Below are 68526 nucleotides of genomic sequence, written 5' to 3'. Positions count from 1 at the left end.
CTGCTCCCACTCTGTCTCTGGTGAATCCTCTTACCCCCTGCATCTCTGGCCCACACCCCAGTTTTTGTATGCATAAATAAAATAAATCTTTCAAAAAAAGTGATTGAGGACTTATGGGTTAAAGATTTCAAAAGGTTCTGGGTAAATAAACAAAAATAATAATAGTGACAGGAAGAGGTAATGGTATTCAACTTGTAAATAAAAACAAAAAAATTCTTCTTCCTTTACATGCAGTACCTAATATACTATAAGCAGAATGGTGGTTGCCAGGGATGAGTAAAGAGGGGTCTGGGGTCTGTACTTAATGAGTAAAATTTCAGTTTTTCAAAATGAAAAGAGTTTTGGAGATGGATGGTGGTGATGGTTGCATAATAATGTGAATGTGCTTAATGTTACTGAACTGGACACTTTAAAATGATATATCTTATGTGCATTTTACCACAATTTCAAAAATGGAAGTAGCGAGAATACTAGAAATCTCTTAACCAACTAACTCATTAGAGACAGACTGTCCCTAATAGTGGTTAGCAACTAAGACTCTGGAGTCCTGACTTCCTTTTTCTGTTCTGTATTTACTAACTGGGTGACTTTGTGGAAGTCGCCTGACATCTCTGAGACTCTTTCTTCATCGACAAAAATGAGAACAGTAAGAGTAGTAATAGACTTCTACCTCATAAAGATAAGTGCATCTTATTGGCACAATTATTATTATTATTGTGAATTTTGGTAATAAGTTTATTATTTAATGTTACTGAAAAGTCAGCAACGATTTAAAAAATTAAATTATCATAGTATATTGTCACGTAGGCGGATAAATGTATCAGATTCCGTTTTGAGCAGAAAAGAGACCCAAGTTAGGAGTTAGAAGACTTGGCTTTTGTGAGTGGCTGTGGGTGTGAGATTTCTCCTCCACGCAGGGGTTAACTCAGATGACCTCTTTGATTACCAGAAAGAAAGATCAGCTTTGCTGCTCGGCAGGAGACAGCCCTGGAGCTGCACCTCCCTCACCGCCTAAGCTTCTCTTCTTGGGACGTCCCGAGCTGAGGAAAAGGTCCAAAGGTCTGCCAGCGTGCATGGAGGGTTGATTGCAAAGCCTCTACCTACGCCTGAGGCGGTGACATAGTACAAAATATGTACCAGACACCCACGGATCGGGAGCCAGGGTTCCTCACCCTCGCTCCTGCCTTGCTAAAGTCTGCACGCTAGCGTGCTGGGGGAGTTGCGGGAAACCTGCAAGCCTCACAGGTCCTCTGTGAGACCCCAAGGTAAGATATCCCCCAAAACAGCCTGGGTAGCAGAATTATAAATACCTCCCCACACATGCGCGCTGCGATTTACTAGCGGCCCAGGGCACAACGCGCGCCCACTGCGCCTGCGCACTCCGGCTCCCCCGGCGGGGCTCAGGACGTTACAGGACACAGTCGCCCCGCGAGGAAGAGAAAAGGATGGGTGTGCGGTGGCTGCTCGACTCCCCTTTCCTCGTTTCTTACCTCATAGTGCTTCATGGCTCTCTCTCACACGGCGAACACTACTCTGTTCCTGCCGCTGCTGCTGCTGTTGCTGCTATTTACCTGCGCGCGACGCGGCTATGGGTCTTTCACGCGCTCGAGACCGCTGCGCGAGACTGACCGCGGCTCCACGCCCGCCCCACCCCTCCCTGCCGCGCGCGCCCCACCAGCCAATCAGCGCGCGGGGCGCCCACCTTCGCCCCCGCCCTGCAAGGCGGTCTGAGCTAGGACTAGCTGGTCTCGCCACGGGGCTGGCCAATCAGCCTGCGAGAACCACCCTAGGGGGCGGAGCGAGGGCAAGATGGGAGGTTAAGAAGGGGTTTGGCCAGCCACCAATCAAAAGGGGGTCTCTGCGCCGCGAGCTCCTTGCCCCGCCCCCTAGAGGCGTCGCTGTGGAAACCGAGGGAAGCGACGGTTAGTGCAAGGCGGGGGGCGGGAGCAAGAAGTTGAGTGACATGGGAGGGCCGCATCCACATGGCGGGCGGCGCGACTGAGTGAATTCCGAGGTGGGCCACCTGGGGGGTAACGGGGAGCAACAGGACAGGAATAGGGGTCCTGGGGACGTGAGCTGAAGCTCCTGGACTTAAAGGCCTCCCCGGCTAGAGGAGGCCAGTAATGAAAGGGCGGGAAATGGGTAGGGGACAGCAGCCTAGGATCCCGCAACCTGCAAACCCGAGCCCTCCCCACCTTCGCAGTGTGTCTTAACCGCCCTTTTCAATGCGCAGCCCCTCCCCAGCCTGCTCGCCCCTGTGGGCGGGGCCCACGTTTGTCTCTACCTGCGCTGTCCAGTATGGTTAGCACATGTGAGAGGTGGCCGGTTGAAATTAAGACGACCAATTTCAAAATTTTACTTAAAAAGGAGCTCGTCGTAATCATTTCTGTTGGTTACATTGAAATCATATATTGGATTAAGACATTACAGAAGTCTCTTTTTAATTTTATAAGTTTATATTTATCTTTTTTAATATGCCTGTTGGGACATTTAAAGTCACAGATAGGGCTGGAGTTTGTGGCTTGCTTTTGCCTCCCACACACTAATCCTAATGGAGGAAGCTGGTCTGGAGCCATGTCGTGCTTTTACTTCCTTGATTGTCATCAGGTTGGGGAGGTTGGGGGCCACCTCGTTCACATATGCACAGACACATGCACATACTCAAAGTTTCAGGCTAAAGGAATGGGAGCACCTGGCACACTCCCTCACCTTTATCCTGCTTTCCTCACCTTTCTCTCCTTTCTCCTGCTTCTAGACCATGGCCCTGAGTCTTCATCAACAGTTGAGCCCCTCGGAATCCAGAGGCCTGGCATCAGGAACATGGTGAGAAGTCCTCAGGGGATAATGGGTGGGGTCAGGGTGAGTCAGTGCATAGTTAGCACTTAGTCATCCATGTTCAGTTCTGGAAACTTCTGAACCTACAGCTTTTGGGGAAAGTAAAAGTCTCAAAAGAGTCCTCAGAGACTATCTTTTTCACTGAGTCTATCAGGGGCAAAACAGATGAAACCATAAAGATGTCTTATAACTCTGCTTCCAAAGGAACAGATGTTTCCATTTGCATTTGTGGGGTTCATAGTATCTTGAGACCCTCTGTATTCTGAGAGGTCCTCATTCTCTTTCCTCACTGAGGTTGAGTACTCAGTCAGAAGCCACCAGTTTAAATCCTCAAATTGTGAGGTGCTGAGGAAGTGGGGTTGAAGCCCTAAATTCTAGCCAAACGTTTCCACTTTGCCAGTTCTGCCAATTTCCACCTTTGATGTGGTCTAAATAGGCGTATCTTCCATATCACTTCATCCAGCTAGATGATGTATACAGTATCCAAATAGATGTTACTTTGAGAGATTCCATGCACATTCTTATAGACTTGAAACATTCTGGAATTTTCCTTTAAAGGCTGCTTTTTTGAGTCCCACATTAATTCAACAGGCACCAGAGCATTTTGTGAACCTACTATATATGCTGTATGCCAGGTGGGGCATCCAGATAATTTTCAACACCCCTCTCATCCTCATAAAAAGGCAGGATCCAGCATTGAGGAGAATTTCTCCTTGTTTTTGAGGGGTTTTGCAAGCTTGAGGACCCCCTGGTTAACCTCATCTGGTTTCTAGTAACCGGGCTATCAGCAGAAATCAAGTCCACCCTCAGAATGAAGACTGGCCTCTTTGTTCAAACTCTTCATGACTCTGTACCTGACTGTAACTGTCTATAAAGGCAGCAAGGTGTTGCTTGTGCCCTAAGTATCCCCAGTACAGTGGCTGAATTATTCAAAGTGACAAGTAGATACATTGGGTATCTGCTGAGCCTAAAATAAAACAAACTCTTTAAAGCAGTTTCCAAGGGGAAATTCCAGAAAGGTCTTTCCCGATGAGTGGGGGAGTTTCCAGAGTTAGTGAACACTAGGAAATTTGGGGAGATTGGCGTGCCTTGAGAGGGTATAGAAGTTTCAATTCCTTTCCCTGTACCTTGACCGATGCTTCTCTTTCATCTGGCTGTTGGTTCATATCCTTTAGTAGCTGCTGTAATAAATTAATGATCTAGTGAGTGAAAAAGGAGGGAGAGAGGAAATAAAGATTAGTGCAGGGGGCCTCTTTGGAGCTCAGATTTGGGGGATCCCATAGTCATTTGGATATCGAATATCTGAGGTGTTTGGTTGTTTATATCTCACAAACCCCTTTCGTATTATCCACACTCAAATAAGATAGGATCTCGATTTTTCCCAGAACCTGGCTCAGCTTGTTTTTTCATGTATAACAGAGCTGATTCAGAGCCCTGTGAGGGAGGGCAAAGCTGAGACCAGACAAGCCAGAACTGGTTAGCAACTTTCTGCTGTGCCAGGAGCCCTACAGTGAGGGTTCCCAAGTCCAGCCTCTCTTATATTTTCATTATTTTTTAAGCCATGGGATTTTTTTTTTTTACTATAATTTACATATGGTAAAATTCACCTTTTTGTTGGTGTACAGTTCTGAATACATACAGTTGTAAACACCACCACCGTCAAACTGTAGAACATTTCCAGTGAAATTCTGAAATGCCCAGTGAGTGTCCAGGTCAAAGAATCAGTCATAAGGAAACATGTTGGAGTATTTTTGGCTTTGCATGCAGCTCATGGGGCCGGGGGTGCGAGGGGGTATTTAAACAATGAAAACTTCCTAAACTATGACCCAGGCTTACTCAAGGATGAGGGAGTACCCATCCCTAACACAGGGACATACCTTGCCCGTTGTTCTTGACCCACCCATATGAAAACCTTTGTGGGGGAGGGTACCTCATTTATAAGTCTAAATTAAATTCATACTACAAAATTCTAGTATACGAGTATGAGGAGGTCCACAAGCTCTGTGCTTTTCCAGGTATGATGACTCTGCACTATTTACACAACTATTTAAGAAGTGAATTATCTGCCATTGTGATTAGTTCAGGACCTCTTCAGTGTTCTGTGCCCATGGGTGCCCAGCCCAGACCAGTCCTCTTAGGTTGGCCTCTGTGTGTCCTACTCCGGAGTCTGAAGTAGGCTACTCTTCAGAGAATGCAGTGGGAGAGAATGCAGTGGTGTCAGAGAATGCAGTGGGAGCTGTGATCCCCTATCTGGACAGCTGAAGGCCATGGTCCCAGCCTGCACAAGGGACAATCACCAGAAGCTTTTTGCTGTGGTGCTACCAGGAGGGAGATGGCTCAGCAGCCGAATACTCAGTTAGTCACCTGCTGGACAGCACTTCCTCTGTGCCGGGACTGTCCTGAGCATTTTTTTTTTTTTTAGGAAGAATACCCATCAGTGCTTTCTTTTTCTTTTTTTCTTTTTAAGATTTATTTATTTATGCATACATACAGGGTACAGATCAGAGGTGTGGGGGGTGAGAGGACTCACCAGAGACAAAATGGGGAACAGAACGGGCAGACTGACTGAAATACACTGCTGACGGGAGCAGCGGGTGAGTCAGGAGAGGTCTGCTGCACCATGTGGGTGGGTAGCTCCCTGGCCAGGGATCGAACTCGTGCTGCAGTGGCTGCACATTGCTTCATAGGTTGAGTTTTAACCCTTTGCGCCACCAGGGAGGCCCCTGTCCTGAGCATTTTACAAACATTGACTCGTGTGAACTTCAAAGCCCTGTGCGGTGGAGATAACTGCTATACCCATTGTGCAGGTGAGGAAGTTGAGGTTATCTACGGCTCAGTAACCATCCAATGCCAGCATTTCAGCAGCCTGACCCCCCAATCACTTCCTCCAGGAACCTCCCCTTCAGCAGCCTTTACTACTTCTGAACGTCCTTCCACATCAGCTCTGTCCTTGACCACAGGCACCCGACTCAGAGCCAAACGCCATCATGTCATCATCCACAAATAAGGAAATAGGGGCCCTGAAGCCCTGAGAGGTTTATGACACACCCATGCCCCCAAAATTATAGAAGTAGTAAGGAAGAGAAAAAGAATCGAGTGCATTTCAAATTTAGGGATATTGTCCCAGTCACTAGCAACCCAGCACAGACAGGACAGGATGCATGCCTGCCCTGGTGATGATCCTAACCGGCTGGGAGGTAAGTGATACTTAACTTGAAAACCAAGGAGGGACTGGGAAGCCAGCTCCAGGAAAGTGAGCTTTTCCTAGGGCCGCACCTCGCTTTACTAGGGACCTGTTGAGGACAGGGACAATCCCGGGGCTCCCGACCGCATTCTCCCCACAGCCGCGAGAACTGTAACTCAAGGAGGGCAGAGAGAAGCTGGACATCCTGCCAGAGCCAGGGCTCTGTCATATGGGTACCCGGAGGTTTATCGTCTCCAGGGGGAGAGGCGGTGCCTCCTCCGGAGGCGGGGCGGTCCTTCCCGTAGCTGCGCGTCGTACCCGGTAGACCCACGCCGGCGGCGGGACGCGCGGCAGGGGTCATCGACTGGAGGGAAGGTCCCGATTGGCTCCCCCTTAAGGGGGCGGGGCCTCCGTTTCCGGGTGCGCGCGCTGTGGTAAGGCGTTGCCGAGGGTGCAGCGGGAAGGGGCGTGGCTGCGCGCGGGCGGCCGTTGGCTGCACGGCCCGACCCCGGATGTCGCGCGTCGTAGGCTGGGCAGCGGCGATTGGCCGACGCGGTGCTGGGGGCGGGGCGGAAGGTTCTGGAGGGGGCTGGCGGGCTCTGGAAGCTTCCGCCGGACGGGTATATAGAGTCCGGGACCGGGCGGCGGCGGAGCCGGGGTACGGCGACAACTAGGCGGCGGGCCGCAAGTGGGGGCCATGGGCAAGGACTATTATCAGACGCTGGGCCTGGCCCGCGGCGCGTCGGACGAGGAGATCAAGCGCGCCTACCGCCGCCAGGCGCTGCGCTATCACCCGGACAAGAACAAGGAGCCCGGCGCCGAGGAGAAGTTCAAGGAGATCGCCGAGGCCTACGACGTGCTTAGCGACCCGCGCAAGCGCGAGATCTTCGACCGCTACGGGGAGGAAGGTGTGTGCGCGCGCGCGCGGCCGGGGTCGCTCCCCCGCCGTTTGACAGGCAGGGAAACCGAGGCTCGGCTGTCCCACTGCTGCATTTCCGGGGACGCCCCGGGCCTGGTGGGCCAGCATCCCCCACCCTCTTTCGACGCGGTCCTCCGCCCTCGGATTGGAGGCGGCCGGGTGGGAGGAGGAGCCCTGGCCGCGCCGCTGCCCGGGAAGCTTCTGGCACGTCTGGAGCGGTCTCTCCCTGAGCGCTTCCACTCACGTTCCCGAGCGGCCCGCGGTTGCGAGTGCGGACGCTGAGGGAGATGGAGGAATAACTCGGCTGATGGCGCCGCGTCCCCAGGTCCCCCGGGCGGAGGTGGGAGGCTGTGCCACCCAGCGGTATGGGGTGGGGCTTCTGACTCTGAGCGCGGGGCCGGACCTGCGGGCATTGAGTCTACAATGAGAATGCCAATTAGCACCGACCTCCCTCCTGAGTCCCTGTGAGTGTGGAGTGAGGTAATCCCTGTAAAGTGCTTACCTAGCCCCGTGCCAGGCACGTAGATGGCAGCTTGCACCGACTTGGGCCGTCCAGGTGCAGGGAGTGGCGCTGCCTCTGCCCATCCTCCTCGAGGTTTGCCCTGTTCAGGGAAAGAGAAAGGAGCTTTCTTGTGTCCAGATGACGGGTGATGACTCAGACTGCCTTCTGGGCTTGGTCTTAAGAAATGAAGTGACTTTTATATAAGGATGGTGGCAGTTAGTGCCAGGGTGTGAGAATTTGAACATCTCTGTTTGTTTTGCCTCTTCCCCACACATCACTAACTCTAAAATATTTCAGAGTAAGCATGTTGTGAAAGCTGGACCAGTGTGGTACCTTTTTCACCCATCCGGTGGTAAATTTTTTGTAAGTCCTGTGACATTGTGAGTGTTTCTGTCACGTATAAGGACCTGGGTCTTAGAGATGACCATCTGAGAAATTGAGCCTCTCACCCTTCATGCCACACTGAAATGCGTGGAGGGGAATGTCTGTCTCCTAGAAAGAGAAGCCAGCTGCCTCATTTCCGGTTTTACCTTTCAGGCCTAAAGGGCAGTGGCCCTAGTGGTGGGAGCAGCGGTGGTGCTAATGGTACCTCTTTCAGCTACACATTCCATGGAGATCCTCATGCCATGTTCGCTGAGTTCTTCGGTGGTCGAAATCCCTTTGACACCTTTTTTGGACAGCGGAACGGAGAGGAAGGCATGGACATTGATGACCCGTTCTCTGGCTTCCCCATGGGTATGGGTGGCTTCACCAACATGAACTTTGGCCGCTCCCGCCCTACCCAAGAGCCCACCCGAAAGAAGCAAGACCCCCCTGTCACCCACGACCTTAGGGTCTCGCTTGAAGAGATCTATAGCGGCTGTACCAAGAAGATGAAAATCTCCCATAAGCGGCTGAACCCTGATGGAAAGAGCATTCGCAATGAAGACAAAATCTTAACCATCGAAGTGAAGCGGGGGTGGAAAGAAGGGACCAAAATCACATTCCCCAAGGAAGGAGACCAGACCTCCAACAACATTCCCGCGGATATCGTCTTTGTTTTAAAGGACAAACCACACAATATTTTTAAGAGAGATGGCTCAGACGTCATTTACCCAGCAAGGATCAGCCTTCGGGAGGTAAGACACTAGGTGGAGTGGTGATGGCTGTGGAGGGAGGTGGCTACTATTTGAATCTGTTTAGTATTTGAGTGCTTATTTTGACAGATATTTCAGAGTGCTTACTGTATGCGAGGCTGAGGGGATGCAACTGGAACAAGACTTACACTTTTTCTGGAGCTCCTTTTGCTAGTGATCTAGTAGCAGGGTCATAGCTGCTCTTACCCTACACTAAAATCCTCTGGGCAGGAGTTGGGTGCCCTGCGCTAACTTCAACATAATACTATCCTTTTTTTTAAAGGCTTTGTGTGGCTGTACAGTGAATGTCCCCACTCTGGACGGCAGGACCATACCCGTCGTATTCAAAGATGTCATCAGGCCTGGCATGCGGCGAAAAGTACCTGGAGAAGGCCTCCCCCTCCCCAAAACACCTGAGAAACGCGGGGACCTCATTATTGAATTCGAAGTAATTTTTCCTGAAAGGATTCCCCAGACATCAAGAACCTTACTTGAGCAGGTTCTTCCAATATAGCCACCTATGTTCCTCAAGGACTGACCAGGGACCTTTCCAGAGCGCAAGGATTTCTGGACCGTTCCACCAGTTGTGGACCTGTGAGATGGCGGGAGGGCCCAGGGAGGGCTTTCGTACTGCTGAATGTTTTCCAGAGAATATATTACAATCTTTCAAAGTCGTTCACTAGACTTAAGTGGTTTTTCGAGCGACAGGGCGGCAGGTGGTGGGGACAGCAAGATAACGAATTCCAGTTTGCCCACTGGCTCCTGATCCATCTTGAGATGGGCCCACACCCTCTCCATCCAGGCCCTGCCCAGAGGCAAGAGGCAGCCCTGCAGCTGGACTTGAGACCCTTTTGTGGTCCCTTTGCTTATCATTGTTACGTGTTGTTGACCTGCCAGACCCTTTCCCTGACCCCATACATTCCTGAGTTGCTGTTGTATGAGCAGTTAATGTTCCATTCTGTATTTGTCTCCCACATCTTGCTCTTCTCCTAAAGAATCCTATCTTGTCTTTCGCCATCTCAAATTGAAAACCTAGACTATTTTTGCAGAACTGCCTGGCCAGCACCCACAAGCAATACCTCTCATTCCAGCAGGACCAAGGGAGCCAGCCTCAAATGAGTGAGTGATTTTCATGGCCTCCTCTCCCTCAAGGGCCAAAGGCCCTGGCCAGAGTAGGGAGCCCAGTCTACTACTGCCTCTGAGGCCAAAGGCCAAATGCGCACTCATTTATGAGTCGTATTTTTTCCTTCTGTAAGGCAATCTTTTAGCACACCTGGGCCTTACCAGTAGCCTAGGTCTTTTTTTGTTTGTTTGTTTCATGGACTCTGGACTCTTTCAAGGGGATCTAATCCTTTTGAATTTTGCACAGCCCTTGATATAATCCCTTTTGATAAAAGGGTCTTTGCTTCTGATTACAGGAGCACTGTGGGAACGTCTGTAAATATGTTTTTATAATTCCTGGTAAAATTGGTGTGCACTCAAAACCCAGCCACAGCAGCTGCTGCTCTGTGTATAGGGCCATGATGAAATTCAGAAGGGTCCTTGGGAGTGGGGATAGATAGATGGAACAAGTGTCTGTTCCCAGCAGTCCAGTCTGGTGCTCAGACTCATTGTAAGTTGCCACTGCCAACACAAGACCAAAGTGTGTGACTTGTCAATGTGCAGCGTGATAGCATTAAAGACTGATGCTAAACCTCAGGGGAGCGGTCCTGCGACTCTGTTTGAGGGCTCTGCTGATTGGGGTGGGGAATGGGCATCCCTCCAATGGTTGGAGGGGGGAGTGGGAAGGGCGGGCAAGAAGTTGGAGTCCTCTGCAAGGAAGACACAAGTGCCGTAGCATATGGATCCTACATTCTGGATCCAAGCATCCAAAGAGCTGAGGTGATGAGAGCTTATGTTTTTGTGAAGTTTGGGGCCAAAGTTAAGCAGTTGCCTTGCCTGTTTTCCAGAGCCTGGTAGGTGTGTCTGTCCTCATAATCCCTCTCCACTGCTTTCTTGCTGGAACAGGCTGGGTGTCAGGCAAGCCCTTGCCAAACCAGACAGCCTAGGAGAATTCCAGCCCAGGACTGCCCCACCCTGGAGAAGACCCATTTTCTGCCCTTGCTTTATTTGCAGGCATCTGAAGCTGGTTTTACTTTTTAACTTTTTTAAGAAACTTTTTATTATAAGGTAAGTAATTATATAGATTATATAAATTTGAGGCGATGTATTGCTACTTTTGCTACAAAATGTTTTAAAGTAAAAAAGAACAGCTCATTTAAAGCAACAGAGGAATGGCTTTCCCTTCCCACTGAAACAATTAAACTACTAAAAACAATCTCTGAGCAGCACTGACTAACTGGCTGCACTCATGGAAATGTTTTGTATGTAAGAGTGGTCCAGTGAATCAAGAAACACCATCTGTCAGGAGGTGACCCCTGAAATATCAAGCCCCAAAGGAACCTTATCACAAGACCTACTTACAGAACTACTTCAGGCACCAAGAGGACATTTAGTGCAGCAAAGTGCAGCTTTGACTCCAGTCTCAGTTGGAGTCATGGTTGCTATTGCCCTGCCTCCTGAATCACATCACTGCGTACTAAGCAGGTCCGAGTCCCTGTGAACTTCATATCAAAGTGCCACTGGCACTAAAGTACACAAAGCCTCAACTTCTGGAAACCTCCAGAAACAACCTACTGAGGGTAGAGCATTGTTCAATGTGAGTCTTCAGGGAAAATGTTGATGGTAAAAAAAGCAAAGACTCAACCATCTAGAAGGCCCGCCCCTCAGATATGAATTTTTTTTTTTTTGGACCATGCTGGACACTATGTGTGACAGTGGTTTTTGGTGCAGCCACAGACCTCTCCTTACTCAATTCCTTGGCTTCTGTAGTGAAATTATAAAGTGAATTTATCTTCCTGTTCCCATGCCTTTCTGAACGCATTTGAGAGCTCCATTCATGTTAGTACATGTGGACCTGCCTGCTTCTTTGACATCCCACATCCCCATAGTGTGGCATTTTTACCTGATTCAAACAAACCCAAAATGTATACTTAGCCACTATTGAACAGTTGAGCCCCTCCCTTTCTGGGCCCACAGTTCCCTTTCCCAAATGGTAGTTTAGACAAGCCATAGCACTGGCGATGCTCCGCTTTTCTCAAAAACGTTTTTGTGCATCCTCTGAGAGTTTGCTTATATAAGCATAATTTTCAGTTCTTGGCTGTGGAATCACAGTACCAAACTGGAAATGGCATATAGTGTGAAAGTCCTCCCTCCCACCCTGCTGTTTGAGTCCACCCCCAGTGAATGTTCTCAGATTCACCAGTGCATTTCTGGAGGTGCTGCACAAGTACTGCACAAATGATTATTTCTTTTTTTAAAACAAATAGATTATATTGTATGCTCTTTTTTACCCCTTGCATAATACAGCATGGAAATTAAGTGCTTCCTTGTTCCCCTTATTTAACACATTTATTCTGCCAGTCCTGCTTGGGTGGCTGTGAAAATCCAGGTCAGTGTTTGTGCCTCTCTCCTTAGTCATTGTTCCTATTTCCAGGTTTGAGTCGCAGCTCGACCACTTGTTAGCTGTGAGACTTTGGAAAAGTGACTTAACCTTTCTGTGTTCCAGTTTCTTTGACTGTAAGATAGGCATAACACTAATACCTCTTCAAGGGTTATAAGAATTTCCAGATATAGACCTGGCATAGAAATATAAGCACTATGTGTGTCAGCTATAATTACGCCCTAACATGAAGGTTTCTTAGTCTACAGCTGGTAACTCCAAAGAGGTGAGGTGAATTTGGGATCTTTTAAGTCATTGCTCTCAGCTAAACTCCAGGAACCAATCCCCAGGCATGCCCCTAAGACCCTCAACTCTAGGCCTGGCCCTCACCCAGCCTTAAGGCAACAGTCCCTAAAGCAAGCTCACTACCCTGCTGTCGTGATCTGCACTCAACAGAGGCAACCTCCTTTGAAAAATGGGAAAATGAAGGTACAGACTTCATAGAGGTGCTGTGAAAATGGCATGATAATGCATTGAGGAACACAGCATGAAGAATATGACTTTTGACCCAGGTCAGCCTCCCAGCTACACCATGGTGCCCAAAGGCAGCTCCCAGCAGCAATCTGAGGAGGACCTGCTCTTACAGACTCCCAGCCTCAAGTCCTCTGCACTCTTCGGGGTGGCCATTGCCATCTGGTTAGATTGGCAAATATGGCATATGGCCCTTATTCAGTCTGCTGTTATATATAGTGTGATGACCCAGCACGTAGTTAGTAGCCTTTTTTCTTAAGCACAACGTAGCAGGGAAGAGGGAGGATGCCATTTCTAGAGAAGTGACGAGAAGACTTTCAGAAGCTGATCAGAGATGTTTGGAAAGGAAAAGATAAAAGGAATTTGTGGAAGAACAAAGTTGCTGATTATGAGGACACAGCATTTTCCATCTTCTGTAATACTCTATTCCTAGATGCTTCCTCCTTTACATTGAAGAACTTCAATCACTATGAATTTTGTCTAGAATTGCTTCATCAGGCCTCATTGTCCTCCTGTGTACTGGCTCTGAGACAACCATTTCAGCTTCACCTCTGGCTTTGCATATATGGGTGCCCTTTAGTATATGGAAAAGTTGCAGAGTGAAAGATAGTCTGGGGCTTGAGAATTTAAAAATCTATAAAATATATGGGTTCTCCCTGGTGGCGCAGGCGATTTAGCGCAGCGCTGTGAAGCTGTCCACAGCCTCTGCAGCACAGGTTTGATCCCAGCCGGCCGGCGAGAATCCCACATGGCGCAGCAGATCTCTCCTGTCTCGCCCGCTGCTCCCCTTAGCAGTGTATTTCCTCAGTCTGCCTGTTCTGGTCCCCGCTCTGTCTCTGGTGAATCCTCTAACCCTCCCGTGCATCTGGCCTGTTCCCCGGTTCTTGTATAAATAAATCAATCTTAAAAAAAAAAAAAAAAGATCTAGGCCTTCAAGTACAGACACTCATGGTCCCTCCCACAAAACTGACACTGTTTTTCACAGTCTGCTGATTCCAGGCTTGCCTCAGTTGGTTTGAAGTCTAAGTTCTTCTACCTTTCAAACATCTTAACTTCTGTCATGGGAGAGGAGAGAAAACTTTGAGGAAACTCCAGAAGCAACTTGGTTTCCTGAGGTCAACTATGCCCTAGTAATCTTCGTATAACCAGTGCCCAGGGCAGCATAATGCCCAAAACTGACCCTCCACGTGTTTGTCAAATGAGTAATCAAATGACACAGCAATTCAGATAAAAGGACCTACCACATTTGTTCAATGATCACTCATGTTAGGGCACATGCAGAGGAAAGACAAGCCAGTCCTGGGATCTGCTGTGCTGCCCCCCGAGAAGGGGCCATATTCCCCACTTTCTCCAGCTCCCACTTGGAAAAAGTATATTCATTACCTCTGACTCCAGGAGAGTGCCTCTCTCCTGGGGATCTGTTTCATGTATTACTCACTGGGCACATTTTCTGAGGGCCAGCTCAACAGTAGGCCCATGGGATCCAGTGAGTGGCAGATAGCAATGGGTAAGGAGCCCAATGAAGTCTTCCAGGAACCCCAGATCTACCTAAAAGGGAGATTTTCATTTCCTGTGGCTACTATCACAAAGAACTACAACCTGGGTGTCCTAAAACAACAGGAATTTATTCTCTTCCAGTTCAGTAGGCCAGATGTCAAAAACTAGGGTGTTAACAGGGCTGACTCCTGGTGTTTCTGAGGGACAATCCATCCTTTGCATCAGCATTCTTTGGCACCCCTTACCCTGGGGCTGCATCACTCTAGTCTCTGCCTCCATCTTCACGTGGCCCTAGCCTCTGTGTATCTCTTTTTTGCCTCATATAAGAGCACTTGTCACTGGATTCATGGCCTACCCTAACGCAGGGTAATGTCTACTCAGGGATCCTTAACTACATCCACAAAGACCCTTATTCCAAATAAGATCACATCTACAGGTTCAGGGATGTAAGTTTATCTTTTGGGGGAAATAACATCCAACCTATCATACTGGGCAAGGCACTTCCCATGACCAGAGAGCTTGGAGGAAGGAGGCCTGGTGGGCCCATTCACCCAGGCCTGGGACAGGAGTTTGTCACAGAGCAGGGATGGGGCCATGGGAGGAGACTCCATGGACCAGACTTCCAGGCAGACAAGGCTTGTGGACAGAGCCAGGCTGACCTGAGGACAGTGAGTGCCCATCTGTCCTCCCACCATCCACCCAGAGAGGAGAGAGTAGGAAGGGGCGTGGCCAGGGATGAGATAGGTCAGGCCAGGGTCCTGCTGAGGCAAGTCTGAGTGCCTGCGGCAGGGGAGAAACCAGCTGAAAGAGTCTGAGTCAGGAAGGACTCAGGGTGATTTGCTTTTGCCTAGAAGGTGGTTTGTCTCAACAGAGCCCAATGCTCCTTAGGGAGATTATGCTGGACACCAACATACTGATGCCAAGCCTGACTCCTGATAAAATACTTCAGGGAATGGTGTTTTGAGTCCACAACATATCAAGGTGAAGTTGTCAGCAGGGAAAGGACCTGACCTGACTCAGGCACTCATAGATGCCCTTTGGCCAACTGTGGAAGAAACAGACTTGGAGAGCTGGGAAATCAGGAAGATGATGGGTCCGAACCAGGTGGGAGCCAGAGGAGGTGGTGGGAAGTGACTGGAGATGTATTTTTTTTTTCATTTTTTTTTTTTTAAGATTTATTTATACAAGCACTGGGTACAGTCAGAAGCGCAGGAGGGTGAGAGTATTCACCAGAGCCAGAGCGGGGAGCAGAACAGGCAGAAGGACCGAAGTACACTGCTGAGGGGAGCCGCGGGCGGCAGGAGAGGTCTGCGCACCATGTGGGACCCTCGCCCAGCAGCCAGGGATCAAACCGGCACTGCAGAGGCTGCGGGCAGCTTCACAACCCAGCGCTCAACGGCTGAGCCACCGGGGAAGCCCTGGAGATGTATTTTGAAAGGACTGTAGATAGGATGTGCTGACAGATCAGAAGTGGGATTAAGAGAAGCCAGGAGACACGGTGACTCTAAATTTGGGTCTTAGCAATTGAAGGATGGCGCTTCATCATCCCTCTATTCCTGGTGGGTTCAAGTGGAAATGTTGCAAGCATCCTCATAAAGCAAGTTAGAGAAGGACCTCTGGAGCTACATGTCAACTTTTATTATCATTACTCTTGTCATTTCTTTCTCTTTGCTGCTGCTCATTCAGAAAACAGCACTGAAGTCAGGTTTTTCATGACTTGCTAAAATTCAACAGCCAAAGGCAGATGCCTGTGCTGGGGCTGAAACCTAGGGCCACAGGACATAGCCCCATCACAGCCACCAACTCTGCTTCCCCACTAGGCCCATCCTGCTGAGTTTAGTCCTACCAGACTAATAAGGGGAACTCATCCTACAGGCCACAGATTCAAGCAATCAAACACAGGAATCAGTATGGCAAAGACAGTGTCCCTCATTGGTGTCCTCCAATTCTCCAGGCCATGCCCCAAGTTGAGGAAAGTACAACCCATGAGCCTCAGTCTCTTTCTCTGTAGAATGGGCACAGTGCCACTACCATCCTCAGGATGAATCAGTGGAATTAGTCATCAAAAGCAAGCAACACAGGGCCTGGCACACAACAAAAGATTTAATAAAGGTTCTATCTTTTTAATCACTTGATTTTTTAAGGTTTTGTTTTTAGTTGCTGTAACTTTGGCTTTAAGCATCATATGATTTAGGGGTTTAGATAGGTTCACACCTCTTTAAATGTATGTTACTATACCACACCCACCAGCAAAGTACCAGTAATCCTTCACCATAGTCCTTTAGGCCCCCTCTCTCCTTTATTGCCTTTCTCCCGCTCTGGTAGCTTCAATTCTGCAGTCAAGTTTTCTAGGGTTTGTTTTAGTTTTATTTTTGCCTGTTTCTTTGTATTCCACATGTGTGGAATACATATGAGTGAAATCATATGATACTTGTCTTTCTCCCTGACTTACCTCAGTTAGTGTAATTCCCTCCAACTCTACCCATGCTGTCAAATGGCAAAAAAAAATTTTTTTTTTTACATTTTCAAAGGACAGGTTTATTAGGAAAAGGAGAAAGAAAAAAAGAGAGGCACCCATATAGTCACAGGTAGGCAGGAGAGCTGCACAAATGGCAAAATTTTATCCTTTTCAAATAGCTGAGTAATATTCCTGTGTGTGTGTGTGTACCACATCTTTATCCACTCATCAGTCATTGGGCACTTAGGTTGTCTCCATGCAATGAACATAGGGGTGCTATAGCCCTTCAAATTAGTGTTTTCATATTCTTTTTTTTTTTTTAAGATTTATTTATCTATTTATACAAGCACTGTGTACAGTCAGAAGCGCGGGAGGGTGAGAGAATTCACCAGAGACAGAGCGGGGAACAGAATAGGCAGACCGACGAAGCACACTGCTGAGGGGAGTAGCGGGTGGCAGGAGAGGTCTGCACGCCATGTGGGTCCCTCACCCGGTGGCCGGGGATAGTACTGGCGCCGCGGAGGCCGCGGGCAGCTTCACAACCCAGCGCTCAACCGCTGCGCCACCTGGGAGGCCCTGTTTTCATATTCTTTGGACAGATACTTAAAAGGGAAATATGGTAGATCTGGTTTTTTAATATTTTCAGAAAACTCCGTACCATTTTCCATAGGGGCTGGACCAGCCTATATTCCCACCAACAGTATATGAGGATTCTAAAGGTTCCATCACTGGAGACTATATTTGCAATGAATGTTTTGGCTGCAGCACTCAGTACCAAAGCACAGGGCTCATTCTCCCCTTTTTCTTCACCCCTCACAGGGTCCTCAGGAGAGCTAAATTATTTAATAAATACAAAGTTCTTATAAAAGCAGATGGCACATGGGATGCTCTATCTGAACATTTTCTATCATGACTTAAACTCATGAGGGATCAATATCCCAGTGAGATCCAGTAGATTTAAATTTTTTAGTGACCACGTTAAAACAATGGTGAAATTACTTTTATTAATTTTATTTAGCCCAATACATCCAAACTATTATCATCTTGACGTGTAATCAGTATAAAAACTAATGAATGAGATGTGCTCCTCTTTTCTTTCTACTACATCTTAGAAACCCCCTGTGTATTTTACACCTAATGTACATCTTGATTTGTTTTCTGGATTTATACTGAAATGTGGCTAACATTTCAAGTACTCAATAACTACATGTAAAGAGCAGAATATTCACGTTACACAGATTAAACTGGACAGTTGCAATTCTAGACTCTGGGGAACTCATGCAAATGAACATGAGAAAGATAGCAACCCCAAGTGCAAACAGGGCAAAAGTCTGAACAGGCAATTTATGGAAGAGAGCCAATGAGATCAAGCAAATGAGATGTTCAAAATAATTAGAAATCTCGGGGCCTCCCCGGTGGCGCAGCGGTTGAGCGCTGGGTTGCAAAGCTGTCCGCGGCCTCTGCAGCACCGGTTCGATCCCCGGCAGCTCCCTGGCCACCGGAGGAGGGTCCCACATGGCGCGCAGACCTCTCCTGCCGCCCGCTGCTCCCCTCAGCAGTGTACTTCGGTCCTTCTGCCTGCTCTGCTCCCCCGCTCTGGCTCTGGTGAATTCTCTCACCCTCCCGCGCTCCTGACTGTACCCAGTGCATGTATAAACAAAACAAACAAACAAATAAATAAAACATGCCTCTATAAAAAATAAATAAATAAATGTTTAAAAAAAATTAGAAATCAGAGAACTATAAACTAAAACAATAGCAATTTGACTTGATAGTCAGAATGGCAAAAATTAGAAAACTGGATAATGCCAATAGCTGGTGGAGATAAAGGAACACAGGACTCTCTTGCACTGCCAGTGAGTGTGACTGGGGTCAGTTAGTCTGGGGGTGGGAGCACATAACTCAGGTTTGCCCTGTGACTCAGCATCTCTGTATTCAGGTTTCTCTTCGGGGGAGACTCTCATCAGGTTCCTAAGGGAGCATGTCCTAGTAATGTTTGCTGTGATGTGAGGAGCTGTACAGAGGAGTATAACGTGAAGGATGAATTTTGCAGAGCACCAAACAGAAGTTGGGAGAAAACAGATTCAAGAGATTAGCAATACAGATGGATCTTCCAGGCATAGTGCTATAATTAATTAATTAGCAAGCAAATGGGAAAAAAAGTGGTGTTGAGTGGGAAAAGTAAGAAATCAAATATAATAGAATACCCATGTAAAATGACACATTTGCAAGGAAAGACAAAAAAGTTGCACAGCAAACCCACTGGAGAATGGGTTTATTTTCCTCCAATGTTTACTTTGAAATATTCCAACTTACAGAGAAAATTTGTAAGAGTAGTAACATGGGGGCCTCCCTGGTGGTGAAGGGGTTAAAGTCTTAGCGTTATCACCAGCCACTGCAACATGAGTTCAATCCCTGGCCAGGAGGTAACCCACATGGCACAGACCTCTCCTGTCTGGACTGCTGCTCCCCTCAGCAGTGTATTTCAGTAGATCAGTCTGTCTGCTCTTTGGTAAATCCTCTCACCCCCCTTACCTCTGATCTACACCCCAGTTCTTATATGCATAAGTAAATAAAAATGAATCTCAAAAAAAATAAGAACAGTAACATGAATATCCATATATCACTCTCCTGGATTTGGCAGCAATTATTACTATTTTTCCAGATTTTCTTCCCTCCACACCTCTCTCCTTGTCTATATTAACACTAATGTACACTATATTATAATACTACATAGAATGTTGCATACATATATATTTTTCTGAACCACTTAACAGTTACAGGCATCATGAATCTAGCACTAAATAATTCAGGCTGTATCTCCTAAGAACAAGAACATTCCCTTATCTAATCACAGTGCAATCAATGGTCCCACTCAGGAAATTTAACACAAATACAATATTATCTAATACTCACTCAGCATTTATATCTCCCCTATCGTCCCAAGAATATCTTTAATCGTGGTTTCATCTTTTTTTGAAAGTTTTATGGAGAATCCAATCAAAGATCATACATTGATTTTAGTTGTTATCTCCTTTTGTTTCCTTAAGCTAGAACTGTTCCCCAGTCTTTCATTCATTCATTTAATTGATTGATATTTCCTTGCATGACAAAGATTTGTTTGAAGAGTTCAGGCCAGTTTTTTGTTTTGTTTTGGGGATGAGAGGGGGAGTTTCAGAAGTTCTCTCAATTGGGATGGGTCTGGTTCTTTCTTCATGATCAGATCCTAGGTAAACTTGGGGCAGGACTGAGCACTTCACAGGTGGTCTTTGTACATCACAGCAGGGGGCACATGAGGACCTGTCTCACCTCATGATGTTCACTTTGATCACTTGGTTAAGGTGGTGACTGCCAACTTTTTCCACTGTAACTTTTCCCAGTTGTAATAAAGAAGTAATCCTTGGGCTAGTCATCTGAGTACCCACTTCCCCTTTGATGAGCCTAACCTGTATCAATTATTCCCTGGTGGTTGTAAGATGGTGACTTCTTTTTATTTTTGAGATTTATTTATTTAGGGGCCTCCCTGGCAGCGCAAGGGATTAAGCACCGCACTATGAAGCAATCCGCAGCCTCTGCAGCAACAGTTCAATACTGGCCGGCCAGGGAGCAACCTACAGGGTGAAGCAGACCTCTCCTGACTCGCCCACTGCTCTCCTCAGCAGTGTATTTCAGTCAGTCTGCCTGTTCTGTTCCCCACTCTGTCTCTGGTGAATTCTCTCATCCCCCGCATCTCTGGCCTGTACCCCAGCTCTTGTATGCATAAATAAATAAATCTTAAAAAAAAAAAAAGATTTTTTGGGCCTCCCCTGGTGGCGCAGGCATTTGAGCAATGCGCTGTGAAGCAATCTGCAGCCTCTGCAGCGGTTCAATACCAGCCAGCCGGCGAGGGTCCCACATGGCATGGCAGACCTCTTCTGTCGTGCCCGCTGCTCCCCTCAGCAGTGTATTTCATTAGTCTGCCTATTCTGTTCCCCGCTCTGTCTCTGGTGAATCCTCTCACCCTCCTGCATATGGCCTGTACCCCGGTTCTTGTATAAATGAATAAATAAATCTTTAAAAATTTATTTATTTATGCATACAAGAGCTGGGGTACAGGCCGGAGGCATGGGGGTTGAGACAGAGTGGGGAACAGAACAGGCAGACTGACTGAAATACACTGCTGAGGGGAGCAGCAGACAAGACAGGACAGGTCTGCTGCGCCATGTGGGTAGCTCCCTAGCTGGCTAGGGATCAAACTCCTGTGGCAGTGGCTGTTGATAGCTTCAAAAGTACTGTGCTTAACCCCTTGCGCCACTAGGGAGGCCCATGATGGTGACTTCTAACTCAACAGAGGTAGCACTCAAGTCTGAGTTCCACCAGCTAGGCCTCCCAGACTCAGTTCTCAGGCAGGCACATTTTACAGCTGTAAAATCAGGTAGGAGGTGTCTAGCACTGCCCTGTACCATGGGCAACCCCCTGACCACTGCTTGTGTACCCCTTCATCCATCAAGAGGTGGGCTTTGTTGTTTTTTTTTTTTTTTAAGATTTATTTGTATTTAGTTATTTATGGGAACTGGGTTGTAGGCCAGAGGTGTGGTTGGGGGGTGGGGAGTTGGGAGGATTCACCAGAGACAGAGACAGAGCTGGGGTACAGGCCAGAGGCATGGGGGTTGAGAGGATTCACCAGAGACAGAGTGGGGAGCAGAACAAGCAGATCCACTGAAATACACTGCTGAGGTGAACAGCGGACAAGACAGTAAAGGTATGCTGCGCCATGTGGGTTAGCTCCCTGGTTGGGGATCGAACTCATGCCACAGTGGCTGGTGATAGCTTGATAGTGCTAAGACTTAACCACCTGTACCATAAGAGAGGCCCAAAATGTGGATTTTGACTCAGGACTTGGCTGTACCCAAAATAACCCATCCTGCCCTTTCCAGGTGTACAGAGGGCAGCTCAGGTGCAGGCAGGGCCATGAGTACAGTCACACAGAAGGCAATGAAACAACTGAGGCATCCACCTCTGTAGGGGAGGTGGCAGAGGTCAGCAGAACAGGAAGAGAGGGACAATAGCTGTGCCTGTTGCCACAGCAACCAGAGTGTTTGCCAGCTGGGTTAGGCTGATTGGACAGCCCTCTGTAACTAAACCCAGGGCCCACTCTCCCCTTTCACTTAGCCTCTAAGTGAAGGCCTTGGTCATGCTGGGTTGCCAAGCAGCTCATCTGGCAACTGCAAAAACCCAGTGTGGCTCTGGGATGGTTGTAGCAGTTAGAGGCCTCTGAGAACTACAACTCCCAGGACACAGTGAACTCAGGTTCAGCCCCAGCTGCCTTGAATGGCAACAGGGAAATCTTACCTGTCTTGGGAACTGAGAATCCTGACTTGCAGGACGTGCCTTTGTTTCTTGGATTACCGGTTCCCGTTTGAGAAATCCCCTTTACAAGACAAACCTGGAGATGGTGAGATTACCTTGGTATTTTCATCCACACATGTTTGCTGAGATCCTGCTGTTTCAGTCTCTGGTAGGGCAGGAGATAGATGGAGGAAACAGACTCATGAAAGGTCAATTCCCCCAGGGCAGAGGTTTGGGTTATAACCTAGGACATTGCATGTGCTCAATAAATACTGCTTCCATTGCACAAGGCTTTTCACACAGCTTTGCTAGCTCCTACTATAATGCACTATCCTAAAATGTGCTCTTTCTCTGTCTGGCCTCCAGGTCTTTGCACTCGCTGTTTCCTCTCCCAGGAACACTTTATTCGTTGATGTGTCTATAGTCATGGTCAGAGCCTGGCACCGAGCAGGATCACATTAAATATTTGATGAGTGAATGAACGAGTGAATGAATGCCGTTGTCCATTGTGTAAGACCCCGGGAAGCAGGAGACTCCCTATTCATCTCGGTCCCCGCCCGCAGCCTGGAATGAATTCATCTTTTTATCTTCTCCGCTCCGAAGATGGCCGGGTTGGAGCAGGAGCAGGCAGGGCGTGGTACAGGATTGGGGGCTGCCTTGGGTCCCCTCCCATGTCTCCTATAAGGTCTCTTTTCCGGACGCTGCAACTTTACATCCTCTCCCCAAACCCAGGCTTGGTCACGCGACTCCCACGGCTACCGCTCCCCCCGCCCCGCGGCGACCACCCAGGACACCCCAAACGTACACTCCTCCAGCAACACGTGGTCCTTGGGCCCCCCGCTTCCCATTAGCCTCTCCGGATTGGCTGGGGACTACCGTAGCCCTGCCCCCTCCGCGGCCCTGCGATGGTACGGCCCGCCGCGGCCTAGGCGGGGCGAGAGAGTCCACTACGCCCTGGCGCGGGGGAGGAAGGGCGTCGGGAGCCGGCGAGGCGGAGGGATCCCTCTGGAATGTGCCGGTCGCTCCAGCCCGAGACTGACGGAGCGGAGCGGATTGGCCGCGAGAGCCCGGCGGTCGCCTCTGATTGGCAGGCGGCGGGCGCCGGCCCCGCCCCTGCCGCGGCTGCGGGGAGGCCCTGGCCGGAGTTTGCGGGGGGCCGAGCCGGCGCGCGGGGTGGCGGCGGCGCAGTCGCGGGCGCAGGTGAGTTTCTGGCGCGGGTGAGGCGCAGCCGCTCGGGGGACCCCGGAACGGAGCGAACCCTCGGGGGGTCCGGAGGATCGTGCGGGGTGGGGTCGGCCCCTTGGACGCGGCTGGAGGTCTAGCCGGGGTGCGGGGATGCCCGGGGCCCCTTCCCAGCGAGGCGCCTCTCCTGCCGCTGGGGCCGGAGGCAAACACCGCTCGCCCCAGGGATGCGGTCTCCAGCCGCACCCCTCCCTTGTCTCCTGCGCGCCTCTGGGCGGTTCACTCCGGGCGGGGAGCAAGTCCTGCCCGGCCCGGCCCCGGGGTTCACCGTGTCCCCAGCGTCCGGCACCTGGGGAGGATCGGGGAAGGACGGGGGTCCCGATGATGATAATGAAAAAAATCACCCCAGCTAGTATTTATTGCATACTTCCGTGTCAGGTATAGACCATGTGTATTGTGTCATCGACTCTATAAACACCTCCTAGAAGTGCTGTTACTTCATTTAGAGGTGAGGCAGCAAACCCAGAGCGGTGGAGTGACTTACCCAAGGTCACACAGCCAGTAAGTGGCAGCAAGTGAGACTTGAACAACTGCCTCAGGGTGCAGAGCTGTAGTTTCAGCTACTAGACTAAATTCCCAGTGGCTCCATGGCACAGGTATTCCTAACCAGCTCCTCAGCCTGCTTCTGGCTCCCTCTCCCCCACCCCACGTCTACCAGACATACCATCTAGGCCACACCTGCTGCTCTTTGCTTACCCTAGGCTGGTGGGGGCACCTCCACCGCCATCCACCCAGCAGTAACTCGACAACAACCACTCAGACAGGAAGCTGCCCCCATGTCCGTTCTCCCCTGAATGGAAAGGAAAGGCTAGATCCTGAATAGGGAGATAGGCAAGGGCTCAGGACACTGGGGTCCTGTACCTGCTGAACTCCCCGGGCTGCCTGGGCCAAGTCCTGGCAGTAGGCGTTTTCCCCGGAAACCACCAGGAGCCGGTTTTTCAAGACTGAATCAGAGGCCTTCCTCCCTCCACTCCAAAGCAATACCCTCTGGAAAGGGGAGCTTGGGCCTGGTTTGAGGGGAGACTGGGAACTTGGAGAGAGGGTGGTAGTTGGCAGTTCCTCTGCAGGCATATTCTAAGGATAGACACATTCATTCATATTGTGAATATTTTTTGAGTACCTAATATGTGTCAGGCACAGTTCTTAGCACAGAGGATATAACAATGAACATGATAAAAAAATTCCTATTTTGGAGAGCTGCTTTTCTCAGAGGGGACAGCAAAAAACTAGTTCACTAGTAAATAAAGGAGATGCCTGAGATAATGATAAGTGCTATGGATAAAATATGGGGGGTGGCATGATAGAGTCTGTGGGCTGTGGGTGGGTTCTTGGATGAGGGGACTTTGGGGCAGAGACCCAAATGACAAAAAGGAGCCAACCTTGCAGACATCAAGCAGAGGCACAGCCAGGGTAAAAAATTCTGAAACAACTAGGAACAGTAGCTGGAGCAGGAGGTGAAGCCAAAAAAGAGATTCTGCAGCATCTATGTATCACCTTAATTAGTGTGGAGCTTTCCCTCCATGAGATGGGAAACTGTTGTAAGATTTGAGTCAGTGGACTTACATGCTCTGGTTTTCTTTTTAAAATGGAGACAAGTTAAATAACAGCCTAAGATTGGAAGACAAGAGTTCTATCAGGGCAACACATAATTAAGTTCATGGGCCTGACTTGTCTGGACCATAGTTGTCTTTTACGTTTCTAGCAGACTGGGGCAACCCAGGGAAACTGCTTGGAGGAGGTGCCCTGGAGTAGGCCCTGGCAGGCAGAGAGGACTGTGATGTTCCTGGGAGGGCAGAGGAAGAGGCAATAATAATGATGACAATAATAATAATAACAGTTTCCTCAAGTGTCAGGCAGAGTGTTTAGCAGTTACATGCATTATCTCTTTGGAGTCCCCAAAACACGGTGAGATTCAAGAATTCTGCCCATTTTTCAGATGAGGAAACTGAGGCCCATCAAGTGAAGTGATTTGTCCATGATCACACAGCCAACGGTAAGTGGCAGGGGTGGGATTTGAACCCGGGTCATTCTGTGTCTTCTGGCCTGGAAGGGCAGATTCATCAATCACCCACTTTCTTCACAACTGTTATTCCCCCTTCACAGGAAGCCATCCCGAACCAGGGCATTGAGTATGGGCAGAGAGAATAAGGATATTGGGACTTGGTCAGCAGAATGTGACCTCCTTGGAAAAGGAGGATGTTTGAATCTTCTGTATTTACTGATGGAAATCATAGTAATAATCATTGTGAGTTTATTTATGGAACCTTTATTGTACACCAGGAACTGTTCCGGGCACATGCATGATTTCCTTGGAGCTTGGATAGGTTAACCTACTTGCCCAAGGTCATATAGCTAGTATGGTGAAGTCAAGTTCCAAACTCATGTTTTCTTAGCATCTTGCCTTTGAGTACAGCAGGTTTTTTAATAACATCATTTCATTATAGTGTTGATGAGGAAAATAAGACTGGCCAACTTTGAATGGAAGGATGTGCTTTCCTTATATTACATTTTGCTTAAAGACATAGTTTCCAAGAACCTATTGATGATGTTAAGTGAGGATGTTAAGTGGGAGGAGTGGGGAACCAGAAGAGGTGATTATGAGAGTTTTTTTGTTTTATTTCCACATTATTGATTATAGTGAAATAACTTGAGAGGGCAGTACTGGTTTATTCAGAACCTACTTTTTGTCAGATATTCAGTGAATGCCTACTGTGTGCTAGATCCAGTGATGATTAAGTAAGCAATAAAAAGACTGGTATCCAGAATAGAGGAAGAGTTACCACAAACCAGTAAGAAGAAAGGCAGGCCATGCAATTAAAACAGACTGTAATTTTCACAAATTGGCAAAGACTTAGAGAGTTCATAAAAAGGCAAACCCGTACGGTTAAAGGATGTATTAAGAGGTGTTCAGGATAATTGATTATGAGAATAGAAAACAAAATCACAGTGTAATATGAGGGAGATATGCTCCTATCTTTGTCACTCAATGAAGCACCAATCTGCATCCAGCCTTGTACTGGGAAGCAGGGGATGGGGAACCATATAGTGGGGCTTATACTTTTGCTAGGAGATAAAACCCTCTTAACAAAGAAGAGACTACAGCCATGGCCCTTCATCTCCCCAGAGGCAGGCACAGGAACTGGTGGGCAGGTGAACATTAGGATCATTCATTTATCCATTCACTCATTCAATATTTATTGAGCATCCACTATGCACCAGGCTCTGTTGTCTGCACTAAGGCAATAGAGATGAATAAGATAGTCAAATTCCCTGTCCCTTCAGAAAACAATAAGATAGATGAATTAAATGCATATTCTGCCGGAGGAGGTGAGAGAGTGAGTTATATGAATATCAGAAGACAGTGCAAAGGTTTTGAGACTGGATGGTACCTAATGTGTTGGAGAAACAGGAATAAGGCTAGTGTAGCTGGAGGGAATTAACAAAAGGGAGAGAAGAGGAGATGGAGATGAAGGGGGAGAAAGTAATGCAGTCTGATCTTTTGGGGCCTGGGGGCTGAAAGCGGGACTTTGACTTGTACTCTGAATGAGGTGGGAGTCTGGGAGGGATAGAAGCAGAGAACGGACATGACCTTACTTATGTTTTACAGGATCACTCTGGCTGCTGTGTTGGCAAGAGACCGTGGGGGGCAAGGGCAGAGGCCAGGAAACAAGGAGGCAGCTGTACTAGTTTAGGTGAGTTATAATGGAGCTGGACTAGGTGAAAGGAGGTATAGGAGAACAAGTGAGTGAGTGAATGAATGAATGAATGAGTGAAAATAAGGATGGGTGTAGCCCACTGGGTTCAACTAAATCCACAGTGGCCCCCTGGAAGAGAAAATCTGAAGGGAAGGATCAAAAATGCAGAGGAAAATAAAATTTGACATGATTTGATTCTCATGTCAACCTGGCCAGGTGAATGGAATAGCCCCATTTGCAGAACAGGCATCTGAGGCCTAGGAAGATTGCATCCCACAGGGAACCATTTGTGGTTCTGAACTTGGACTTGGGAGTCAGGTGTAGCAGATATCTGTGACTTTGTTTAAATCATGTGATTTAAACATGAAAACTGAACTCTTTCCCTAGTCTCTAAGGCCCCACACAGTCAACCCTGTCAGCTCTCTTACCTCCCCACTTCACACTCTACTATTGCTCATTCTACTCCAGCTGCTCTGTTCTCTCATTGATCCATGAGCCTAAAGCTGTGAGTCTGCTCAGAACTCTCCTTGGCTCCCATACAGAGCAAAAGCCCAAGTCTTCCCTGTGGCCCTCAAGGGGGCCCTGTCCCCCACCTTTCTCAACTCCTCCTGCTGTCCCCTTTCCTCACTCTTTTCCAACCACATAAGCCTCCTCACTCTTCCACAGACAGTGGAACAGTGCAGCCAAGTGCAACCCCACCACAGAGCCTTTGCACTGACAGTTCACTCTACCTGAAACGTTCTTGCCTCATTTCCTTATGTGACTATTTCTTCCTGTCATTAAGGTCTCAGGTTCAATTTCACCTGCTCAGAGAAGCCCTCCCTAGCCTTATGTGCAGAACTTTTCTTGTTTTATTGTCTTTTTTTTTTTTTTAAGATTTATTTATTTATTTATACAAGCACTGGGTACAGTCAGAAGCGCGGGAAGGTGAGAGAATTCACCAGAGCCAGAGCAGGGAGCAGAGCAGGCAAAAGGACCGAAGTACACTGCTGAGGGGAGCAGCGGGTGCAGCAGGAGAGGTCTGAGCGCCATGCAGGACCCTCCTCCGGTGGCCGGGGAGCAGCCGGGGATCGAACCGGCGCTGCAGAGGCTGCAGGCAGCTTCGCAACCCAGCGCTCAACCGCTGCGCCACCGGGGAGGCCCTGTTTTATTGTCTTCATAACAGTATTAGAAGCTCTGTTAGACTCATGCATGCTTGCTCACTGTGCATCTTTTTCTGGACTATGTGTCTGGACAGCATGCACAGAGCACCAGCTAACCTGGACAGCACCTAGGAGTGAGTTTGAAACAGGCAGCCCTTCCTCCCAGCAGATGTGTTACCTCAGTAGGGAATGTAACTTGGCAGGCAGAGTGCTTGGCCTGGTGCTTTTTGCATAGTGAATAACCTGTGTAATAGCACAAGGTGGCCATAGTCAGAGACCTTACATATCAAAGGCAATATCTAAAATGGTGCAGCAACATACTAAGTGCCCCAAACTTAATTTTTTTTCATGGAGGGAGGGGGGAAGAGAGAGCGTAAGAAACCAAGAGATGTTGAGGGGAGAAGAAAGAAAAAGAGAAGAGAAAAAATAGTCTATCAGGAGAGGTTTTGCTGCAGTAAAAACCCCAAAAATCTTAGTGGCCAAATTCACTCCTGCTGCATGTTCATTGCAGCTCTCTGGGAGGTTCCCTCCATTGTAGTCAGCCAGGGACTGGCCTCAGGGAGTCACCATCTTATCAAAGGTGGCTGGTCACCTTGCCTGGGAGAAGCAGATTTAAAGGTCATGTGTCACTTCCTTTCACAACTCTTTGGCCAGAACTAATGTCATTCATGCCTGCCTGGCCTCCAGGAGGTCAGTAAATGCTATCTGCCTACCTGTTTGTTTTATTTATTTATATATTTATTTATTTATTTTAAAAAGATATATTGATTTACTTATTTATACAAGCACTGGGTACAGTCAGAAGCGCGGGAGGGTGAGAGAACTCACCAGAGTCAGAGCGGGGAGCAGAGCATGTAGAAGGACCGAAGTACACTGCTGAGGGGAGCAGCGGGCAGCAGGAGAGGTCTGAGCGCCATGTGGGACCCTCCTCTGGTGGCCGGGGAGCAGCCGGGGATTGAACCGGCGCTGCAGAGGCTGCGGGCAGCTTCGCAACCCAGCGCTCAACCGCTGCGCCACCGGGGAGGCCCTCTGCCTACCTGTTTTAAAGGAGAGAGTGAGAGTTTTTTTACACACAGCACTGAAGATTGTCTGACAGAAAAATAAAGGGAAACATAATTGCTCTGAGCCTCCATTTTCTCAGTTTTTAAGTGAGCATAATCACAGCATAACCTAGTCCCACATCACCTAGTGCACACCATGCATTGTGAGGAGGGAGTAAGGTCATGGAGCAGTTAGCATAGTGGTAATAGATATTAACTGCTATTATTGTTTCTGTAAAAAGTGTGTAAGTTCCAGAACAGGGATTTGAACTGAGGCCTGTCTATTCTCTAAGTATATCCTGGGCCTTTAGTGTGCTAACATGAGGAAGAGGCTGCCTGAGGCTGCTGCCCTGGTCTTGAACCCACTTTCCTGCTCTGCAGATCTCCTGGGCACACACCCTCTTCTCACTGCTCATGCCGCTGGGACTGGGGCGGCGGAAAAAGGCGCCCCCTCTGGTGGAAAATGAGGAGGCGGAGCCAGGTCGTGGTGGGCTGGGCGTGGGGGAGCCAGGGCCCCTGGGCGGAGGTGGGGCAGGGGGGCCCCAAATGGGCCTGCCTCCCCCTCCCCCAGCCCTGCGGCCCCGCCTCGTATTCCACACCCAGCTGGCCCACGGCAGCCCCACCGGCCGCATCGAGGGCTTCACCAACGTTAAGGAGCTGTACAGCAAGATTGCTGAGGCCTTCCGGCTGCCAGCTGCAGAGGTACGGCTGGGGAGCCAGAGATGAGGCCCCTAATGGTGGGCTAGAGGTCTGGGAATGCTGGGGCACAGATGCTGAAGCTGAAGATGCTGAGGCTTGCACACCAGTGAATTACGGGAATTAGAGACCAGGGTTGGGTACTGAGTTCCCATCAGACGTTAGGAGGCCTGCACCCCAATGATTGTGGGAATTGGAGGTCAGGACACAGATGCTGAGTTCCCATCACACCTTGGGTTCTGGTGGGAAGTTCATGTCCCTGTGAATTATAGGGACTGGAGACCAGATTTAGATGCTGAATTCCCGTCAGGCATTGGAAGGCCTGTGCCTCAGTAGGGTAAGGGAGGGAGGTAAGGTTTGAGTCTCCCCTACCCCTGCAGGTGATGTTCTGCACTCTCAACACCCACAAAGTGGACATGGACAAGCTCCTTGGTGGCCAGATTGGGCTGGAGGACTTCATCTTCGCTCACATCAAGGGGCAGCACAAGGAGGTGGAGGTGTACAAGTCAGAGGAGGCTCTGGGGCTCACCATCACGGACAATGGGGCCGGCTATGCCTTCATCAAGGTGCCTGGGGGTGCACAGGGCACAGAGAGTCCTGAGGGTAAGGCCAGCCATAATGCCAAAGGGCAGAGCCCTGGGAGCTGACAGTTCCTCTCCCCTCCAGCGCATTAAGGAGGGCAGCGTGATTGACCACATCCAGCTCATCAGCGTGGGTGACATGATTGAGGCCATCAATGGGCAGAGCCTGCTGGGATGTCGGCACTATGAAGTGGCCCGGCTACTTAAGGAGCTGCCCCGAGGCCGTACTTTCTCTCTGAAGCTAACAGAGCCCCGCAAGGCCTTTGGTGAGGAGCTGAGCAAGACCTCCCTTGATCTCCCTGCTCATTTGGGCTCAAGCTGCAATGTAGAGAGTTACCAGCAGGTGGTGCCCAAACCCATCCAGCTGAAGTGGAAGGGGGAGCAATTCTGCCCTGCCCTGGAGAAGGGGTGCTGGCTCTTTGCCCAGCCTGGGGGGAGGGTGGGACCAAGGAGGAAGTTGCCCCCACACCCTGTTTCCAGGAGCCATTAGGTCAACCAAGCACCCCCAATCCTGGCCAGCCAGCCCCTCAGCCCTGAGAAGCCAGGCTTGGCTGCCCTGTGCCAGGCTTCCCCCCCCCCCCCCCACTTTTCCGTTTGGCTTCACTAACTCTCAGGAATGGAACTACGGCCCCTATGGTGGGGGTGGGGGACTTTCAAACACTTCCCCAAGCAGATAGGGCTAGTAGGCAGCCCAGCAGTTGTACCCAGCTAGAGACCTAGGCCCTACACCCTCCTTTGTCCCCCAGTCCTTGGGGGTCGAAGTGGCTTTTTCAGGTTGTCCTTCAGACCTTTTCCATCGCCAGTCCCTGACTGCTTGGCAACTATGCCGAACCTCAGTGAGGAGTCCTACCTTCTTAGGGTCACCTCCAACACCCCCCAAGCCCACAGAAGAATGGAGAAAGTAGAAGGGACTGTCAAGGCCAGCAGGCCTGGGTTTCTGCCAAGAGCCTGCCGGACTGGGCTTCCTTATTCCTTTCTGCCTCCTGCAGACATGATCAGCATGCGTTCAGGGGGTGGCCGCCCTGGCTCTGGCCCCCAGCTGGGCACTGGCCGAGGGACCCTTCGGCTTCGATCCCGGGGCCCAGCCACAGTAGAGGATCTGGTGAGTGTTCCAGCCAGACCTCAACCCCCTTCCCTGCACAGCCATAAGAGGCAGCATCACCTTCCAGCGGAAGGGGTCTGAGCGGGTTGCCTGGATTCAGATCCACCTGTGTTGCCTCCCAGCTCTGAAACCTTTCTTGGGCCTGTCAGCCTTAGTTTCCTCATCTATGAAATGGGGATAATCATACTGACATGTTCAGCATTGTGAGCAATAACTAGGATATATACAGAAAAAGCACTCAGTGTTTAGTAAGTACAGTTACAATTATAATCATGTAATTATGATATTGCTGTTACCCTCCCCCACTCCAGCCCTCAGCCTTTGAGGAGAAGGCAATCGAGAAGGTAGATGACCTATTGGAGAGTTACATGGGCATCAGGGACACAGAGTTAGGTGAGTAAGGGGATCCTGGATCTGGGGGCAGTGGGGAGTCTAGGAGATGGGCTTCTAGGAGCTGTTGCCTCTGTCTTTGGTATCTCCATTCTGCTCCCCACCCACAGCGGCCACCATGGTGGAGCTGGGAAAGGACAAAAGGAACCCAGACGAGCTGGCTGAGGCCCTGGACGAGCGGCTTGGTGACTTCGCCTTCCCTGATGAATTCGTCTTTGACGTCTGGGGTGCCATTGGGGACGCCAAAGTTGGCCGCTACTAGGCTGCCCACTGGACCTTGGGATGACCTGGGCCCAGCCTAATGGGAATCCCCAGTTGGGAGGAGGGGACACCATGGCCAGGACCCTAGTATCTGGCTTGGGCCTTGCTCAGCACCTGGAGGATGATGCAGAGTGGAGCAGAGGTGGGGCTGGGCCCCCTGCCCCTCTCCAATCGGTACCACCCCTTCCCTGTTCCCAGCCCACCTGGGGGTCCCCATCCCCCCCACCTCACCCCACCCCCCTGTGGCCCTCTCCCGCCCCACCCCCACTGTCCTGTTCCCCACCTACCTCAGCAGGATCAGGAGGGGAGAGGGGCTGGCCAGAATGAGCCGCCAGCCCCACCCTCAACACTTTCCACATCAGCTGCCAAACTGGTCCCTCTCCCTGGGGCCTTGGGTTCTGTTGGGGGTGGGGGGGAGTGACCTCCCTCATTTCCTGATGCAGGGAATGTAGAAGGGGAGCATTCCCCCCTTGGCCAATGCAATAATATCCTCCCGCTCCCACCCCTAGAGAAATCCCCACACTGTGGAGTCTGTTACCTCTGCATTTTAAACACTAGTCTGCTGTGAACCCTCCCAATCCCATGTGGCCCCCTCAGCCCAGCCCTGAATGGACAGGGTGGGACCAGGAGGGTCGAAGGCAGTGGGCTTTTGTATCTGAATTTGCTGTCTTGAACATAAAGAATCTATCTGCTGTTTGACCTGTGTGGACTTCGGGATGGGGGGGGGGGGGTGGAGGTTGGGCCGGGGCTGGGAAAGAATGCAGCAGCTGAAATCCATCCTCCTCTGGGCTCCCAATTGAATTAGGAGCTGGCTGAGCGCCGCCCATCCCCGCCCATCCCCTCCCACCCGTTCTGCCTGATGAGGATCCTGGCTGCTTGCCATCAGACTTCCAGGCAAGGCTGGGGCTTCTTGGCCTACTAAGGGTTCAAATCTTGCTTCCTCCTAAACAAGGCCTCCCCCGCCCAAGCCTGATGTGAAAGGTGGGCAGCAGGCTGTTGGCTATGTCCCACCACAATCCAGCACAGAGCCAGGAGTGTGAGGACCTGGCTTGGAAAGAAGGTGGAAAGGCCCCAGTTAGAACCTTACGCCTGCCTAGGCAAGTGCTCTGGGGAGGACCCCCACCCCACAAGACTGTGGGAGGGGGCAGTCTTGGTGAGACCCCTACCCCAGCTGATTGTGGACCTGAGGGGTCTGCTGGTGTCCATAGCACACCAGGCTTTGCCTTGGACATAAACCCAGCATGCTTGTTTTGACAGCTCGCTTCATCCTCAAGGATTGAGGGGGATCAAGGAAGAGAGTGTGGGACCCTGGCCAGACCTGGAGGGAGGGGTTGGGATTGAAGCGAGGGGAGCCAGTCCAGAGGTCCCTGCAGGAATGTTTGGATGCAGGGAAGTCAGTCAAGCCGGCTCCTGGTTTACACCAGGCAGAAGATGGGCCCCAAGGTGAGGGGCCAGAGCAGCCTCTGTCAAAGTTACCCTGGCATCCCTGGCATCCGTGGGTGCTTCGTGTGTCTATGCTTGTAACTCAGCTGTGTGTCTCACTGTTGAGAGTAGAGCAGTGATCTGAGTGTTGGTTTGTGATTAAGGAATAGGGGCTTAACGACTGTGTTTCGGGGGTGCTGATAAGTGTGGAGTGTGGCCGTGTGATCACATTTGGTATGTCCAGGGTTGTAATCATTTGTGTCTCTGGGTGCTCCCATTTCTGGCATGGGGGTGACTGCTAGATCTTGGTATGTCCAGGGGTGCCACTCTGTATCTTGGGGGTTTGGTGTGTACCCGAGGAGCCTGTCCTAGAATGTCAGGGGTGACTCCAGGTAATATGGAGTGAAACTATTTCCCAGCACTAGTAGGTGGTGGTGGGGTGCATTTCTGGGTGTTGAGAGAAATGGCCGGTGTTAGAGATGATAACTGGTACATCTGGGGTGCTGGGGTGAGACTGTTTTGTGAGTTGAGTGATGTGATGATGTCTGATTCCAAGCCCTCTAAGGAGTGTGGTTTCCACTGCCCTGGACACTGGCTGTGATAATGGCTAGTCTCAGAGTGTTAAGGGTATCTTAACAAGATAAGAGTTGGTATCTTTAGTGTGAGCCTGTGTGTGCGTGCCCCTCAGGGGTGTCACTCTACTTCTAAAGGCCAGAGGTGACACTGCAGTTGTTCGCCCAGGTTTAAGGGATGACTCTCAGATACTGCTCATTACATCTCACACAGAATCTAGGAGAGTTCCCTGATTGCCAGGCCTCCTTGCCCCGCCCCTCCTCAGATATGACTCTCTGCCTCTGGCCTGGGCTTTAAGCCCCTGTGTAAATAGTGGGCAAGTCTCCGAGCCATGCTGGGCCTGACCCAAGCTGGTCCATCCAAACTACTGCCCATCATTATCCACCAGATCCACAAAGGCTCTGACAGGGCATGTGGGGGTATTTTTGCCCCTCAGTAGGGCAACCCCTCAACTTCACAGCCTCCGTGGGAGCAGCATCAACCATGCAGCCACCCCAGCCAGCCCTGGGTGACACTCATATTTTCCAGTGTTTAGATTTTATCCGCTTTATTAATGAGGCAGGCGATAGGTCCAAGCCTGAGGGGAGGTGGGGAGGGGCTGCTCTTGCCCAACTGGGGGAAGGGGATCATGGGGGAAGGGGATCTTGGAGCCTCCCTCTTTGTGGGAGGAGCTGGGGACTGAATGGCCCCTGCCTCTTGCCAGGAGCACGGGGTGGAGGTGGGGTGTCTCTGCTCCCCAGCCCCCTCAGTGGTTGAGCACTGAGTGGAGCAGCCCCTGGTGGCCAGAGCTTACAGCTGAACGGATGAGTTCAGAGGCTGGAGCTGGAGCCGCCCCTGGAGGGAGGGAGGATGAGAGGAAGGAGTGGCTTTTGGAGAGCTAGGGTGTAGCAGCGGGCCGGCGCAGCTGGTAGCAGGAGCCAAGCAGCAGACGATGGGGACCCAGTGTCCCAGGCAAAGCTGGGTAAGAAGGCTGGGGGTGAGGGTGTCTGGTGGGGGAGGAAGGAGGGCATGGAAGGATAGAGCCATGGCTACCTCAGACCGTCCCGTGTTCCTTGACTCTCAACCATTTCTGTCTCACTGTTCATCCTCCCAGTCTGACCCAGTGGGTGGCTCTGCCCTCTCAGCCAGCACCACCAGGGTATCAAAAAATGGGTGGTCCTGAGTCAACCTTGAGGTTTCTGAGCCAGAGCTGTGGAGGCAGAAGGAGTGGCGCTGTGAGGGTGTTCATGGTGAGGCACAGTAGTGGTTGGGGGGTAGGGCCTGGGTGAAAGACAGCAATGAGCTGTAGAGGTCGTGGGGAACAGGGATAGGGAACAGAATTGGGAATGTGAAGACAGGTATGCCACTGTGGACAGAGATGTGGCTATGGGGAAGGAGAGAACATTTTGGAAAGAGATGTGCCTGTGAGGACAGAGACCTGGGACTGTGGGAGGCAGGATGTGATGGAGTAAAGGTGACACGGTGATGATCAGAGATCAGTCATAGGGGCTAGAGAGGACCAGGCATATGCTGTGGTATAAAAATGGGAAGTGGGTGTCAGTGGTGGGTCTGAGGCCCAGAGGGGGGGACTGGAGCCAGGGGAGCTATGATGGCGAGAGACAGGGGGAGTACAGTGGAGAGCAAAAGACTTGGGGAGAGGCAAGAGAGAATGAGGGAGTCAGGAATGGGACCGCCAGGATAACTGGAGTGCTTTGATCAGTGGGACCATAGAAGAAAGCCCTGGGGTCTGATGGGGCCTCATGATCTGATATGGGGGCTGCAGATTGGTGGTGCCAACTTCACCTTGCCCTCCTATCCTCTCCCCAGCCCCACCCCTGGCACCCGACATGAGCCCTTGCGGGGCCTTCAACTTGAGCCTGCTGAGCGAGGCCACCACATGTGCAGCACTTGGGGCTCCCAACGCCTCGGCCGGGCCGCCATCAGGCCTTGTGAGCAGGTCGCCAGCGCTGCCCATCTTCTCCATGACGCTGGGTGCTGTGTCCAACGTGCTGGCTCTGGCGCTGCTGTTTCAGGCCGCAGGTCGCCTGCGACGCCGTCGCTCTGCCGCCACCTTCCTGTTGTTCGTCGCCAGCCTCCTGGCTACCGACCTGGCGGGCCATGTGATCCCCGGCGCGCTGGTGCTGCGCTTGTACACGGCGGGGCGGTCCCCCACCGGCGGTGCCTGCCACTTCCTGGGCGGCTGCATGGTCTTCTTCGGCCTGTGCCCGCTGCTGCTGGGCTGCGGCATGGCGGTGGAGCGCTGCGTGGGCGTCACGCGGCCGCTGCTGCACGCAGCGCGAGTCTCGGCGGCCCGCGCGCGCCTGGCTCTGGCTGCGCTGGCCGCGCTGGCCTTGGCGGTGGCGCTGCTCCCTCTGGCCAGCGTCGGCCACTATGAGCTGCAGTACCCCGGCACGTGGTGCTTCATCGGCCTGGGTCCCGCGGGCGGCTGGCGCCAGGCGCTGCTCGCCAGCCTCTTTGCCGGCCTCGGTCTGACCGCCCTGCTCTCCGCACTCGTGTGCAACACCCTTAGCGGCCTGGCGCTGCTGCGAGCCCGCTGGCGCCGCCGCTCTATAAGGCACCCCCTGCCTTCCCGCACCGACAGCCGCCGTCCCTGGGGAGCCCGTGGACCCCGCTCGGCCTCATCTTCCTCAGCCTCGTCCGTGGTTTTGGCCTCTGCTGCCGCAGGCGGCTCACCGAGTCGTGGTTCATCGCGCAGAGCCCGCACTCACGACGTGGAGATGGTGGGCCAGCTCGTGGGCATCATGGTGGTGTCGTGCATCTGCTGGAGTCCGCTGCTGGTGAGGGGCATACAGGCCCCTCCTGCCAAGCTCCTTCCCCTCCTTCCCTGGCACTCCACCCCTTTTCCATCATAGGATACTGGATCCTCTCTCCCTTTCCAGCCACAGTCCAGTCCCCTCAATTCCCACCTGTTAGGAGAACTGCCCTTTGCCCTCTCTCGACATAACCCCGCCTCCTCCCTGCTCCCATATCTTACCACCTCCTGGGGCAGTTGTGTTCAAAGTCTCCTACCCCCGCCCCACACCTCTGGGCCCCAAAGCTTCCTTCCTGCCCCCTGCCCCCTTTGTTTGCTCCCCTTCAGCCTCCTCTGCTTCGGGATACCTGAGCGTTCTCTCTTTCCCGAGCCCTCACGCAGCACAGGCCTCTGCCCTGCATGCCCTCTGGCCTCCCCCCACCCCTTCTTTGGCATTCTCACCCTGTCTGCTTCCCTGCTCCCCTTCCCTGCCAGCCCGGCTCCCCTCCATCCCTGCCCCACCAATCGGCCAATCCCCTTCGTTGACACCTGCCACACCACTGACATTGGCTTCTCCCGCAGGTGTTGGTGATTCTCGCCATCGGGGGCTGGGGGTCCAGCTCCCTGCAGCGGCCACTGTTTCTGGCTGTGCGCCTAGCCTCTTGGAACCAGATCCTGGATCCCTGGGTGTACATCCTGCTGCGCCAGGCCGTGCTGCGCCAACTGCTTCGCCTCCTGCACCCGAGGGCCGCTGCAGGCAGCCCCGCAGGACTGCGCCTAAGCAGGAGCACCTGGGATGCCAGTTCACTGCGCAGCTCGCGGCAGTGGCCGTAGCGGCTTTTAGGCGCGCCTGGAGGTTCGATGGCTCAGCGTTCCGGCGCAGCGCGGAACCTTCGGGGGCGGGGGAACGGACTAAAACCATTTTGCCAAGGAGCCCAGCGGAGTTACGTCCCGGCGGAACTGCAGCACTCAAGAGGCCACGCGGAGGCGGCAGAGGCGCGGAGTTAGCCTCACCGGAGAGTGCAGTTTCGGGACTTGCCACGAGGAGGTGTGTGTGTGCAGGGCACACTAGAGGCTGCAAGCACCAGGTTGGCGAGGGTGGGGGGCTCAGATGGAAGCAGAGTTGTCGATGCCGCCAGGACAGTCTGCAACCATGCGCTCATTATGGTCCTGAGCTTCCCCAAACCACACCCCATCACAGGCCTTGAAGTCCAGACGTCCCTCAACACCGCCCATCACGGCCTGCCCACGCTCCACTTAATAACAGCCGGGAATCTCCATCCACTCCTTATCCTCTTCAAATAACCCCCAACCACAACCCAGGGGATCTCCCGGCCATTCCCTATACCCTAGACCACCCACTGACTCCAATTCCAAGCACAGCACCCTCCCCATTATTGCACAGAAAGAGAGCCAGAGGATGCAGGAATGGGGTAAATCCCAAAGGCCTTTTTAAAAACTACTAAGAGCTGGGTAGGGGCAGGTGAAGGGGAGAGACTAGCAACCCCCTGCCACGAAGTCGAAGTCCTGGAAGGCCGCTTGCTCGGTGGCGGTGAGGGGCCGCGCATCTCGCGGAGGGGTCAGCGTGGGGGCCTCCCCTGTGAACTCCTCATCGAAGTTGCTGACATCTGTGCGGCCTGACAGTGTGGGCACGAAGGGCGGCGGCAGGCGCCGGGCCAGCAAGGCATCCCAGCCCAGGGTCTGTGAAGGCAGAGTGTGCTCAACAGACTGACCAGAACCTTATCCCACTGCCCCCTGATCTCCTGAGTTTAATGAGTCACAACATGGGGGGTGGGGGGGGGGGAATCTGGGAGCAGGTTGTGGGATCAGGAAGGACTGGTTGTATGAGGAGACCTGGACTCATACCTGGGGCAGTGCTCCCTACCTTGAAGTGGTAGAAGGGAGGGGAAGGAATGGGGATGGGTACCATGGGGAGGTGACAATGTTGGTGGGGAATATGGGGTCCTTGGGGGCATGTCAGGCAGGGGGGTGGTGCTTACCCTGAAGAAAGGCTGTTTTTTCACATCCTCTGCATCCCTCTCGCTGGAACCCAACCTGCGTTCTGGATTCCTGCGCAGCAGCTGGGGGAGGTCCCATCATGTTAGTCTGCTCCATCCAGCCCAGGGGCCCTCCCTGGGCCCACCATACCTTATGGGGTCCTCACCCTGCGCATGATGCCAATGGCTTCAGCTGACAGGAAACGAGGGTAACGAACCTCGTCGTTGACAATGCTGTCAAATACCTCCTCTTCATCGTCCCCTGGGAATGGGGACTGTGGACAGGGAGAGCAGGGGTGAGTTAAGCCCTTCCTCTGGCCACTCCACACCCAGCCCTTCCAGAGCCCTCTACTCCAGCAGCCCACTCCCATGGGTGCTGGCTCACCTGGAAAGGTAAGTACACCACTTTACAGATGTGGAAACTGAGGCCAGGGAGATGAAGTCATCTGCCCATGAGGCACATCTGACCCCACTGCAGGGTAAATACAGGTCCCAATGCCATCCAAGGGATGGGCAGGGTGGGGAGGCCCAGTGTCTCACCTCGCCAACCAGCATCTCATAGAGCAGCACGCCCAGCCCCCACCAGTCCACTGCCCTTGTGTAGGACGTGTCTGTCAGCACCTCTGGTGCCAGGAACTCTGGGGTCCCGCAGAACGTGCTGGTCCGATCCCCATAGCCCATTCCTGGGGAAAGCAGGGCAGTAAGGATACGGAGGGCAGGGAGGGGTCCCAGCTCTAGTCCAGTCTGGCATAGGGTGGTCCTAATAAGCAGTCCTGTCCCAGGATGGGGATAACTCCAGTCCCTCCCCCACCCCTAATTCTCAGACGCAGCTCCTCAGATCCCAGCCCCTCCCCCAAGCCCAGGCCCAGCCCCTCACCCTCCTTGCAGAGGCCAAAGTCAGCAATCTTCACGTAACCCTCGGTGTCCAGGAGCAAATTGTCCAACTTCAGGTCCCTGAGAGAGGTTAAAGAGATGTAAAGAGGAATGAGTGGGATCTGGGTCCTGCCTGAAAGCTGAGGTCCCCCAGGTGGGCAGAGCATGCACGCATGAGCACCAGCACACCCACACACGCACCTGTAGACAATCTTGTGTTCATGGAGAAACTGCAGCCCCAGCACCACACAGGCAGAATAAAAGCTGGAGAGAAAGGCTGGTGTGAGGGTGCCAGGCCAACCAAGCCACATAAGCCTGGCTCCCCCATCCTCAAAAGCCCCTTCTCAGTGCTCTCCAAGCTCTAGGAGCTTGCGAGGCAGGGGCCTGCAGGTGAAGGGGTGGGGCAGAGCAAGGGTGAGGCTCACATAGCTCGGGGCTCAGAGAATACATCGCTGTGGATGTGAAGCATCAGGTCCCCTCCGGCAGAGTATTCCATCACGAAGCATACGTGCTCCGGCGTCTGGAAACAGCCAAATAGGTTCACCAGGAAGGGATGTCCTGCACTGGTCACTGCAGCCAAAATCCGCTTCTCACACATCAGGCTGGATAGGGTGGGAAGCAGGGCTCAGAGACCACAGTAGCTTCCCCCTCCTGCTACCCTCACATACCCCAAAGTTCTCATCAGATACTTATTGAGGACCTTGCATGGGTGTGCAACCTTCACAAGTTGCTTAATGTCTCTGAACCTCCTCTGCTGGGATCCATCCCTCATTCTAGTAACAGTTCCCCAACTTCCATGGGTTGGAGAACCTCACTTCTCTAGCTAGGAGTTGGTTCAGAAATGGGGAAATCAAGCCAATGCGGCTCAATCTCAGGATTTCTGGTAGAATGATTAAGGAAGAAGGGCTGTAGCTGGTGGGCGAGCCTTAAACTGCTAGGATGGGGATATCTCTGCCCCCAGGAGGAGGACTACAACAAAACCCATACAGAGAAAACCAGAACTGAGAGACAGCATGTGGGCACCTAGATATACCCATGCCTAAAGGCACAACACCCCAGGACTATTCTAATCTAGAGCAATAAATTCCTCTATTTGCTTAAGCCTGTCTGAGTTGGGTTCCTGGTTAATAAAAGGAATTCAGGAAGATTGAGGACAATCTCAGTGCCTCCATGGGGCATTTACAGGAGGCCAGGTACTGTGCAGAATGCTTAATGCATCCTCTCATTTAATCCACCTCTCCACCTCGTCTCGGGCCACAATGTCCCCTTTCTTCAAAGCCTTGATGGCAAACAGCTCTCCACTGGACCGGAATTCTGAGAGCAGCACCTGAAACCAGAGTGGGCAGTGGCAGCCTTAGCAGCCAGGCCAGGGTCTAGAAGTCTGGACTTGCAGCCCCCAAACACTGTGCCCCCCACCTCACCTTCCCAAAGTGACCCCGGCCCAGCACTGCCAGAAATTTGAAATCTTCGAGGGTCAGTGGTGACTTCCTCAGAGGGCTGTGGAGAGAGAACACTGCTGTGGACAAGGATGTTGAATGTGGGTAGTGGGTGGCGGGCAGGGCAGGGGTATCACCTGCACAGGGTGGGGCCTGGGATCTCCTGTGTCTCTGGAGACAGTTTTGGAGTGGTAGTTTCCTGGATGGGGGAACTCTGCAGCCAAGAGAGGAAGTCAGAGTGTGAGAAGTCAGATGCAACCATAACCACATTACCTTGTGACCTCACCCATCCCCCTACTTGCCTCCTCACTCACTCCTCCAGCCACAATGTCCCTCTCTAACTGTGCCTTGAACATACCTGGCACATTTCCATCTCAGGACCTTTATACCAGCTGTTCCCTCCACCTACAACACTTTCCTTTTCTCCAACATCTGCACAGCTCCTCCCTAACCCCCATTAGACCTTTATAATCATATGTAACTTATGCAGGGGGTCAGCTGACTATCATATTAAATAATTAACAGTACATCCCCGTCCTCCTCTCTGCTTTATTTTTCTCCCTCACACATGCTGTAGATATAGTTATGCAATGCATAACAATATTTCAAAAATATTTTTAAGGGAAAAAAATGACCTACTGGTTCATCATCCTCTACTATGAACAGTGCTAAAGATTCAATCTGTGCAGGGCCTCCCTGGGGCGCAGCGGTTGAGCGCTGGGCTGCAAAGCTGCCCGCGGCCTCTGCGGCGCCGGTTCGATCCCCGGCTGCTCCCCAGCCACGGAGGAGGGTCCCACATGGTGTGCAGACCTCTCCTGCCGCCCGCTGCTCCCCTCAGCAGTGTACTTCAGTCCCTCTGCCTGCTCTGCTCCCCGCTCTGGCTCTGGTGGATTCTCTCACCCTCCCGCGCTTCTGACTGTACCCAGTGCATGTATAAATAAACAAACAAATAAATAAATAAAAATACATGCCTCTAATTTAAAAAAGAAAAAAAAGATTCAATCTGTGCAAACAGGTATACAGTGGTATACAGTGGAAACAGTATATACAGGTATACAGTGGAAACAGTCCTCTCCTGCCCCAGAGCCAGCCAATGCTAATGATATCCTGGGTATCTTTCTAGATATAGTCTATACCCACACCAGCTAGTACAGACTCCACTTTTCTTGCACTCGTGACAGTATTCCAATCTCCCATTGGGCAATCTGTCTTAGAAATGATCCTGTGCCAGCACAGGGAGAGCAGCCTCATTTTTCACAGCTGCATACCATTCCATCTTCTCAAGTACAGTCACGCATGACTTAACCATAGAGACATGTTCTGAGAAAAGTGTCATTAAGACAATTTTGTACAAATGTCATAGAGATGTATGAGGATGCTGCCAGTGTAAAATACTAACTTTAAGGTCACTAGGCAATAGTAATTTGGGGACCACCTATATCTGGTCCATAATTGACAGAAATATTATGTGGCATGTGACTGAACTTACCGCATGCCCCTGACGCCAATTTTGCTCTTTGCTCACACAAAGCTTTGACAGTGAACATGCTCTGCATGTGTTGCTGTCATGTATGTGAATGTCTGGGAGGGGACATGCAGGGTCAAGGGCAATGTCTGTTTTGAAATCAAGCAGCTATGGCCAAGACACTATCCCAAAGAGGTGCAGCAATTCACACCTCCCACCAACTGCCTGACCCCCACACCCTCCCCAGCATTCAATGTTAATTCAACACTGTATTTTTTGGGCCTCCCTGGTGGCGCAAGGGCTTAAGCACTGTACTATGAAGCAATCTGCAGCCTCTGCAGCACAAGTTCGATCCCCAGCCAGCCAGGGAGCAACCCATATGGCGAGGCAGACCTCTCCTGTCTCACCCGCTGCTCCCCCCGGCAGTGTATTTCAGTCAGTCTGCCTGTTCTGTTCCCCACTCTGTCTCTGGTGAATCCTCTCACCCCCCGCATCTCTGGCCTGTACCCCAGCTCTTGTATGCATAAATAAATACTTTAAAGAAAACTATTTTTTTGCCAAGTTCATCTATTTAATGAGGTATCTTCTTCAATTAATGAACTACATCATTGTTATTTTCATTTCTTTTAAAAAGAAGGTATAAAATACACACAGGGTGAGCAAAAGGACCAACTCTTACATACATGTCCATCTCTCAGACCAGGGACTGGTCAGTTCCATTTTTTATACAGTCTGTGAGCTAAGGATGGCTTTTTTTTTTAAGATTTATTTTATTCATGCATAAAAGAACCGGGGTACAGGCCTGTAGGGTAAGGTAAAAGTATCAGGCTTTTTTGCCCTCCCGCCATTAGGATAGATGACAGAACCCTGCGGTCCCAAATGCATGTCTGATGGCGGGCACCTGGAGTAGGGTGTGGGCATGTGTAGATGTAATTCACTTGGGCTAAGACTGGGCTTTTAAGGGCAGCATCACGGGGACGCCAGCAGAAGAGAAGCAGGAGCAGCAGAAACAGAACCACGAGAGCAGCAGAGTTCACTGGAGTGCCCAGAAAGAGTAGAGACTTGCTGGGGGCCGGGAGGCCTCCCGGCCCGCCAGCACCCCTGCCTGCCTTGTGCCTGGTAAATCTAAATAAAAAGCCTGCAAAAGCCACCGAGGGCTCCAGGATTCTGACTCCTCCTTTACCCGGTCTGCTGGATCATAGAAAACTGCACTGTGTCTGTCCTGCCCCCTACAAGGCCAGATGTACGGAGGGGTGAGAGGATTCACCAGAGACAGAGTGGGGAACAGAACAAGCAGAGTGACTGAAACACACTGCTGAGGGGAGCAGCGGGTGAGACAGGAGAGGACTGCCACGCCAGGGCGATCTGCCTCGCAGGGGGATCTCTGCGGCCGGCCGGGATGGAATCGAACTGCAGAGGCTGCAGACAGATTCACAGAGCTGCGCTCAACCTCCTGCGTCACCAGGGGAGGCCTAAGGATGGCTTTTACATTTTTGAAAGATTTGGGGAGGGTATCAAAAGAATATTTCATGATCCTGATAATGCCAAGGTCGTGGGGGGAAAAAAAAGAGTATGTCATGATCCACGAAAATGACAGGACATTCAAACTTCAGAGCCAATCAGCAAAGTTTTACTGGAACTCAGCCATGCCCATTCATGTCTGTATCATCTGTGGCTGCTTTCCACAACAGCTGCGTTGAGTAATTGTAATCAGACCATTTGGCCCACAAAACAGGAAATATTGACTATGTGGCCCTTTATGGAAAAAGGCACTAACCTCTGACCTAGATCAAGATGCAGAGCATCCCCATTATCGTGCAGGATCCCTTGTGCCCCACTCCTATCCACAATACTCTCTCTGTCCCTGTGAAAATGCCCCTGGGAAAGATTTTACTGTCTATTATCCACATAGCTTTTAAATGTGTCCCTTTTACAGGGCAGTGTACTGAGCACGCAGAGGCGAAATTACTTGCCCTCAGCCACACAGCTAAGAGGGGAGAGAATCAGGATAGGAACCCAGGTAGCCTGACTCCTGAGCTCACATTCTTATCCAGTATGAAAAATTGGGCTCTGTTCTGCCAGACATGTGTGAGCCAGGGAAGTTGCTGGCAACCTCTGGGCCTGGAGCTGGGAAGGAAGACTGGAGCAGAATGCCCTGACACTACCCAGGCCAAGTCCAGGATCAGAGTGGGATACTCACTGGGCTCAATTCACTGGAAAGAGGATCCAGAGGGCTCTTCTGGGGCGAGCTATCCGAGTCAACCCCAAGGTTCAGCTTCTCCACAGATATGTCGCTGCAGCATAAGAGAGGTGGGCTTGTCTGGGACCCAGCACCCTGGGAAGTAACCAGGGACAGTTGAGAACCCAAGTCCCTCCCTCCTTACCCTGTGGACCGGGCCTCAGGTCCTGGAGAAGCCCCAGGACTGAAGGTGCCTGTGGCTGTGGTATTAGGGATGAGCCTCCGCAGCAGCCGCACCCAGGTGGCAACGTCAATGTTCATCTGTCTAGCGCGCTGAAAAGCCTTCCCTGGGGGGACAGGGACAGGTGTCACGCCCCATGACACTCCCAAGACCCCTGGGCTCTCCCCCTCCCCATTTTCCTCCTCACCTTGCTGTTTGGAGAAGATCTTTTGCCGTCTGAGCCGGGGTATCCTCTCAATGACAGGGTTACGGAAGGTGACCTAGGAAGAGGGGCCAACAGGTGAGGACCCTTACCCACACCAGGCAGCTGGGGGGCTGAGGCACATAGGTGTACACATATGTCTTGGGGGTTGCTAACACTGGCATCACTTCTAACCACAGAGTACTAGACAATTAGCAAGTGGTTTAGCAGGGCTACCTTTGAAGTGCCATCTTAGAAAAGCAAGATGCAGGTAACCAGGCCTCCTTAGGGGTGAGGAGGGGGTCTGACCTAAGTAGATGTACATGCAACTCCAGCCAACATGTCCTACATATATAGGGTCCTGATTCCCCAAGTGTTGCCCCACCCAGCAGTAGCAACATCACCTGGCAAGTTGCTAGAAATGCAGGCTCTTGGGCCCCCACCTGAACTCACTGAATCAGAAACATAAGGGTAGGGCCCAACTGCCTATATTTCTACAAGTCCTCCAGGTGATGCTGGTGCCCACCCATCTGGGGAAACCACTGGTTGAGTTGAATTCTTCCAACTCCAACACATCTTCTAGAAGGTGCTATGGTCACAGAACTGTGACTTTCATGCGTGTTCTATAGGGTTGTACTGGCCATGTGTGGCTGAATAAATTAAGTGAAATGAAAACTTCAGTTCCCCAGTCACACTTCAGGAAGCTGGCAGTGCTTATACTGGACAGTGTGGACAGAGAACACTTCTATCTATGAAAGAACTACACTATTGCAGGCTTCTTGACAACAGAACTTCAGAGAGTTCTATAGGCTAGCACTTGGGAAAGGCAGAAAAAGAAAACAGAATGCTCTAAGGAAACCCTGCAAGCTAGCAGGGCAGCTTTAGAAATGCCCCCAGATTGCCCACCACCACCCTCTGTGGGGTTTCGAAAAGTCCTCCAAACAGAAGAACCACCCACTGCCCTAACATCTGAAGTCACCCCTCTGTTGGCTCCTCTCCTCCAGTGGTCCTCAATTAGGAGATCATGTAAGAATTTCCACATGGGGATATGGATACAGGCAGAGGAACCAGGGTATACATATATCGTCAGGGAAAATTTAAAGCGTTTTTTAGGATAATTTTAGTTAAATTAAGGGGCCATGCCTTTCCTTCTCTGTGCCTCAGTTTCCTCTTCTGTCACATGTGATAACAGCTCCTCTTTTATTGGGTTATCCCAAGGATTCCTGAGTTAATCCCAGCAAAGCACTTAGAATGGAGGTTGGCTCATTTAACAAGGGGCCAGTTAGCAACGTTATGAAGACCCTGGACTCTCCACCAGGGGGCTCTAGCAATGCCTGGAGACATTTTGGATTGTCACAATTGGGGGAGAAGGTGCTACTGGCATTCTGAGAAAAACAGAGGTGCTGCTCAGCATCCCACAATGCACAGGATGGTGCCTGCAATGGAGAATAATCAACCCACAGGTGTCAACAGTGCTGCCGACAGACTATCCCAATCTGGACCCTAATCCTAATCCCACTACAGAAATCTACTCAGCTATGATCCTGGTAGCAATTTCCAGAACATGTCACTAGGTTTGGTGGTTTTTTTGTTTTTTTTTTTTTTTCAAATTTTGTGATATTTTAAAAAATAATCTTGCCTCAGAACAAAACCAATCCCAACCTAAGTCATGTCACTGATGTGTCTAATTGTACATACTCCCCGCCCCTTTCCCTATATGTACTTTTCTATCAAGTTTCAGAGACCAATAGAAAACATATTCTCCTAGAAAATTGAGAATAGGAGATGCAGGAAGCATTTTTTCAGGGTAGGGGTTGGGTTGTACCTCAGCTACCAGGCAGCCCTGGGGTTCCATGTCCAACTGCACCTCATGCCTCTCATTATCCAAGAAATCCTCCAACTTCAGGAATTTGAGGGCACACAGGCCCCTCTGGTCCCGCCAGAACACAGCTAACTCCAGTTCTCGTGCCTCAAGGGAAAAAAAGAGGACCATCACTTGGGGTGCCCCAGGTCTAATACCCCTCCCTCCTCTAAGCCCAGCTTTCCTCCCACCCAACTCACCCTCTCCAGCTCCAAAGTAAAGCTCTGGTCCCAGGCATTGGGGCCACATGGCTTCCAAGATGTCTGCCCCACCACTGAGTTATCGAGCTTGAGTACAGTGCTAACCTCACCTGGAAGAGGAACAGGGGTAGATGTGAGGTGTCAAGGAATGTTGGGAGGAATAGCTCTTATATCTTTTTTTTAAGATTTATTTATTTATGCATACAAGAACTGGGGTGTAGGCCAGAGGTGCAGGGGGTGAGAGGATTCACCAGAGACAGAGTGAGGAGCAGAAAAGGCAGATGTTGAAATACACTGCTGAGATCTACTGCGCCATGTGGGTCAGCTTCTTGGACAGGAACTCATCGCAGTGAGCTGGCGACAGCTCAACAGCACTGTGTCTTTAACCCCTGCACCACAAGGGAGGCCAGCTCTTATGTTTTATAAAGAAGTCATTCCCTTCTCCCATAGCATTAAAGGTTATAAAATGTCCCCAAAGTAAAAATATCTCACTGTCCATTAACAAAAGAATTAACATATAAACTATAACATCTTTTTAGCTGAATCATGAAATTACAGATACTCAACTATTTTTATTTTTCAAAAAGACAGCAATTTGCTATGGCTCAGTCTAAGACAATGGACTACTGAACAGGAGTAAAAAATGAATAAATGAACTATAGTTTGATACAATAGTATAGATCTCCCCAAAAAAGCTAAAGGAAAGAAGCTTTTATTTACCATGGAATACATTCTGTATGATTACATGTACATGAAGTTCAAACACTAGGCACAACTAAGCTATATCATTTTGAGATGTACACATCTGCTAAAACTACAAAGAAAAACAAGGAAGTAATAATCATAAAAGGCAGGAAAGCAGCTATCTCTACAACAGAGGAAGGGGCTGGAACTGGGGAGATGGCAGGAGAGGGTTTCCAGAGAGTTCTATTTCTTGACCCAGATGGTGATAACATGGCCGTAGGCTCTACTATTATTCTCCTTTTGTATACCTACATGTTTGTTTTTAATTTGTGGTAAATTTCACATAACACAAAATTTATATGTTTACACTGATATGGAACCATCAACAACCATTCGTTTCCAAACTCTTTTCATTTTCCCAAACTGAAACTATGTCCCCATTAAAAATCCACTCCCTGTCTCCCTCCCCTCAGTCCTGACAACCAGTATTCTTTCTATCTTTACAAATTAGACTACTTTAGATACCTCATAATTTGGATTATACGGTATTTGTTCTTTCGTGTCTTGCTTATTTTCTTAGCATAATGTCTTCTCAAGTTTGCCTATATTGTATGTGTCAGAATGCCCTTCCTTTTTAAGGCTGAATAATATTCCACCGTATGAACGGAAGATTTTGTTTATCCATTCATCTGTCAATAGGCACTTGGGTTGCTTCCCTTTTTGACCATTGTGAATAATACTGCTATGAACTTATTATAAGTACAATAATTTCATGTATATCTCCTTGAGATCCTGCTTTAAACTCTTTTGTATATATATCAGAAGCAAGATTGCGAGATCATCTGGTAATTCCACATTTAATTTTGTAAGAATCTACCACACCATTTTCCACAAGTGGCTGCACCATTTAACACTGCCACCAGCAGGACACAAGGGTTCCAATTTCTCCACATCCTCACCAACTCTGGTTTTGTTTTATAGTACCCATATTATTGGGTATGATGTAATGGCTTTTTTAAAATGTTACATGTGGGGCACCAGGTCTCCCCCACCACCTCACCCCTCCAGATTCCCAAGCCCACTCACTGGTGCTCTCAGCTTCAGGTTTAAGGCTGCTCCGGCCACTCAGGCTTCCACTCCGACTGTAAAGGCCCCGGGCTGGACGGCTCAGGAAGGGGGTACGGCAGTCAGGGGTCCCTGGTCCCCCCACCAAGGGTGACGGATTCCAGGGGATGGTCTCTGGAAGATCTCTGCAGCCTACCATGCGCACCTCCAGGGTACCTGAGGGAGGGGCAGGCTAAAGGGGGCCACATCTGTGGCAAGTTGAGAGGAGGCTATGTCCAGAAGTGGTCAGCATGCAAATTTGAGTTGGTAAGGGACAAGCAGAGTATGGCAGATGCAGGTCTTGGCCCAGATGTGAGGGATATGGGACAAGGGATGGGGGTAGAAGGCAGCCCAGATGGGGAGATGCTCTGGATGCTGAGGTTTAGGGACAGAAGAGAGGTTCAGGACCAAAGTATAGGCAAAGCGGGGAGCAGGATTCAGTGGGCTGATCTAAATTCTAGTATGGGGGCTGGTCTGGTGAAGTATGAATGAGGGGTTCAAGGAGGATGAGGCAGTCTGAAGGGGGTGGGTGGGTCCAAAGGCTTAGAGCTAAGGGTTTGCAGAGGGAGGGGCTGGAGGGAAAAGCCAGGGTCAAATGGCAGAGTAGAGAGAGTGAGGATGGTAGGGACACCAGCAAGAGCCCAGAATCAGAGGGCAAAAGCAGAGCTGGACATCCAGGGTGAAGGGTCTGTAGAAATGAAGTACAGGACTGGAGGGCTGTAGTGAATGGAGAAGGGAAAACAGTGGGATGGGTTCCAGGGCTGGGGAGAGTGAAGATCTAGGGGTGCAGGGTTGGGGGATTAGGAAGAGTCAGGAGTCTAGAGCTACAGGGTTTGGGTTGAGTGGAGGAGGTCAGGACCCACCTGTAAGTGGAGCGGGCTTGCACAGAGTGCTGTAGTGCGTGGCAGGGAAGGGTCCTGCCAGGCGGGCGCTGAAGGCTGGGGAGGAGGTTGCAGCTAGCTCCTCACGTAGCAGCCGCCCCTTGGGATGGTCAGCTGGCAGCTCCCCTAGTCGCCGTTCCAGTGCCTCACGAAGGAGCCCCAGCTTCTGGTTTGACTCGGTCAGCTTCTCCTGGGCCTGTGTTAAGTGGGACCAGTCATGGGGGACTGACTGGGCACGCCCCTTCCCTAAACTAGGTCCCACAGGGGCTCCTTAGCCCTGACAGTCAAAGCCCTCCACCTATATGGGTGCTATCCTTGGGCTGCCAGAAAACTAGGCTCTGCCCCTTGCTGATGCCCCATACTTTGCAGAAGTCCCATATCACTAAGGCACCTCCCCTTCGCCGAGGAACCACCCCCATCAAGGACTGTTCTTTACGGAAGTCCCAGCCTCCACCCCTCACATGGTGAGTGGGCCCACCCTGACCAAGGCTCCGCCCCTTACTGAAGCCCACCCACTTCCTCACCTCGCTGACCGCCTTGCGGTCTGGGGCCTTGGCAGCACTGAGCAAACGCAGCACATTCTTGGCGCCCTCTGCTACCGCATGTTCCACTCGGAAGTGGTGTCGCAGCTCCTCAATACGTAGCTCCACGGCTCCCAGGTCTGGGCTCCCTATGGGCATGGGACACTGGGCAGTGAGGCCAGCTCAGGACCCTGGTCCAACCAGCCCAGTCCCAGACACACAGTCATCCACAGGAATGGGCCACAGACATCCTGCCACCCGCATGCACCATGTTTCTCCCAAAGGGATGGAGGGTCTCCGTGATACAGTCACACCATCACCCATAGGCATGGTCTTACTTCGGTCATATTTCCACCCAGTCGTAGTCACTATTTTATCCAAACACTGTCACCAAAGCGAGGGTGTCAGAGATACAACTAGCCTGTCACCACACAGGGACAGTTCCATATACAGGCACTCTCTCAATACAGGCTTAGAGGCAGACATGTGTCCCAAGTCCCACTTCATCCCCAAGGGCTGTTACAGAGCCACCAGGGCAACCAGACAGTCACAAGGATGTAGCCACAGAGACACAGGGTTGCTTTCTTAAAAAATAGCAATTTTTTATTCATTGCTGATGGAACAAAGGTTGCTTCCAGTGGAGGGAATTTGGCTAGATCTATCAAAATCACAAATGTATTTACCCTTTGATTCAGCAATTCCAGTTCAATTCCCATAGAAACACTTCTGCGCTTCACATGGGTACACAGTTATTCATTGCAGCCTTCTTTTAAAAGCAAAAGAAGATTGGAAACAACCCAGTTTCCTCAGTTAGGGGGTCTGGATAATGAATGATAACCACCCACATGATGAAAGGGAGTGTAGTTGTGGGAACAGGGACACTGTCACACAGATACTGTGTGTCACTCACAGGGTGACAGTGCATTATCATTCTGTCACCAATGCTGGCACACTGTCACCCACAAGCAGAGGAACACACTGCCACACAGGGACATTGTCAGGGGGCATAGGGATGTGGTCATAAGACACAACAACCCTTATGGACACATCACACTGTGGTCCAGGGAAAATCACAGGCATTTCACTGCACTGCCCCACGGATAAGGCATGAGGTCAGGCAAAGAAGTGCCATCACACAGTCACACAGGCAGGACAGCACCACCAATACCCAGAGGTTTGGAGAGTAATGCTGTAGGACAACAGCCTGACTGTCATGCCCAGTGTGAATGATCAGGGACAGAGACACAGCCAGACACCGGATGTGGCCACAGTCTCCCAATGACACAGTCACAGGCACAAAGACATCCTGTCACCGTGAAGCACACTTACATGTAGGTTCGAGAGACAGTCTCACCATCTCTGTACAATGACCCAAGCTCAAACCGTAACACTAAGTCATACCGTCACCTGCAACAGTGGGTACTAATACTGACAGGAACACAGAATCACAGGAACCCTGACATTCATAGCTCCTTACCTTACAAACACAGTCACACTATCACTCTCAAGCCTGCTGTCACATGTAGTCAAGAATTTTATATTCCCAGGGCAAAGTCACACTATCACCCAGAGAACATGATCACACCACCACACGTGGTCACTGAAACACCCACAGTCACTAGCACCTCCCCCACAAAAACACACACTTTGTCATGTGAGTTACAAGACCCACTGATAGGTCTGAATGTTTGTGTCTGCCCAAAATTCACATGCTGAAACCCAACACCCAATGGAAGAGGTACTGTTGGGGTGATTAGGTTAGTAGAGTGGAGCCCTTATGAATACAATCAGAGTTCTTATAAAAGGACTGCCGAAAGCTACTCGCCCCTTCTGCCATATGAGGACACAGGGAGAAGACTCTGTGTAGGAATCAGGAGGCGGATCCTCATCAAATGTGAGATTGGCCAGGGCCTTGATGTACCTCCAGCCTCCAGAACTGTGAGCAATAAATGTCTGTTGTTTATAAGCTCCCTGGTCTACGTTCTGTTAAAGTAATCCGAATGGACTGACAACCACCAACAGCTGACACTCCTATAACTCTCATAATGACACACAGGCTAACACTGCTACCAGGGCCTACACACAACCCCTAACCCCACAGTCAAAGACACATTAACACTGACATACATCAGCAGCATAGTCACTCTCACACACAGTCATTCACTGTGTAACAACAGGGTCTCGGCAATGCGACATTAGGTGAGTTCACTGTTACGCAAAATTCACAAAGTATACTTACATAAACCCAGGTGCTACAGCCTACTACATATAGCTATACACCTATGTTACACACACAGACCACTGTTGGCTAAAAGGTTGATATGTAGTATATAGTTGTACATCAAGACCCTGTCACAAATTTAGGTTGATGTCGGGTTGAGATACCACCAGGCATGCACATACAAACACACATACAGAAACATACACAAGCCGTAGACACTGCTACACAATGGGAACCAACATGACAAGACAATCACCTAGTCCAGGGTCTGCAAATTTTTTCCCATAAAAAGCCAAAAGTAAATATTTTCAGCTTTGCACAAAATGCACAGGCTGTTGCCACTACCTGGCTTTACTGCTGCAGCTCAAAAGCAGCTTTAGCTGGCAGTAGATGAATGGGTGTGGCTATGTGCCAATAAAAAAAGCTGCTGCCGGGATTTGGCCCATGGGCTGTAGTTTGTCAATACCTGATCACATACAAACCCCAAGGGGGAAACCAAGGTTCAGAGATCAGCAGAAGTGAGTTCTAGTCTCACAGGGAATCACAGCACCTATCTCCCTGCTCCCAGAAAGGGCCCCTCATAGGGCTAGAAACCACACTCTGCCCAGCAGAACACAGCCTAGGCTGTCTCAGGGTGACGGGCTCACCTTGGGCTTCATCTGGGGCCGCCTGGCTCTCCAGCTGGCCTGCCTGTAATGCCCGGCGGAGCTGCATGCGGATGATGTCGATCTTGGTCTTACTGTCCTGCAGCATCTGCTGAGCCGTCAGCAGCAGCTTCCGGTCCTGGAGGTAGATACAGCCCAGAGGGGAAGGCTGGGCAGCTGGGGTCTGACCACCAGTGCTCATGTCCACACCAAGCAGGCATTGGGCAACCATATGACAGAGCATTTGTGTATGGTATGACAATGCACATGCATTACGGGTGTGAAATGATGAGGTAGCTCATGGAGCTTGAATCCTGGTGCTGTGTGATAAGCTGTGTCACATAATCAACTCCTCCTCTTTGGGCCTGTTTCTTCATCTGTAGAATGGGAGCACTAATAGCACCAACACTCACTGGGCAAAGGATTGAGGGAGCTCATCTGTATGTGAGGCTGAGAGTTATGCCTGGCAGCAGCAGGCACTCCCTGTGTCAACTGTCAGAGCAGCATGCACATGGGAGTATAGTCCCCATGGTGGTTGAAGCCCTGTAGCTGGGTGGATAGTCTCCAAGGGTGACTGGGTATGTGTGTGAGCAGGGGTGGTAAGCAGGGGTACAGATATTTGTGGGTGCCAAGTTATGGTGATGAGCAGGCAGAGCCCAGGACCCTGTGTATGCAAATGCTAGAAACTTGTTGTGGGTTTTTTCCATCACTTTGTGCTATGTTCACAGATAAGACAGATAAGACACTGAAAGATATTTGTGTTTATTCTATTCATGTTTGCCCCATGGGGCAGAAATCAGTTCTTAGGGAGTGAAAAACTTTTACTCTTTTTGTGAATAAAGTACAGGTATGTATCCACAGATAAACATGTGATCTGTTTCAAAATTTCATAGGGTAGTATTTAAATACTTGTACACAGATGTACATAGCAGCGCAACTGCCAAAAGGTGGAAACAACCCAAATGTCCATCAATAGATGGATGTATACAGAAAATATGCTATAACCATACCACAGAATATTATCCAGTCATAAAATGAAATCCAATACTGATACATATTATAATACAACAGGGATGAACCCTGAAGACATTCTGTTATATGAAAGAAGCCTGGCAGGAAAGGGGATGTATTGTATTTATATGAAATGTCCAGAAAAGTTAAATTTATATACAGAGAAATCAGATTAGTGGTTGCCAAGGGCTGAGGGAGGGTTATGAGGAGAGATGGCTAATGGATTCCTTTGGGGTGATAAAAAGTTCTGGAAGTAGACAGAGGTGCTGGTCACACAATACAGTGAATATACTTAATGCCACTGAATTGTTCATGTTAAAATGGTATACTTTATTGGTATTTTATCACATACACAAAAAAAAATCAGGGGATAAGATGATTATGAAAAAAAAAAAATGTCTGAAAAGCTTCCTTAGGGAAGTGATAATTAAAAAAGGGTAGAGAAACAATTGATCAGATTCAAGGGGGGATTTTTTTTCTTAAACAAGGCCTCTTAGCAGCGGCTATTCTATGGCTGGCACATACATACACTCTGCCTCTGAGAGGATGAAATCTATGAACAGTGGTTTCAGGGCTTATGGCTATTCCCTGTCATGGAGTTGAATCTTCCAACCCCAGAAATCTCAGCCCCTGACTCAGGGTCAGTCAGCAGCCACAGAAGCTGAGAACCATGGTACTGCAGGGGATCCTTAGCCCAAGGTGGGCATTTCAGAGGGGAAAGAGGGTGAGGCGTGACTCTATCTGGATAAAGTTCAAAAGCACCAAATATGATCTTTGGTGAAAGAGCCTGGGTATTGACTGGAGGAGGCAGGAGGCAACTTTATGAATGAAATGTTCTGTACTTTGATATAGGTGGTATTTAAGCAGATAAAAATTCATCAGGTTATACATGTACGTTTCTGCACTTTGTGTCTATACATAACACCTCAATAAAAGGTTTAAAAAATATTTACAATATTTCCATTTGTGTGCATACACAGGGCATGGGTATACTCCTGGCAGTGTGTGCACAGGTCTCAGGCTGTAGGTATCGCTGTGCCTGTCTGCAAGCATCCTTGGGTGTTGATGGAGCCCTGTGACTATGTTCCTGGTGTTGATATGATTTGGGGGTGTATGTGTGGCAACACCAATCTCTGGGTGTGATGTGTGTGTTCCAGTATTATGATGTTGGCCTGTGATGTGTGTCCTAGGTGTTATACGATGGTATATGTGTCTCTGGATCTAGAGGTTTCCATGTACCTCTTAAGTACTGTTACTGCTATTTATGTAAGTTATAATGGGATCTTTGTGTTTCTAGATGATGTTATGATCATGGGTGTGTGTCTAGCTGTTAGGATGGTGCATGTGTGCTGTCTCACTGTGTGTACGTATGTCAGAGAGAGAACCCAGCAGTGAGAGGCTGCATGCTGCCATGACCACGGATACCCTTGCATCTCTGGGATAAGTAAGTGAGGGGACAATCTCTGCCATGGTATCATGGTCCGATACCACCCATGATCACCCTATCTTCCATAGCCCTCATGAGCTACCTGCATCCCAGTCCTGCTTCCAAGTCACCCATCAGCCCCTGGACCCCAGCCAAAAGGGTCCAGGCTGCCCACAGGGACAGATGTAGCAATGCCCTTGCCCCGCCAGGCTGTGCTCACAGGTGTGTGTACACGTGGGAGTGTGCTCACGCGCTGCCCCACCTTGGTGCTTCCATTGCTGTACGTCTGGATCATGTTTTCTGCCCCCTGCTTCACTTTCAGCTCAATGGCCAGTTGCTTCTCCAGGCCAGCCACACGGCTCAGGTTGGTGGCCGAGCAGGCTGGGCCACCTGCACCAGGGGACTGAGGAGCATCTGGAGAGGGCAGGTGGCACAGAGTCAGCATGGACCTCACCTACATCTGCCCAGGAGCCTTTGCTCCATTTGAAAGAATCCACCCTCTGCCCTGCCTGGACTCTGACCCAAGGCCCAGGAAGGAAGAGCTCAGGAACCAGAGGTAAATCACCTCCCTCCCAGGGAGACTTCCTTAGGGCTAGGGCAGGTCTAGCACAAGTGAACACAGGCAAATGGTCAGTGGTGGTGAGCCCCTGGTGTTGTGTGACTGTATAGGGAAGTCCTGTGATTTACATAGCTGAGTGGGTGTCCACGGGTGTCATTAGATAGCACTGGCGTAACTGAGCCAGTGTATCTCCTTTGGGGCTAGTATAACTATGTAAAATGCTTTATGAGATTCTGGATGCTAGTGTGACTCTATGCCATTTCTGACTGTTGTCACAACTGTGTGTTTGGATTTCTAGGTGCTGGTATATCAGTGTTTGGGTATTTGGGTGTTGATATAGCTACACATGAGTGTCTCTGGATGCTGGCAGAGCTCTGTGAATCTCTGGGGAGTGGTGTGACTATAGGGGGACTCACGGTATAATATGATCATATGAAATTCTCTGTGTTGGCTGAATTCTCTTTTCCATCACTGAGTATTGCTGTGACTATGTTAGTACCCATCTATTGGCATAGCCATGTATATAGAAGTGTTGGCTATTGGTGTACGTGTTGAATCTTCAGGCCTTGTCTTACTGTGCATTTAAGTCTGTGACAGGACTGTGAGCATCTGTAAAGGTTGAACAGTTGTATGTGTGACTCCCCGAAGATTAGTGTGATTATATGTGAATTTCTAGGTGTTATTTGTGTGCTGGTATGACAGCATTTCCTTGGGTGTTGTGTGGCAATATGGAAGTCTCTGGGTCTTCTGGGACTCTGTGTGGGTCTCTAGCTGTTTATGTAATAGTGCCTACATTGTTGAGTGTTGGCTAGGTATAAGTGTGATTATGTGCGATGGTTTCTAGCCACTATGTATGATATGTGTAAGGGTATTTGGATGCCAGATGAAAAGCCCTGCAGATCCCTGTACAATAATGTGGATATTCTTAATACAACTGAACCACACACTTAAAAAATGGTATATTTTATATCTTTTTTTACAATTAAAAATGTTTAAATAAAATGTAAAGAAATTTTGAATGGGGCCTCCCTTGTGGTGCAGGGGTTAAAGTCTCAGCACCATCAAGCTATCACCAGCCACTGTTGCATGAGTTCGATGGCAGGCAAGGGAGGTGACCCACATGGTGCAGCAGACCTCTCCTGTCTCGCCCACTGCTCCCCTCAGCAGTGTATTTCAGTAGATCTCCCTAATCTGCTTCCCATCCTGTCTCTGGTGAATCCTCTCACCTCCCACATCTCTGGCCTACACCCCAGTTCCTGTATGCATAAAAATAAATCTTTAAAAAAAGATTAAAGAGGGGCCTCCCTGGTGGCACAAGGAGTTAAGACACAGCACTATGAAGCTATCCATAGCTACTGCAGCACGAGTTCAATCCCCAGCTAGGGAGGTGACCCACATGGCGCAGCAGACCTCTCTTGTCTCACCTGCTGCTTCCCTCAGCAGTGTATTTCTGTCTATCCACATGCTCTGCTCCCCACTCTCTCTGGTGAATCCTCTCACCCCTCCCCACACCCCTGGCCTGCATCCCAGGTCTTGTATGCATAAATAAATAAATCTTTTTTAAAAATTAGTGAATTTTTTTTAAGGTTTATTTATTTATACAAGTACTGGTTCCAGTCAGAAGCACGGGAGGGTGAGAGAATTCACCAAAGCCAGAGCAGGGAGCAGAACAGGCAGACCGACAAAGTACACTGCTGAGGGGAGCAGTGGGTGGCAGGAGAGGTCTGCGCCCCATATGGGACCCTTGCCGAGCAGCCGGGGATCGAACTGGCGTTGCAGAGGCTGTGGGCAGCCTCGCAAGCCAGCACTCAACCACTGCGCCACCGGGGAGGCCCAATTAGTGAATTTTTTTTTTTTTAAAGATTTACTTACTTTTTTATTTATTTACACATACATACATACATACATACATACAAGCAAGCACTGAGCACAGTCAGAAGTCCGGGAGGGTGAGAGAATTCACCAGAGCCAGAGCAGGGAATGGAATAGGCAGACTGACGAAACACACTGCTGAGGGGAGCAGCGGGTGGCAGGAGAGGTCTGCACACCATGCGGGACCCTCGCCCGGTGGCCGGGGATCGAACCGGGCTTGCAGAGGCTGCGGGCAGCTTCGCAAGCTAGCACTCAACCACTGCGCCACCAGGGAGGCCCTACAATTAGTGAAATTTTTAAGAGAGTTTTTGGGGGCCTCTCTGGTGGCACAAGGGGTTAAGCATCGCACTATGAAGCAATCCAGCCTCTGCAGCATGAGTTCCATCCAGGCTGGCCAGGGAGCTACCCACATGGCGAAGTAGACCTTTCCTGTCTCACCCGCTGCTCCCCTCAGCAGTGTATTTCAGTCAGTCTGCCTGTTCTGTTTCCCACTCTGTCTCTGGTGGGTCCACACATACCCCACACCTCTGGACTATACCCCACCTCTTGTATGCATAAATAAATCTTTTTAAAAAAAGAGAGAGGGGCCTTCCTGGTGGCACAGCGGTTGAGCGCTGGGCTGCGAAGCTGCCCACAGCCTCTGCAGCCCCGGTTTGATCCCTGGCCGCTGGCGAGGGTCCCACATGGCGTGCAGACCTCTCCTGCTGTGCCCACTGCTCCCCTCAGCAGTATATTTCGTCAGTCTGCCTGTTCTGCTCCCTGCTCTGTCTCTGGTGAATCCTCTCACCCTCCCGCTTCTGACTGTACCCAGTGCTTGTATAAAATAAATAATAAATCTTAAAAAAAAAGAAAGAGAGAGAGAGTTTTTGGGTATCATCTCGGGGTTGGTATGACTATCTACATTTCTAGGTATTTGTGTGACAGTGTGCATGGCTTTGAATGTTGTCTGGGTATTGGTGTGATTGTGTCTTTGAGTATGCATGCAATGCTGTGTGAGTTTCCAGATGTCATCCAGGTGTGACTGCGAGCCTTTAGATATTAGTGTGACTGTGTTTTTTCTTTTTTACATTTTAAAAGGACAGGTTTATCAGGAAAAAGAGAAAAAAAAGAGGTAGCTGTATAGTCACAGGTAGGCAGGATTACCGATGTGACTGTTAGATAATCATGTACCACTAAGTTCCTGGGTATGCTCTGGTGTTGATACAACTGTGTCTTTGGGTACTTATATGACATGTAAGTTCTCTGGTGTTGTGCAGGTGTTGATGTGAGTATACCTATCCAGGTAAAACTATGTAAGTCTTTGAGTACTTATGTAACATCATAGGTTTCTGGGTGTCATCCAGTATTGGTGTGGTTGTCTTTAGATGTTTGTGTGATACTGTGTAAGTCTCTAGGTGTGATAGTGTGTAAGTCTCTAGGTGTTGTTGCAACTGTATCTGTCTTAGGTACTCCTGTGACACTGTATAAGTCCTTTGGTATTGTTTTGGTGGTGTGCCTGTGTGAGCCTAGACAGTCACATAAAACTGTGTAAATCCTTTGATTTGTGCCTGGGTATTGGCATAACTGTATGCCTTTTTCTGGGTGTGTTGATTTTGTTGTTTCCTCTGCCTGTATTTTGAAACTCAAAGTTGTCATTATTGAGTGCTCCTTCCTGGGGTCAGTGGAGATGAGGTTAGCTTCACCTCAGAGGACTGTGGGTGAGCCTCAGGCAGCAGAACCCCTGAAGTCTCACACTGAGGGAAACCCTACTCACCGTGGGTGGCTGCAGGGTCAGGCAGCACTACGTGGGCGTGCAGCTCCTGCAGTTGCTGGTGCAGCAGGTCCAGACGGCGTGAGGAGCCACGCAGCAGCAACTCCACAGGGCCCAGGCTGCGGCCCAGGTCAGTGGTGGCCCGCCGCAGGTTCTCAGCACCCTCCTTTAGCTTTAGCTCCTTGCGGATCTCCCGCCGCAGACGCTCCCGTTCTAGTTCCAGCTGCTGCTGCACCCCAGGGGCTGCCAGGTCTGCACCCGCTAGGCCCAGCTGCTCCAACAGGGACCAGCCACGTGGTTCACTCTGCAGGGGAATGGAGTAGGGTCAGTGGGGCCAGGAGGGCTCTGGGGTGCACAGTGCACTGGGCCTCGCCTCATCCTGGGTTGGAACACCCATGACAGGGATGGCTTTGTGTCCTTTGACCCCAAAAGCTGGGAGATGAGACAGGGCCCTGTCCCTGTTACCTGACCCCCAAACTGGAAAGACAGGGCATTCTTCCCTCCCTGTCCCATTAGTCTAGGGGACCCAATAGCCACATCTCCCTTCACCTTCCTTATATAGCAGGATTCAGAGCATAGGCCCATCACCCCTGCACTGTACCTCCCAAGAGCCCTAAGGCTACAAGACTTTTGTTCCTTCTGCTGTCCCCCCAAACTAGAAGGTTCTAAGGACAGGTCTTATTTCCCTTCTGTTGATACCTGTGAAAAGTCCTAAGGGTATATTCCTTTTCCCCTCTGCTGCCCCCCTAAACTAGGAGGTCCAGAATGTAGGCCCCAAACAAGGAAGTATCAAGGGCAGGCCCTTTCTCCTCTTTGCTGTACCCTCAAACTAGGAGATCCTGAGGGTAAGCCCAGTCTTTCTCCTGTTATACCTCCAAATTAGGACAGGCTTCATCTCCCATCCTCTCATCCTCTACCACTAGGACCCCAAAGAGAAGAGACCTATCTTCCTCTTCTATCTGGGAGTGCCAAAAGGCCCCAACTCGTCTCATCTTCCAAAGAGAAAACTCCGAGGCCATGACCACAGCCCTATCTCCTCCCTGTAGTTCAAAACTGAGACGTCCAGAAGGCAGGGCCTCTGGCCTATGCTACTTGGGTCCTCTCCCACCCATTCCCTGAAGGGACCCCAGACTCTACCTCCAGCTCCTGGTCCAAAGGGGGATCAGACTCCGCCATCCTGGGTCCTGGCTGGGGACCCCGCCCTCTTCCTGAACCTCTGCCCCGCCAGGGCCTCTCGCTCCTCTTGCTTACCACTTCCTCTTTGCTGCTACTCCCAGCATCCCCTGCGCTGGGCCAGCCACAGGGCTGTAGGGCATCTAAGGAACCTTACTCTCAGCACCCCCACAAGGCTGAGCCTGTTTCAGTAGAGATAACCCAGGGATAGCTCTTGATTCCCGTCCCACTCAAGGGGTACACAGTGTGCACAAATTCACTCACATGCCCACTAGTGTGGATGTGGGGAGCAGGCTCCCCCAAGTATATGCAGGCTCCAGGGGCTGGCTCAGGTATGCGCACACCTTCATATAATATAAGCATATATTGGCTGGTGATTGTGTGCACACCCCTAAGCCTATCCTGTCATACAACTATATGCAAACGCCATTAGCACTCATATAAACCACCCCCTTCCCACAGACACAGGCCATGACAATTTCCGACTTCCTCTCAGTCTGGTGGCCCCCTGCTGCTGACCACAGCTTGCAGGCCCAGGGGACCCAGTTGGACCAGTAGCACATCATGGGGACATAGCACTACATGTTGTGGTGGTGCGAGTGCCCCCAGATCAGCAACCCATCCAAGTTTAAGCTTGATTATTAATAATAATGGCAGTTCCTCCAAGCGTCACCCAGGCCAACTAATGTACATCAACAAGGAGGGTACTATTATGACCCCACTTCCAAAGTGAGAAAACTGAGACCTTTAGCAGTAACATAACTTGCCCCAAGGTCCTACAGTCCACAGGAAGCAGGGCTGGGATTTAAAACCAGAGCATCCAGAATTTAGCGCTTACTAGGCACTGAGTACCCTGCTTGTACTATCTCCCCGCACTGTGAAAACCCACTTCACAGATGAGGAAAGTCTTCACTGGCTCCTAATCAAGCTCTAGGGCAGCGGTCCCTATGCAGGGTTTACTGCAGACCCAGAGTATCATTTAGTACCATAACTCAATCACACCCTCACACTAATACTGAGTAGCTGACATTAACTGCCCCCCCCCCAAATCTACAAGTGAGGAGACTGAGGCTCAAAGAGGTAACACCAGCAATTCTCAATGGTGGGAGGGTGAATTTTGGCCTACCTCCAACTGGCCACATCCAGAGACATTTTTAGTTGTCACAACTGGGGGTGGTGAGGGAGAGCTACTGACATCTATGGGTGCAGAACAGGGATTCTTCTCAGTATCCTATAGTGCACAGGATAACGCCACCCAAAGAATGATCCTGCCCCAAGTGTTGACAGTGCCAAGGGTGGGAGGCCCTGGGTTAAAGGACATAGATTCACCCCCTATCAGCTGCTGACCATGACCACCGGCAAAAACTTCACAGCAGTCCCACCCGTACAATGATGTCCTGGTATCTCTCTCCCCCATGAGCACCCACTTAGCCCACTTTTTCCAGTAGTAGAACAAAGGCTCGGAGAGGCAAAGGCACTTGAACGCAGGACACACAGCAAGGAAATGACCTCAATGGAATTAAATCCCAGGCTCACCTAATACTACCCACACCCAACTAGATCTCATCCACCACCCATCCCACCCTGTCCCAAGCAGGCAGAGCAGGAGTACAGGCACAAGCAGAACCAGCTTAAATGGGGGAAGTCCAGACAGAGAGAAGGAGCAGGCTCTCTTGATCCCACCTCCAGGGATGGGATCATCCCTGGAGGCCTGAGAATATGCAGAGCAGGGAGGAAGAGGACCAGCCTCCAGGGTTCTCCTTCCTCAAGCTCACCTCCCTCAATAGGGGTGACTCACTCCTACAGTGGAACAGGGGTCACCCAAGGGCCAGCCTGGCAAACCCATGAACCAGGTGCTGCTGGCACCAGCCTTGGGGAATCCCTGCTCCCCCATCTTCCACCATGGAGCAGGAGATAACAGATTCAAAGGGTCCACCTCCCAGAATCCTCCTCTTCTCAGAGTTGCCTGGGATCTAGACCCCCCAAGTCCGGATATTTCAATGCCTTAGGCGTTTCCGGAATCTGGACAGGACATCCGTTTGCCGGACACAGAACAGACAGGCACACATGGGGACAGACAGAGGGAGAGGACGGCAAGCCCAAGCACAAGAAAGGGGTGGCCAGGAAAGGGGGGAAAAAGCAGACAAGAGGTGGAAAGGGGCCCAGGACATGAGTCTTGTTCCAGGAATCACAGCCTCTGTCTGGATCATACTTGGTACATGCCAAGCGCATGCATGCACCAGGGGATTCCTACACAGTCCTCCCAGGGCTGGGGGGTAGAGGCAGGGACCCAAGGTCTGACCTTGTGTGATCGGCAACACCAGATCCGCCCAGCTCCTCGGCAAGGCTGGCAGGCCATCAGCAGGACTGGGGTGGGGGACAGAGGATCATGGGGGAGACACAGAGGGAACCAGGGCAGGTGCAGAAGGAGAGGAGAACCCAGTTATACAGCAACCACAGGACAACAGAGGGACGGTGAGGCACTAATGACAGCACCAGAGGCACAGGACAGTTTCAGATTTGAGTCATTTGAACCAAAGGCCAGATTTCACCCTGGACCTGCTTGTCACAGATGGGAAAGGTGAGTGCAGGACTGTGATGTCCACAAGGTAGTACCAGGAGAACCTGGCTGGGTGACAGGTTGGTGCCTGCCAGTCACCTGTTTCTGTGGGGGTGGGGGAGTGACCTTATCCTATCACTCATGCCATGGTAGGGATTTCAGGTACCAGAAAACCTCCTGGCGTACTGACCTGGACACTCCCCACCTGGGTAAGGTTCCACCTGGCAGCCTATTTGGGTCCTCTGTCCCCGGACCTAATGAGGTGACTCGGGCACTTCCTCCAACAGGTGCCAATCCGGTGGCGTCGGGACCATCGTAAAGCTCCATCTGGAGGCAGGGGCCCTTAGAGCTTTGTTGTGAGGGGGAAGAGCACTGTCCGGGAGGCCTCCTCCTCTCCCTCGGCACAGTGCCAGGCACCTGCCCCCAGGTGGAACAGCACCTGCCGAGAACCGAACTCTGGGAGGGGGGCGAGTGGCGGGGGCGACAGGCACCCTGACACCAGGACACCCGAAGTCAAGCTTCTGCCTCTCCTCTGGTTCTAGCGAAGGGGCTGCGCCTGGGGAGGCAGCGGGGGACTCCAGCACCTCCCAGCTCCCCCACCCGGTACGTCCCTGAACCTGCCGAGAAAGGGCCCGTATTGGTTCCCTGGTGCGGGCCTAGAAAAAGGGGCGCCAGGCGCTCAGGAAGCTCTCTCCCTGGCCGCCCCGCTCCCCCGAACCCCGGAGCCGTCTGGCCGCCGGGCAGCTGCGGACGCAGGTGTGCCTACCTGCACGGCGTCGCTGGCCATGTCCACGCGCCACCCGCCAGGGGTCCCCGCGGAGGGAGGGGTGGCGGGAGGAGCGCGCGTGCGCCCAGCGCCGGGCGGGGAGGGGGCGGGCGCAGCGCGACCCCCTCAGGCGTGCGGCCGGCTCCGGCCTGCTCCGCTCCGGCCCCGCCTGGCCAGGCCGCCGCGTCCGCGCGCCGCGCCCTCCGGCCCCAGCGGCCGCCGGGCCTGGTCACGTGACCGCCGAGGTCGGCGCCCGGGGAGGGGGCGGGGCCGAGGGGGCGCGGCTCCCAGAGGCCCCGGGCCTGCGGGGACCCGCCTGGCGGCCCCCCTCCTCCGCCCGGAACACCGCGGCGGCTGCGGCGCCCGGGCCAGGTCCGGGCCTCGCGCTCCGGGCAGGGGTCCCCCATTTGAGCGCGCGGGAACCCGAGGAAAAGAATGAGCCACGTTCAAGCAGGGAGCGGCTGAGGCCTTTGGGCCTCCCGGGACGCTTCAAAACCCGAAAACAATTCATTGTCCTCTGCCTTTGCGCGCTCGTCCTCCCGGACCTATTCCGCCTTAGAGCCCCCATTTCCATTCAAGGGCAAGGGAGCTCCCCGTCGCCGGGAGACTAGCATTGCTTAGATCCTGGTTCAAAGCCCAGTGTCTCACGCCTTGGGGGAACCCCAAAACCCTAAGAGCTCCTCATGTTAAAACTAGAAGAATATAACCGCCGGTTACCCATTAGGTGTTGACAAAATTAAATGAGATAGTGCATACCTAGTACTGAGAGCACAATAGCGATCTTTAAATGTTAGTCGCTGTCATTTTTAATGTCTTTATGGAAAGGGATTTCGATCCTAAAACTCTGTCGCTAGCTCGCTGAGCACCCAGTGGATCGCGTGGCTGTTGAGCCTTAGTTTCTCCCTGTGTAAGATGGGAGCCAGCCTCTTCCTTGCAGGGGTGCTACATGCAGGTGGCGCTCCATAAATGCCGACGCGTGCCCAGGCGGAGCTGGAGGGTGGAGCCTCTCCAGGGTCTCCAGAGTCTCAGGAGCACGCAGTTTGGCTTGTGGCGTACCCCGCGTTCCCTTAGAAACCCGGTGACTGAACCAAAACAAGGTCCCTGGGGTGCCGGGCCGGGAGCGCCCCCTGGCGGCAGTGCCCGCACGTTGGCGTCCGCCCGGGACCCACCAGATTTTGGAGGGCTGCAGGTGCGTAGGTTACCCGCGGCTGTTTGCGGTTTGCATGGTCCGATTAGGGCGCCTTGGGGCGACTCTGGGGGTCAAGGGACGTTAACAGAAGGAAGAGGAAAATTACACCGATCCAGAATTTCCCTAGGCTCACCGGTCCCACGGCTCCAACCTGTCCAGGCTCCAGAGCCATTCACCTGGCTCCACCCTCAAACCTCGTAGTCTGTTTTTCCCATGACAGCCCAAGGGCGCCTGTGAACACTGAGTCAGGTCGTGTCCCTCTTCTGCCTAGATCCTTCTATGGCTCCACCTTCCCCAGAGTAAAAATACCTGTAGTGCACAGGCCCTGCAGTATCCGACCCCTTCACGTTCCCTCTCACCTCTCCTCCCAAACTCTTTGCTCACTCCCAGCTACACAAGTCTCCTTGAATATTGAGGAATTCAATTAAAGAAACTTTTAAGCTAGTCCTTTTGCCCTCCATTTACAGATGAGGCTCAGAAAGAAGCTCTTCACCCCCACCCCCATTTATGCAGCCAGAATGTTTACAGCCCCTGCCCCAAGGGACTTGGTGACTTCCTCTAATTCTGCAGTCCCACACTTACAGATGAAGAGAATGTGGAGAAGCAACGCTCCCAGCCAGGCTGGGGACTGGGCTGCCTTATCCAGAGCTGAGGCCACTGTTGCCTGGCAGGCTCCAGGATGCCTCCCCGGATGGAACTGGGGATCCTGGCCAAATTTTCACTCCAACCTTCTGGCATTCTTTTACGAAGTAAATATTTATTGATGACCACTGGGGACTTTGGTGGCACTGGCAGCAGAGTTGCACTTGGACCTGTGCAGTGAGGAGACCAGGACTAATTGTACAACCTCAACAAAGTATGGCTGCACAGGCACCTCTCTGTAGCTGCTCTGGTCCCTCTATGATTCCCTTTAAGGCCTTGGAAATCTTAAATTGCTTACCACTTTTGCCTCCTGAAAACCCTGTCCTGAGTTTTCTGGATCTCAACCCTCCCCTGTCAGGTTAACCTGTCAAACTTCTGCCCACCTATCCAGCCATATCCCCCTCCACGCCCCTTACTCCCATCCAGTGACACTGGCTTTCCCTTTTCCTCATATATACTAACTTTACTCCAACCACAGGGCCTTTGCACTGGAATGCCTTTTCATCACATCTCTCCAAAACTGGTCTCTTTTCATCATTTAGGTCTTGTTTTAAATATCATCTTCTCTGAGAGACCTTCCCAGAGCACCTCCATGCTCTATTATTTATTTTCAATGTCACTTATTTCTGAAATTGCCCCATGTCTGGCCTATGTTCATTCATTCTTTGTGAAATGAATGTGTGGGCACAGTGTAAAGTATCAGGCCTGTGGCAGTCACCTCCCTGTGGAGGAGACAGAAGGGCTGGTACTGAAGCTAGGTTGCAAAGGACAAACTAGGAAATTACAATGTGGACAAAGAGGAAAAGGGCATCTGGGGGAAGGGACAGCAGAGGCAAAGACCTGGAGGTAGCAGGGAGAGAATCTGCTTTGTTCTGATTCCTCTGCCCTCATCTCCCCTGGTCAACCTCCTGCCATTTTGGTCACATGGCTTCCTCGCTGTTCCACAAAGATGCTGGGCCTTTGCACTGGCTATTATTACCCTGCTTGCAATGTTTCTCCTTATCTTGGTGTTATTTTTCCTCTCTGTTTCCAGCTTTGTTCAAACATCACCTTAGAGAAGTCTTCCCTGACTGCGTTCCCACCTAAAATGAGCCCCACGTGGCCCCGTTACATAGCTTGATTTTTCTTCCTTGCAAATTTAAATAAATTTTATTTTACTATTATCTTTCTTGCCTGTATGGAACAGGAGCATGTCAACTCCCTGAGGGCAGGAATTGTTTCCTGTCTTGTTCACTGCTAGGTATCTGGCTCCTAAAACAGAATTTAGCACATAGAAGCTGCTGATGAACCTAGATTCCGGCGGAGAGCCATCCACTCCTTCCCAGAATTCAGACTTTACCCTGAGGACTGTGAGAACCACTGAGGAGGAGAGGAGGAGGAAAGGAATATGGAGTCTCTCAAAAGATAAAGGCTCTTTACAAACTAAATTTCCACCATCAGTGGTCAGAGAAATCTGACATCAGAATAACTAAATGTATCTAGAAGACTACAAAAAGCAAGTAAAATGCTACAGTTTGATATGATTTAGGTCAATTACTATAGAAAGTGAAACTATGTACAAAGTCTGTAGATTTTTAGGGAGTAGTGACCCTGGCATCCTAGCATCAGGCTTCCTGGGTTCAAATCCTGACACTAGAGTGAAACTCTAGACAAGTTGCTTCATTGCTCTGTGCCTCAGGGAATGATAATAGTAGCACCTTCATAGGGCTGCTGAGAAACTTAAATGAATTAATTCTTGTAAAGGAGAGTGTTGGAATGTAAAAATGTTTCAGTATTATTGTTTTTATTTAGGATATGGTTTCTATATTTGGTGGAAGGGATGGAGTTAGGGAGGTAACCACAGATAACATTCACTTTAATTGTAATGTGTTCTATCTTTTTTATTATTATTATTATTGTGTTCATTGAATTACAACTTACATACAGTGAAGTACACAGAGCTTTTGATTTAGCACTCCATGAATTTTTATATATGTATACAGGTACACCTCAGAGATACTTTGGGTTCGGTTCCAGACCACTGCAACAAAGCAAATATATTGTAAAGGGAAAATTGAAATAAAGTAAATATTGAAAAAAAAACAGTCACACAAATTTTTTATTTCAGTGCATCTAAAATTATGTTTACCAAAACAAGAAATAAAAAATAAACTAAATAAAATTAGTATACCCTATACTGAAATGTGCAATAGCATTAGGTCTAAAAAGACAATGTACCTACCTTAATTTAAAAATACTTTATTGCTAAAAATGAAAAATGAAGTGAGCACATGTTGGGAAAATGAGCATATAGACTTGCTCAGTGTGGAGTTCCCAGAGACCTTCATTTTGAAAACTCACAATAACTGTGAAGTACAATGAGGCA

The 68526-nt window shown here is 50.7% G+C and overlaps 5 protein-coding genes and 1 pseudogene across 10 annotated transcripts in view; 4 read left to right on the top strand and 2 right to left on the bottom strand.

Annotated features, from left to right (window-relative positions):
* The window catches only part of TECR (trans-2,3-enoyl-CoA reductase), a 24324-nt gene extending 22683 nt beyond the window's left edge, over window positions 1-1641 (bottom strand). The window contains exon 1 of the mRNA XM_037506018.2: window positions 1491-1641. Within this exon, the coding sequence (XP_037361915.1) occupies window positions 1491-1505 (15 nt within the window). The 5' untranslated portion in view covers window positions 1506-1641. The remainder of the gene's footprint in view (window positions 1-1490) is intronic.
* Window positions 1642-1901: 260 nt separating this feature from the next.
* DNAJB1 (DnaJ heat shock protein family (Hsp40) member B1) lies at window positions 1902-10253 on the top strand. 4 transcript variants are annotated; one of them, XM_054693327.1, is made up of 5 exons: window positions 1902-1922; window positions 2756-2823; window positions 5551-5642; window positions 7978-8558; window positions 8839-10253. In XM_054693327.1, exons 2-5 carry the CDS (start codon window positions 2759-2761, stop codon window positions 9067-9069), a joined length of 969 nt encoding a protein of 322 aa, XP_054549302.1. In that variant the 5' UTR covers window positions 1902-1922; window positions 2756-2758; the 3' UTR covers window positions 9070-10253. The 4 variants fall into 4 exon arrangements, with proteins under 4 accessions (XP_054549302.1, XP_054549301.1, XP_037361914.1 ...); XM_054693326.1 differs by lacking the exon at window positions 1902-1922 and adding an exon at window positions 1929-2014; XM_037506017.2 differs by lacking the exons at window positions 1902-1922; window positions 5551-5642 and having other exon boundaries at window positions 2791-2823.
* Window positions 10254-12000: 1747 nt separating this feature from the next.
* On the top strand, window positions 12001-25240 carry LOC119242162 (uncharacterized; annotated as a pseudogene).
* On the top strand, window positions 23011-32700 carry GIPC1 (GIPC PDZ domain containing family member 1). 2 transcript variants are annotated; one of them, XM_037506015.2, is made up of 10 exons: window positions 23011-23050; window positions 25029-25085; window positions 25196-25337; window positions 26700-26784; window positions 29351-29671; window positions 30046-30231; window positions 30332-30512; window positions 31236-31348; window positions 31660-31741; window positions 31849-32700. In XM_037506015.2, exons 5-10 carry the CDS (start codon window positions 29384-29386, stop codon window positions 31998-32000), a joined length of 1002 nt encoding a protein of 333 aa, XP_037361912.1. In that variant the 5' UTR covers window positions 23011-23050; window positions 25029-25085; window positions 25196-25337; window positions 26700-26784; window positions 29351-29383; the 3' UTR covers window positions 32001-32700. The 2 variants fall into 2 exon arrangements, with proteins under 2 accessions (XP_037361912.1, XP_037361911.1); XM_037506014.2 differs by lacking the exon at window positions 25196-25337.
* A 2156-nt stretch (window positions 32701-34856) lies between these two features.
* On the top strand, window positions 34857-38502 carry PTGER1 (prostaglandin E receptor 1). The gene is made up of 3 exons (XM_037506013.1): window positions 34857-34955; window positions 35801-36771; window positions 37308-38502. Exons 2-3 carry the CDS (start codon window positions 35821-35823, stop codon window positions 37557-37559), a joined length of 1203 nt encoding a protein of 400 aa, XP_037361910.1. The 5' UTR covers window positions 34857-34955; window positions 35801-35820; the 3' UTR covers window positions 37560-38502.
* PKN1 (protein kinase N1) lies at window positions 38158-64565 on the bottom strand. Of its 2 annotated transcripts, none has more exons than XM_037506011.2 (22): window positions 64331-64565; window positions 59835-60135; window positions 55913-56064; window positions 53217-53352; window positions 50352-50497; window positions 49810-50023; window positions 48929-49123; window positions 47159-47268; window positions 46923-47066; window positions 45104-45176; window positions 44881-45022; window positions 44697-44790; window positions 41169-41245; window positions 41017-41092; window positions 40831-40922; window positions 40021-40197; window positions 39797-39859; window positions 39600-39676; window positions 39263-39405; window positions 38890-38997; window positions 38726-38806; window positions 38158-38426 (listed from the first exon to the last, which is right to left on the bottom strand). In XM_037506011.2, the coding sequence occupies exons 1-22, from the start codon at window positions 64349-64351 to the stop codon at window positions 38223-38225; spliced, it is 2826 nt and encodes a 941-aa protein (XP_037361908.1). In that variant the 5' UTR covers window positions 64352-64565; the 3' UTR covers window positions 38158-38222. The 2 variants fall into 2 exon arrangements, with proteins under 2 accessions (XP_037361908.1, XP_037361907.1); XM_037506010.2 differs by lacking the exon at window positions 64331-64565 and adding an exon at window positions 60969-62578.
* Between the last annotated feature and the right edge of the window lie 3961 nt (window positions 64566-68526).

Source organism: Talpa occidentalis, unplaced genomic scaffold (assembly GCF_014898055.3).
Source record: "Talpa occidentalis isolate TD23 unplaced genomic scaffold, MPIMG_talOcc4v2.1 talOcc4.12, whole genome shotgun sequence".
Classification (NCBI taxonomy): domain Eukaryota; kingdom Metazoa; phylum Chordata; class Mammalia; order Eulipotyphla; family Talpidae; genus Talpa; species Talpa occidentalis.
This window is presented reverse-complemented; position numbering and strand designations above follow the sequence as displayed.

Excerpts from the sequence above, each read along its gene's own strand:
- GIPC1 (XM_037506014.2), top strand. The coding sequence starts at position 29,384 with ATGCCGCTGGGACTGGGGCGGCGGAAAAAGGCGCCCCCTCTGGTGGAA. Across the intron at positions 30,232-30,331 it reads CCGGCTATGCCTTCATCAAG|CGCATTAAGGAGGGCAGCGT; the intron begins GTGCCTGGGGGT and ends TCTCCCCTCCAG. Across the intron at positions 30,513-31,235 it reads AGAGCCCCGCAAGGCCTTTG|ACATGATCAGCATGCGTTCA; the intron begins GTGAGGAGCTGA and ends TGCCTCCTGCAG.
- PTGER1 (XM_037506013.1), top strand. The coding sequence starts at position 35,821 with ATGAGCCCTTGCGGGGCCTTCAACTTGAGCCTGCTGAGCGAGGCCACC. Across the intron at positions 36,772-37,307 it reads TCTGCTGGAGTCCGCTGCTG|GTGTTGGTGATTCTCGCCAT; the intron begins GTGAGGGGCATA and ends CTTCTCCCGCAG.
- PKN1 (XM_037506010.2), bottom strand. The coding sequence starts at position 61,007 with ATGGCGGAGTCTGATCCCCCTTTGGACCAGGAGCTGGAG. Across the intron at positions 56,065-59,834 it reads TGACCCTGCAGCCACCCACG|ATGCTCCTCAGTCCCCTGGT; the intron begins GTGAGTAGGGTT and ends TGCCCTCTCCAG. Across the intron at positions 47,067-47,158 it reads TTACTTTGGAGCTGGAGAGG|GCACGAGAACTGGAGTTAGC; the intron begins GTGAGTTGGGTG and ends TTTTCCCTTGAG.
- DNAJB1 (XM_037506016.2), top strand. The coding sequence starts at position 6,717 with ATGGGCAAGGACTATTATCAGACGCTGGGCCTGGCCCGCGGCGCGTCG. Across the intron at positions 6,928-7,977 it reads CGACCGCTACGGGGAGGAAG|GCCTAAAGGGCAGTGGCCCT; the intron begins GTGTGTGCGCGC and ends TTTACCTTTCAG. Across the intron at positions 8,559-8,838 it reads CAAGGATCAGCCTTCGGGAG|GCTTTGTGTGGCTGTACAGT; the intron begins GTAAGACACTAG and ends TTTTTTTTAAAG.